Below are 71,499 nucleotides of genomic sequence, written 5' to 3' on the forward strand. Positions count from 1 at the left end.
CAGATCTGGTCCAAATTTCCACTTCCCATTGGAGCCCATGTATATGACTTCACATGAACTTGGATCACCAAGAACGTGCTTTGATTGTTAGGCTATCTCACGGCTGTGGTCATCCTGACTCCTCAATTGTGTGGGAAGTGAGGGTAGGGACGTGGGCAAGTGTTTCCCAGAGCCGTAACCTCCCATTTCTCAGTCCCTCACCCTCCACAGAAGCCCTTCTTCCCTCTCAGGTACGTAACATCCTTCCAGGCTCTTCCTATCAAAACCTAATCTCAAGAAAGGATCTAAAAATTAAGCAGAATCCAAGCCGACTGGAGCTGGAATGACGCCTTGACTTTCCAGATGAGGAGAGTGAGGTTACGGCAGGTACAACTTACCTGCCGTACAGGTAAGGTACAACTCACACCCTCAGAGATCAAGAGAATTCCAGGATCAGGGAGGAGGGAACATCATCTGTGAGTGGTCAGAGCCTTTCACCTACAGCCCCTGTTTACAAAATCATCACTGATGACTCTGCTTCCTTTGAAGACTGTGTGACCTAGTAGGGATAAGACTTAGCACACCCTTGGCACCCACAGACAACAGTTCCAGGAACGCAGGTGAGCCACTCTGGGCCCACGTACCTCATATGGACATGCTTGAACTTGCACTTAGACATTTATTCCCAAGGCATTGGCTCCGGTTGACAAGCAGGGAAACCTCAAAGCCCTCAGCTCTTCACCATTTTTCTTGATCACACGAGAGTCACCAGATGCTCTGTGGCTCCAACACCAGGACAATCACAGTTCACTCCACTTGGTTCTCCCCAGGTAGGCAGTGGCTGGAAGCAGGAGCCCTCATCTGTCATCTCATTCACACAAGCTGGTTCAAGGCACATTTGTTGAGCACCTACTTTGTGCCAGGCACTGGGATAGGTTCTGGGAACCCCTAGCTACATGGGCTCAGTTCTTGTGCTCCTCACAGTCAAGAGGAGGACACAGGGCTTTGCTGGTGGAGCAGTGGTTAAGAATCCGCCTGCCAGTGCAGGGAACACAGGTTCCAGCCCCGGTCCAGGAAGATCCCACATGCTATGGAGCAACTAAGCCCATGAGCCACAACTACTGCGCCTGTGCTCTAGAGCCCGCGGGCCACAACTACTGAGCCTGTATGCCACAACTACTGAAGCCCGCATGCCTAGAGCCTGTGCTCCGCAACAGAAGCCACTGCAGTGAGAAGCCTGCGCACCGCAACAAAGAGTAGCCCCCGCTCGCTGCAACTAGCGAAAGGCCGCACGCAGCAACAAAGACCCAATGCAGCCAAAAATAAATAAAATAAATTTATTAAAAAAGAAAAAAAAGAGGAAGACACGTAAGAAACTGACAACCCAGTTCACCACCTGTGTGCTTTGCCAGAGCTCTTCGCAGGGCTGGGGCTCTGAGAGAGGAGCAGCCCCTAACCCAGACTGGGATGCGTGGGATGCTGGGGTGGTCACAGAGGCAGGCATCCACCCGCACAGAAAATTTCAGTGGAACTGGGAAAGTGAAACGATAGAGATACATACAAAATCTGTCTTAAAAAGAAGTCTTCCCTACCCCTGCTCCCCTTTCGCTTCATTTTATCATCTCCCACCCTTCAAAGCAAAGCTTTTTGAAAGTATCTTCCACTTATTCCCCGCTCCACTGAAACCGCTCTTAAATCACCAGTAACCTCATGATTGATAATCCAACACGCCCATCTTCATCTCATAAACCCCTGTGGTACCTGGTCTCTCGGCCCCTGCCTCCTCCTTTCTCAGTCTCCCTGATCCCACCCTCCTGATGCCTCCCTAGTCTCCCCTTCCAGGTCATCCCCCACAGTCTGCCCTCCGCACTGTGGCCCTCTCTTTCTAAAACTCTGACCACACTACCCCCTTATTCAAATCCTTCACTTGTTGCACAGTGCCCTCAAGTCAACCTCCAAACTCTTTGACTTGGAAGGTAAAACCTTCTAGGACCCAGCCACCTGCCTCTCCGGTTCGCCTCTGCCGCCTGTGACCCCAGAAAAGCCCGAAACTCTGTCCCACCAGGTGACTTTGTACATGCTTTTTCCTCTGTCTGTAACCCCCATGTGGCAGACCCTACTCATCCTTAATCTTGTTCAAATGTCACCTCTTCCAGGAAGCCCTCCATTGCTCCTCCTTTCACTCCTTCCCAGGCACATTTCTGTAACCCCCTTCAATCTTCCCAGAGCATCCTCTATTCACCACTGGCATGTAACTGATCACTTGGCTATGTACCCCTGCCCCCCTAACTAAGTTGTACAGGCCTCGTTGCAGATGGTGCCTTACTGATCTTTGCACGGCGCTTGGCAAAAAAGCTTTCTTTAACGAACATTGATTGATTGTTTGGTTGATTCATTAATTAAGTATAAAACAGGGTCCCCTGTGAAGAAACCACAGTCCAGATGGGAAGGAAAGCCAATCATGGGTGAGCTGATGGAAGATACTCATGCCAAGAGTAAGCATATTTTCCTGACCACAGAGGACTGGGGAAAGCTGGAGGAGGAAGATACTGAGAGAGCTTGAAGGACTGGAGCAGCAGGTTTCCTGGTTGGGAAGCAGGTTAATCAATGCACAAGCCCGGGCTGTGGCTTCACCTACACCTGGTTCATTTCCAGCAGCAGCAACATTGCGGCGAGGATTTGGTGCCAACGGGCACCCAGGGTCCCTTCCACGTAATTAACATATCTCTGGGGGAGGCCTGAATCCCACAGTCTGGAATGTAGACAAAGAGGATCTGTTCCAGTTATGCTAATTGCTGCCTCTCTCCCACAGAGGATAGGGCGGTGAGAGATTCCAGGAGGCAGCTGGGCAGAGCGGGAATTCCTCAGCTCCTGCAGCCTGGCCCGAACCCAGGGAGGGGCCCCGCCAGCCCTCACCGGGGAAAGCTGGAGGCAGAGCCGCATTCATCTGTCCCACAGGCTGTCTCTGAGAGGTGTGATTTGAAGACCAGGCAGCTTCCTAGCCAGGCACCCTAAACCTTAAAACTGCACTTTAGAAACATTGCTTTCCCCTGAAAGCCATTTTTTAATGCAAATGACCCAGGAAGAAGTAGCACATTAAGTTCCTAACACCTTCCGTATAAGTGGGTGGCTGTGCAGCTTTCCCAAGCGGTCTGGGGACCTGGGAAGGCAGGTACCTGAGCTGTAGAAGGGACACAGTGAAGACAGGAGGCCCTGGGTCACAGATTCACTTCTGCCACAAATGTACCCCCCCACCCCGACCGTTGTTGCCCCACGGCCCGGTTCTGTGCTGGCCTTTCCTTCTGCCACCATCCTGGGCTGAAGACCTCGTTAGTCCTCAGGGGTGCCCACCACCCCACTCTAACACCTCCTTCTCTACGGCTTCCTTTGCTCAGAATCAGTGGCCCCCTGAGGCCACTGGCACCTCTGAGTTTACAGCCCTCAGCTCCCTTATTGGGATGCTGGTCCAGGCTTTTGTGCGAGGCATTTCTGGGGGGTAAGAGCACTTGCTGTGCATCTGCAGTGGTCCTCTGACCCCAGCCAGCAGCAGAATTACTACGAGGGCTTGTTGAAACAGATCAGCTACAGAGCTTCTGTACGTCTGAAGTAGAGCCTGAGAATCTGCATCTCTAATGAGTTCCCAGGTGGTGCTAATGCCGGCCCAGAGAACCCACTCCGAGAACCACAGCTTTATAACCTTGCGACTCAAACTGTGGTCTGCAGACCAGTATCCCTGGCATCATCTGAGAGCTGGTTAGAAATGCTGAACCAGAAGCTGCATTTTAACAAGGTCCTGAGTGACTTGTATGCACATTAAATTTTGAGATCCCTTCCGCAAAGCAGTGCTCTCAACGTGTGGTGCAGACCACCTGCATCAGCATCACCGGGGAGCTTGTTAATCAAAGGCTCGCCTACGTTCATAGCAGCGCTATTTACAATAGCCAAGACATGGATACAGCCTAAATGTCCATTGACAGACGAATGGATAAAGAAGATGGAATACTACTCAGCCATAAAAAAGAATGAAATAATGCCATTTGCAGCAACATGGATGGACCTGGAGATGATCATACTAAGTGAAGTCAGAAGAGAAAGACAAATACCATATGATATCATTTATATGTGGAATCTAAAATATGACACAAATGAACTTTTCTATGAAACAGAAACAGACTCACAGACATAGAGAACAGACTTGCAGTTACCAAGGGGAAGAAGAGGTGGAGGACGGATGGATGGGGAGTCTGGGATTAGCAGATGCAAACTATTATATGGAGAATGGATAAACAAGGTCCTACTGTATAGCACAGGGAACTCTATTCAATATCCTGTGATAAACCATAGTGGAAAAGAATATAAAAAAGAATGTAGAGCACTGGAGCCTACCTGGGCTCTTTGGTGGGGCTAATGGCGGACTCTGGGAGGGCTCACGCCAAGGAGTGCTTCCCAGAACTGCTGCTGCCAGTGTCCTTGTCCCCACGGTGAGCCACAGCCACACCCCGACTCCGCAGGAGACCCTCCAATACTAGGAGGTCTCAAGATTCTGCCCTCCAGGAAAATCTTGCCATGATTGGATAGGACCCCCAGATAAATATTCAAATCTTCGACCTGTTCACTTCTACATCCCTGAAAATGAATCACCATTGGAATAAAAGTTAAGAGAATTAAGACAAGAAGCACAAGAATGGAACCAACAGTTCTGGGAGAACCAGAATTTGACTTTTCTTAAGGAAAAAGAAAAATTTATTGACTCAAGACTGAAAGCCAAAGGCCTGGAACTGAGAGCTGAGTCAGGTCAAAAAGCAACACTGAATGCAGAAGAAATGGCTGACTTTTACAAGGAATTTTTAAGTAAAAATTTTCAGAAGCACATGTATTACAACAGGTAGAAGTCGCTATCAACTTAGTTTTTGCACTTTTAAATAAAATCGACAGATTAAAGTTACTTGCATGGCAGCCCTAAAGCAGCTTGCACCCCTAGTGCATAGACAGTGGGTTCTACACAGGGGAAACTAATATTATAGAATAAAAGAGACTTCATGCCGTGTGTAGACATTGCTTGGATCCTAATACGGACAGACCACCTATAGAAAGGGACTGGTACAAGCGTAGTTTTGCCATCCCCTTCTTCATGGGAAAAGTGGCCCTGGAGAGGATTTGGAACAAGCTTAGACTGAAACGAAAGAAGACCAGCAATTAGGAGCCCACCCTGACCCACCCGCCAGCGTCTTAAGTTTCCACGAGAAGCAGCTGCTTACAGGAGCTCGTTTTACGAGGGCTCTAAGAGCTGTGTGTGCAGGGCAGGCTGGGAGGACGCGGGTCCTGGTGCGCTGTGGCCCACGTGGCTCCATCCTGACTGTGGATTCCAAGCTGGCTCTTGGTCATGGAAGTGATGTTAAATAAAACCCAAGCACTGTGAAAAAAAAAAAAAAAAAAGAATGTATATATATGTATAACTGAATAACTTTGCTGTACAGCAGAAATTAACACATTATAAATGAACTATACTTCAATAAAATAAAATTTTTTAAAGAGTTCCCAGTGCCCCCTTCCTCCTCCAGGCCTCTGGTGATCACTGTGACCCTCATGTTTAGGAACTTGTGCCTGACAGTCTCCACTTCGGCTACCTGTTAGAATTCCCTGAGGAGATTGTCCAGGCCGCCCCTCTAGAACAATCAAATCAGATTTGGGGAGTGGAGACCCAGACATGGGCATTTTTAACAGTCCCCAGGTCATGGCAATGTGCATTTAAAGCTGAGACCTTCAGTTTAACACCATCCTCTTCTCACTAGCAAATGTTGGAGCATGTACCCCAGGTTACCTTACACCGAGGTTCTCAAACTTGGCTACAAATCAGAATCCCCAGAAAGTTTTTAACTTTTTATTTTTGAGATGAAATTCACATAACATAAAATACATCATTTGACCATCTTAAAGTGGACAATTCAATGGCTCTTAGAACATTTTAGAACATTCTTCACAATGTTGTGCAACTATCACTACCATCTAGTTCTAAAACATTACCATCACCCTGAAAAGAAATCCCGTGCCTCCCGATGCCTCCCTCCCCCAGCCCCTGGCAGTTACTAGTCTACTTTCTGTCTCTCTGGATTTGCCCATTCTGAACATTTCATGTAAATGGAATCATACAATATGTGGCCTTTAGCTTGTATCGCTTAGCGCGATGTTTTTGAAGTTCATCTATGCACGCATCAGTACTTCATTCCTTTTTATGGCAAGTGACGTTTCATTGTATGGATTTACCACATTTTATTTATTTATTCATCCGTTGATGGACATTTGGGTCATTTCCACTTTGGGGCTAACGTGAATAATGCTGTTAGGTCCATTGATGTACAAGTTTTTGTGAGAACATATGTCTTCAGTTCTGTTGGGGACATACCTGGGAATGGAATTGCTGGATCATATGGTAACTCCATACTTAACTTTTTGAGGAACAGCCAAACTGTTTTCCAAAGCAACTGCACCATTTTAGATTCCCATCAGTGGTGGATACATGTTCTGATTTCTCCGCATCTTCACCAACACTTCTTTTCTTTTTTACTTTTTATTATAGCTACCTTATCAGGTGTGAAGTTGTATCTCGAGGCTTTGATTTGCCTTTCCCTAATGACTAATGATTTTGCACATCTCTTCATGTACATATTGGCCACTTGTATGTCTTCTCTGGAGAAATATCTCTCCAAATCTTTTGACCATTTTTCAGTTGGTTTATTTGTCTTTTTATTGTTGAGTTGTAAGACCCTGGAAGGCTTCTAAAATCATCCCTACATAAGCCCCAAAACAGCTCAATTGAATCAGATGCCCAGGAGTGTACCTGGGTATTGATTATTTCTTAAATTCCCCTAATCTGCAGTTAGGGTTGAAAAGCACTGGTTTACACCACATGGCCAAGCAGGAACAGGGATACCATGTAAGAGCTCTCAGAGTTCATGATTTTATCCGATCACCTGGAGGTGGAGGTGAGTAAGACACAGCCACTGCTGTGTGAGAGCTCTCAGTGTAATAGAGATGCTGGCCCCTAAACAAATAATTATAACACAATGTGTTAAGTGCTCTAATGAAAGGATGTACAACTTGTCGAGGGGACTCCAAGAAAGAGTAGCTCAACTTCCTGCGTGCATTAGTATTGCTGAATGTAGGGTGGTGGTCACTAAGGACCCTCAAAAGGTGGTCCCTACTAGCCATGTTAGCACCCCATGGGAGCTTGATAGAAATACAGACTCTCAGGCCCCACCCCAGATCTACTGAGTTAGAGCCAAGTTTAACGAGAGTCTCAGGTGGTTCATGTGTCCATTAAAGTTGGAGATACGCTGATCTGAGGTCAATTAAGAAGCATCCAGAAAGCCCAGCCACCTAAAACAAATAAAAAACAAAAAATTCCACTGTAATGAGGTATGGGTTCATTAAATTGTTCCTTAAGGTAACTGACTTCCTTTCTTAAATTGCAACACATTAAATAACTCTTAGTCACACATATCTTAGCATGAATTTGTTTATCAGAAGGTTTTAGCCTAAGCCGTTCTCTTCCTGAAGCTTCTCTACCAGCCAGCTTAATAAGAGACAGGGGGAGGGACTAGATTGGGGTAGCACTGGCACTTGGGCATCAGCACAGTTGAATTGAAGTACAGGGGTGATGGGGAAAGCACAGGATGGCTTCACCATTTCTTTCAAAACCAGTCCTTGCTCAGAGTTTTATACCAGATTTGTAGACGCAAGTGTCTTGCCCTAGCATAACCCAATAAATTAATGTAGCAAGAGCCGGTTTAAAACTTGAGTGAAATGACCCATTGGACTGTGTTCATCCCACTAGACCACACCTGAACTTGATCCCTCAGCAGGTGAAATTGCAGCCTCCATTGACCGCGGGCTTTCCAGAGGCCAAATAATCCACGTCCCAGTCTCATAGTGGGTTGTATCTAATTCCCATGTGTCCTCATACATAAAGGTTTCCACATCTTCCCAGAGATGACTCATTTCAGTGTTTGGTGAGCTTTGCTGCTGGAGAAATCTTCACGTTTAACTTATAATGCCACACGCTACAATGGGAGATGACATTTCTCAGGGCAGCTGGTTTCCCGTTCCAGGTTTCCATGTTGGGTACCAAATGAAGGCCTCCCCCTCTCAACCCCTCAGCACCAAGACCTCGAATGAGGCCCCAGAGGCAGTACTCTCTGAGGAGTAAGAGATGTGTGAATATACAGTAGTGTTGGTTCTATTAAAACCTTACTTCAAAATTGCTTTGGGCCACCCTCAGAAATGCTTCCCAGCTCCAAATCCTAAGACTTAAGCCAAACTCTTTTCTCTCCCTCCTCACTGATTGGGCCTTAACAAAGAGGCAGGAATTTCAATACTTGTTCATTCAGTTATTGAATGCCTACTGGCTTCAGCCTCCAGTGTGTCCAGTCCAGGCTCTCTCCTTCACCCCTTGCACTGGCACTCAGCTCTGGTCCCAGGACTATGCCAAGAAGTCCAAAAAAACTGAGGCTTCCCATCGACAACTCCCCACGTCTTACTAATGGTCTCTCCTTACTGGTTTTTAACCATTTTATTGAGATATAGTTAACATACAATTCACCCACTGAAAGTGTACAATTCAATGATTTTTAGTATTTTCACAGAGTTGCAAAACCATCAGCACAGTCAATTTTAGAACATTTTCATCATTTCAGAAAGAAATCCTGGGGACTTCCCTGTGGCGCAGTGGTTAAGAATCCACCTGCCAATGCAGGGGACACAGTTTCAAGCCCTGATCCGGGAAGATCCCACATGCCATGGAGCAACTAAGCCCGTGCCTCACAGCTACTGAGCCTGCGCTCTAGAGCTCGCAAGCCACAACTACTGAGCCCGTGCTCTAGAGCCCACGAGCCACGACTACTGAAGCCCGCACGCCTAGAGCCCGTGCTCCGCAACAAGAGAAGCCGCCACAATGAGAAGCCCACACACCACAACGAAGAGTAGCCCCGCTCGCCACAACTAGAGAAAGCCCGCGCACAGCAACAAAGACCCAACACGGCCAACAATAAATTAATTAATTTTAAAAAAAGTAACCCTGGGCTTCCCTGGTGGCGCAGTGGTTGAGAATCCGCCTGCCGATGCAGGGGACACGGGTTCGTGCCCGGTCCGGGAAGATCCCACGTGCCACGGAGCGGCTGGGCCCGTGAGCCATGGCCACTGAGCCTGCACATCCGGAGCCTGTGCTCCGCAACGGGAGAGGCCACAACAGTGAGAGGCCCGCGTACCACAAAAAAAAAAAAAAAAAAAGTAACCCTGTATCACCCCCTCACCCCTAAGTTCCTCAGCCCAAGGCAACCAATAATCAACTTTCTGTTTCTATAGATTTGCCTATTCTGGACATTTCCATATAGATTCTACTCTATTCCATACAGATGGATTCATACAAATGTGGTCTTTTGGACTGACTTCTTTATCTTAGCATAATGTTTTCAAAATTCATCCATATTGTAGTATGTATCAGACCTTAATTCATTTTTATGACTGAATGATATTGCATTGTATGATATCCACTTTTTGTTCAACTATCCTTCAGTTGACAGACATTTAGATTGTTTCCACTTTGGGCTATTACGTATAATGCTACTATGAACATTTGTGTACAAAAAATTGCCCTTTGCTTTCTTAAAGGACCAGAAAAAAAACAAGAATCCTGCTGGTCACCCCAACATTTTGAGTGGAAAGAAGCTGATACAGGGAGAGAAGACATCAGGATACATTCCTTTGGTCCATTTACTAAGTCAAAAATCTCAAGTTAGGTGTCACTGAGCTGTGAGATCTTAGCTAATCCACTTGCTTTTTCTCTCCTTCATTTTCCCTCTTTAATTAACGAATTTAATTTCTCTTTCCTAAGGAAATTGGAAGACCATTAATTAAATCATTATTAGAGTATCGACTTGTTATGCATGAGAGACTTATTCCAGAACAAGGTAAGGGAAAATCGACATCATGATGGATAACACAGTAGAATTCAGATGTTACATTCACAGTCAGATGTTCCAAACCTTCCTGCCTGCCACTGTGGTGGCCAGACCCACTGCACCAGCATCTTCCCCTGGCCTTCATGACACTCCTTTATAGTGTTAGCTGATTTATATCTTCATGGGATTTGTTCAAACCCACCAGTAGGCATTGGGAAGTTATGTACACATCTGCAGGCTGGGCTGGTCCAACTTCCACCAGGAAGTTCAAACTCTGCCAGCACCAGCCGAGTGTTCTTCCAGAGTCTCTCATTCATGGAATAACCTGCGCATCTTTAGAGCTCAGATGAATCTTGTGAATACCAGGTGATCACCCTTCCTGCTTTACATAGATTAGGACAGGCTCCTCGACACCTCTAGGCTGGCTTACCTCCTAGACAGAATATTCATCTTTTGTGTTTCCTTTCTCCCAATAATTACCAGCCTTCTGATAAGCACATCATAGCAGATGCAGGCTTTTCCTGAGTCTTCCTTCCTTGCCAGTCACCTCTGATCATCTTTTCCCATTTCTCTTCTTTATTCCCACATACCCACATCACCTGTGCACAATCTTTTAGCTTACCTTTTCCTAAATGTTGAAATTGGCTTGGGCCCAGTAAGATTTGCACCATTGTGAACTGAATTCTGGTAGAATACTAATTCCTTGATGGAAAACTGTCTGAATGACTGTATAAAATTATAGTTTTAAAAAATATTCGGTTCATGGACTTCCCTGGTGGTCCAGTGGTTAAAACTCAGTGCTTTCACCACCGAGGGTCCAGGTTCAATCCCTGGTCAGGGAACTAAGATCCTGCAAGCTACATGGTGAGGCCAAAAGTAAATAAACAAATAATATAAAATAAAAAATATTCAGTTCAAGTCCTATTCAACAAAATTCCATGGACTTCAGCCTCAATAAAATATGTAGATGATTACAGACAGTAAATCAAATGAAGAGAATAAGCCATTGGTTATTTACCATGTTGTGCAAATCCTGGGGCACACCTCCTGGAAGATGGTCCCCCTATAATCCAAACTTCTTACAGATTAAGGTGGATAGATGCAGGATGTCCTTTGATTTCCTGGGGCTCTTGGCATTCTGAGGAGAAGCAGGGGATGTCTCCTGGGAGGAAGCCACCCAAGAAGGTAGCAAGCACCAGGTCCCCTCAGTTCCTGTTCTCCTGGCAGAGAGGAGGGTTCCTGCACCCCTGCCGTGGAACAGGAGTGGCCCGGCCAGATGGAGGAGGACCAGGTGGAGCCAGCACTCCCAGGCAGGCGGCCAGCCCTGAGCAGAGCCTAGGAGCAGGCCGTAAGGAACGAAGCTAGGGACTTCCCTGGCGGCGCAGCGGTTGAGAGTCCGCCTGCCGATGCAGGGGACACGGGTTCGTGCCCCGGTCCGGGAAGATCCCACATGCCGCGGAGCGGCTGGGCCCGTGAGTCACGGCCGCTGAGCCTGCGCGTCCGGAGCCTGTACTCCGCAGCGGGAGATGCCGCAACAGTGAGAGGCCCGCGTACCGCAAAAAAAAAAAAAAAAAAAAAAAAAGAACGAAGCCAGGAGACAGAATGTGAGACTTCTCCAGAGTGTCCACGGATGTGGTCTGCGGTGACCACATGGGGAGCAGCGGCAGCGCCTGGGATCCAGCCTTCAGCACCGCCACGTTCCTGGCGATGCTGTTTATGAAGCCGCCACTCAGGCACTGAACTGCTTGTTTTTATAAGGGATACTCTGGAGGGCTAATTAGGATGGAGAAGACATACCTCCCAACTCAGAGGAGCTCAGGGGAGCACAGTGCTGCCCCCGACTGCCTCACAAGGAGGGAGGGGATGCTGCATGCAGGAATTTGTCTGCTGAGGGAAGTATCCACGCTGGGTGCTGCCCCCTCATCAACCTGTCCCTCTCAGCCTGGACCTTTCCACTGAGTAAATGTTGGAGAAATATTTTAAATATGCAGTGCAGTTCATTATCCTTCCTACCTCCAGACTCAATAGAACCGAGTGGTTAAAAACAGCCGATTTGGAGTCAGAGACCTGGGCTCAAATCCCACTTATTGTTCTGAACTGTGACAACTCAGCCTCTCCGAGCCTCGGGTTCCATGTTTGAAACAAAATGAAAACTCATCTCATAGCAGCGGAGTGAGGATTAAATGAAGTGGGGCTGGATAGGGCCTGGTTTCACACTGGCTCCTCTATTCTTCCAGAACCCTCTGGGCCTGCCTCACTAATAGCTGGAGTGTCCAGGCCTCCCTTGCAGCCCCTCCTCTACGGCAGCTCCTGTCCCCCAGCTGCTTCTCTCCTCGGGGAGCATCCCCTCCCACCGTGTGTGTTGGTTCTGCGGTAAAACATCTCTAGGACATTTCTTCAGGAATGTGGGCAATTCTGGTGTCCCACAGCAAGCCAGTTAGGCAAGTTTGGAAATCTCAGTGAATGCCAATCTCCCACTCACCTGAGCGCCACAGAGATTGTTTCTTCGTTGGTCGTTTTCTTTTCTTTTCTTTTTTTTTTTTTTGCGGTACGCGGCCTCTCCCTGTTGTGGCCTCTCCCGTTGCGGAGCACAGGCTCCGGACGCGCAGGCCCAGCGGCCATGGCTCACGGGCCCAGCCGCTCCGCGGCATGTGGGATCCTCCCGGAACGGGGCATGAACCCATGTCCCCTGCATCGGCAGGCAGATTCTCAACCACTGCAACACCAGGGAAGCCCCATTGGTCGTTTTCTTACGAGAAAGTTTTGAAATGGGTGTTCCTTCAGAGAAAGCAGGTGCCCCCGCCTTGTAACAGGTGAACATCCAGATTTATACAGAGAACAAACAGACTCATAGAGGAGTCTTCTGGAAGGTAAATTCTTCTAGTGCTATTTTAAGGGAAGGAAATAACACAGGCTTATTGCCTGTAGACCCAAGTTTAAGTCCAAGTTCATCCACTTACTGAGAGGCCCGGGACCACCCACTGACATCTTTGAACTTCCGTTTTCTCCCCTGCCGTATATTGTTGTAAAGGGTAAATGAGGGAACATAGATGAAAGGACTTTATAATGCCTTTAATTAGTCACTATTACATAACTAAATTTACATAAATATATCTGTTGTGCAATGTGAAACTCATTTACATGGGCTAACCCAAGGTTGTTTTTAAAGGCCCTATTCTAACTTTTTTTTAAAATGTGGGGTGATTCTGTGAGGAATCGGAGTAGGACAGGATTTATGTCAAAATGGAAGGCTGAATGCTGGCTAATATCTGTAGCAAAGAGCGATGAGGAAATCCATTCCTGAGGCTCCTGGTTGCCCACCTTTCAGTTCTGATCGCTCTGGGTTTCATTAGCATCGATAAGTGACTAAAAATACATTTGAGTATCACGATGCTTAATATTATAGTTGTTTTTGGTACTATTTCCTCCTACTTCCCATCTCACACTCATGCTCCCATCAAACAAGAGTTGAGAAAAGTTATAAAGTGAGTCTTCACCTTCCATCGGCTCCCCTCCAGCTGTGATACCCTGTTCCCAGAGGCCGAGCTTCTCCATTCAGCTTCAGTTGGCCTCCGGCTTTCAAGGGACGAAAAGTCTTCTTTCCCTCTCTCTCCCATGTGTCATCCGTGTCCCTGCCACAATGAGGAGGCAGAAGCCTGCCAGGTGCTTTCTCCTCCTCCCAAAGTCAGGGTGATGTGTGAAGGGGAAGCCCTTCTGAGTGAGAGACGTGACTTTGACCGTAAGCCAACAGGCATAAGAGGCCAGTGATTATTGGCTTCCTGTTTTCTCCATATCTCACCTCTGGGTCCTACGGGCTGACCCTGAGTCTCTGTCGCCACTCCTTGAAGCTCTTGCATCAGCTGCAAGCTGATTAGGAAATTCTCATCTGTCTTCACTTGGATTCCCTGGGAGACAGACTGTCTGAGATGGAGGTTTGAGGGCAGGACTTCTACTGGGCAGGGGAGAGGTGAATTATGATGTCACAAAGGCCCTGGCTGATCCCACCAGGAGCTGTGCAGCTCCTACAGTCCTCCAGAGTTGTCCTGTCTTCAGGCAAGGAGGTCACTGGTTGTGGACTGCCTCTGGGGAGGGGCTGTGACCATAAGCCCCTTTGTTGACTGAGGGTAATTCCTGCAGACAGACTCAGATGAGAGCCCTCACCTGCCGACGCTCCCAGCAGCCAGGGGGGTGAGTGCCTCAGTTCCGAAGGGGGCTTCTAGTTGGCCCTCCACACACCCACTACACCATCTGAGTGGTATCTTGGCATTTTTTAATGTTCAAAATTTTGTTTAAAAATAAAAATGCCATTGTAAATAAGTAATTGTGTGTTTACTTAAAGTTGTTCTATCCAAAACATAAGTTTTGGGAGTTCCCTGGTGGTCTAGTGGTTGGGATTCAGCGCTTTCCCTGCCGTGGCCTGAGTGCAAGCCCAGGCTGAGGAACTGAGATCCCATACGCTGTGTGGTGCGGCCAAAATGATAAAAAAAAAAAAAAAAAAAAAAGAAGTTTTGTATATTTGGAAAGAGCAATTCTGCAGCAGTGCAGTTGGGTCACCAGGGAAACGAACTGCAGGGTCTGTGAAGCCACGTTGCTGAGGGTTTCTTTTTGATTGGCCAAAAAGAAGCCTGTGTAGAGAGTTTGGGGCAGCCTAATCAGAAAGAAGATGAGCGTGTCTTAAAAAAGGACACAGGACCCACAGGAGGACAGATATCTCCGACAGAATACAGGCAATGAGTTGAGGTCGTGATGGAATATGCTCCTTCGCAGTGACTGGTTGAGGCTCTAGCTTCACAGCAATCCCACGGAAGCTGTCCTGGGATAATGACCAGGGCAGAAGCAAAAATATGTTTACTTCTATAGTATACTCTTAGTTTCTCCATTCTGATAATCTCCATTCAGATAATCCCACCCTCTGCTCCCGGCCTCAACGCTTCCAAGTTTGTATGTGGCATCTGACTATGATCACCCACTTCCTGTGAAATGATAAACAAAGTTGAGTGTGAATACCACTGGGCTGAGATAATTAGCGCTGGTCCAGATAACTGCTCCTTGCTGCTACAGCTGACCTCTGGTCCTAAACCCTTGCCTGCTTAGACCTGTCCTAGCTTCCAGACTCTTCCCACTGTTACCAACCAGAGTTCTTGGCCTTCCCCAATCAGTAGAGGGGAAGACAATTTCCTGTCTCTAGAGGCCAGACAAGAAATTTAGGCGAGGCTCCCCCTGCTGCAGCACGGGGGAGCGAGAACAAACAACAGGTTCCATTGCTTGCTCACTCCCCGCTCCCCGAGGGGGGTGAACTTGTTCTTTATAGGGGGTGAAGATAGGGATTGTCCAGGGGTTGGGCCGGAGGCGTAGCTTAGGTGGTTTGCCCACCTCTTAGGTGGTGCTGCACACAGGGGCCATGCTCAGTACCCTGCTTTTGCTCCCAACATGCCTGTTTTTGCTCCAGGCTCTTAGAAAGTGGCAGCTGGATTTTTTGGTCTCTTTGTATATTTTGGGTCCAGAATTTGCCCCACCTGCTCATGCATGCAGTTATTTTTAGTCCCATATATTTTCTTTATGTTTTGTTGCTCAAGGAGAGGTGTGTCCAGGTGCAAGCACGGCGGCACTGCAGCAAATGGTCCGAGGTCCCAGCCTGTCTCACCACCACAATACATACATGCGCTGATATTACATAAGGAAAGTCAAAGTTACACTGTATTGCTAACCACAGACGTTTAGGAAGACAAATGACTTGAACCCTAGTTTATAGTTGTTTTACTCTTATTCCTTTTATTTGCTTATTAAGCTTTTTTTTTTTAGGAAAAACCACTCCCAATTTATAGATAAACCCACAGTTAGCAAAGACAGCTGTGACACCTTTCTTCCCCTCTCAAGGCAACTACTGCTGCCATGGAAATAATTGGGTAGGAGGGGGATGGAAAAACAAATGTTGGTGCTTAGAGGCTCTGCAGCATCAGGAGTGGAGGAATGAAATCAACTGTGGAAACCCAGCAATATTTTAGGGGACTTGACTAGAGGAAAGATTCCCAAAGAGGACTAGCCTATTTGTAAGGTGACCGCCCTGACCCAGTGATCTCCTACCCTAACAGGAAATTTTCCTTTTGATGTGCTTGGCTGCCTCAAGGCAAAGATTAATTTGGATAACAAGCATCTTCTTTTAACAATGTTTATAACTCTGAACTGGTTAGAGGTCTACTAGCCATTGATACATGAGCAGGACTGAGCTCATTTCAAAGCTTCCAACGGATCCCTTGCAGATGTCAGCTACTCTGAATAAACAAGAGCCTGGGTTGAAAGGTAGAAAGTAGCGCTGAAAACAGAGGTGAAAACTGAGAAAAGTACATTTGGTAACAGTGGCTGTTCTAGTACCTACTTGGCATCCATCCTTCCAAGGAGTTCAGTGTTTCAGTTTGTTCATATAGTCAAAGGAGGCCCCATGGAAGCCCCTTGACTCTAATTTGTAGAGGGGGCACCACTGAACCCCCAAGTCAGACAAGACACAATGGAGGCACCCAGACTATACTTCTACCTTTCGGCAATTTCAAAAAGTTCCTTTAGTCGGCCAGAAAGAAGGCTTCAGCCCTTTCCTCTGTCACCTGAATTAGGTTAAGAATATATTTCTTAGTCTCTAACCCAGTCCCCCCACCATGTCCATGATTAAGCCTGGTATTTCAGAATGTCTTGGGTGGAACTGAAGACCAGCCACTTCCCACCATCATGAAGGCCCCTTGCACAGAGTTTTCTTCTCATTTTAAAACGTTTTAACATTTAAGGCTAGAAATAAAGTCAAATGTATGTACTTCATCAAACTTCATAGTGATAGGTCAGTTTAAATTTACTAAAAGTTGACTACAAGATGGAATGATTTAAAGGACAACTTAAAGGGAATAAAAATGAATTCCTGGGACTTCCCTGGTGGTCCAGTGGTTAAGAATCCGCCTTCCAATGCAGGAGACGTGGGTTCAGTCCCCGATCAGGGAACTAAGACCCCATGTGCCTCGGGGCAACTAAGCCCGCGCACCACAGCTAGAGAGAAGCGCGAGCGCCGCAAGGAAAAGCCCGCATGCCACAACTAAGACCCGACACAGCCAAATAAATATTTATTTGCATTTTCAGCTGGGCCCCTGGGCACCCTGAAGAAAGACAGTATTTTTCAGCTTCTGGTGTGATCATCCGACTGATTTCTGGCCATATAATGTGGGCAACTCCTCATTGATGCTCTTAAAAGGTAACATTTCCCCCCATTTCCACCCTCCCACGGGCTAGAAGTGGACCTAATGGGGGACACTTTGGACTGCGGGGGTGAGGGGAACATCCTATGAATGTCAGAGCAAAAACTAAGAGCCTGGCTTTATGGAACAGAACCTCAATACCAGCTGAGACTAACACAATAGAGAATTCATCTTCTATCTGGTTTAAGTCACTGTTATCTAGATCCCATGGGACCAAACCTATATCCTCACCAATGTTACCCGGTCCTCCTCCCCAGTCCTCCCAAACATCCACCTTCAGGACTTTCTACTGCGATTCGAATAATTTCTCCTCTTGTTCTTCAGTGAAAGGAGTTGTTGTCTGCTTCTTACCAACAATTAGTATCAAATAGAGAATATATCCTATATTAAAGTAACTTCTTGTCAAAACCTAGGCTTAGGCAGGATAATTCTTTCAAATTTTGAGAACTGAGTTGCTAGACCATGAAGAATTTTGTAGATTTTTATTATTTTACTATTAAAATGTTAAATCTTGAAATCGGTTAATCATAAAGTAAAAACTAACCATATATTTATTTTTATACATTATATACATTTGAGAAATAAATAGTATTCTAAGCATTTAAAAAAGCATCATTATATACAAATAAGGCTTCAAGCCAAATGTATAAATACAGGACCCACTGAGGATTCGATTCCCAAGGCTTCCATTACAAAAGTAGAAGCAACCAGGATGCACAGTCAATAATACAAGCTCTACTCTGGCTAGAATGCAATCACAGAAGCAACAGAAAAGGCACACGATTGGATTGAGAAAACACCTTGAATTAAGGTATTTGACTGGTTATGTCTTCAGAGGTTTGGCACAGAACAATGACACAACCTTGGCACAACAGAGATTAAAACAACGTCCTTTAAAAACCTAAGTACAGAAAAAGTCGCTCTCCCCCTTTCTCACCTGACATCACATCTCCTTCCAAATCAATCTTATCCATAAAAATCCCAACCCTTGGCCCAGTTGTTCTCCCAGTTATATATTAATAAAAGAGTTTCGGGTTTCATGGATGGCTCTGAAAAAAATTCCTTGTTTGTTACATCTGGGGCATATTGGTGGGAAATGGCTATACGAGTCCTGATGAGGTAGCAGAGATGAGCATACCATGGGCATTGCCTCCAGGAAGTCTAGGTCCTCACCTGGCTCCTCCACCAACTTGGTATATAATTCTAGGCTTGTGCTGAACCTCACTAAGCTTCGGTTTTGTAAAATAGAGATAATAGTAACTGCCCTGCTCACCTCCTGTTGTGAGTCTCTAATTAAGTGATGCATGTTCAAATCTTTTGAAAATTATAAAAGGGTTCCTCAGATATCATGTATATTAATTCAAACCAAGATCTAGAATTAAGGGCTTTTTGAAGAAGTTCAGCACAGAAAGGGCACTTGTATTGGAACAAGATATTTCAAGAAGGAAAAAGCATGGCATTAATTCAATCTTGGTACCAGCTGTGTGTGACAGGTGCTGGTTTCTGTATGAACAGACATGTGTAACATATGTAATAGCCTCCAGCTTCTTACACAGAAGAGATTTTGCCAATCATATTCAGCAACTGGCACCATTCTGTCCCTAACATGTATAACACTCCGCTTGCCACTCTGCTGGTGATCAAAGATGTCACTCTTAAGGGAAATGCACTTTAACTAAGAAGAAATAGGTAGAAATCACTTAAAGCCTCAGGGTCCCCACCTCTCACATCCTGTAGCCCTCCCAGTGCCCCTCATGCCTTTCATCACGTGCATATCCATGGATCATCTAAACGGGAAGAGAGCCTAGACATCCCAACCCCATTAGGTTTCAAATGAGAAGATGGTCTGCAAAGATTTACTAAGGTGTCTACTGCCATGTGCTAATTAAGTTTCAGTGCTTAATAAACATTTGTCCAATCAAAAAATGAGCAATGGAGGGGCTTCCCTGGTGGTGCAGTGGTTGAGAATCTGCCTGCTGATGCAGGGGACACGGGTTCGAGCCCTGGTCTGGGAGGATCCCACATGCCGCAGAGCAACTAGGCCCATGAGCCATGACTACTAAGCCTGCACGTCTGGAGTCTGTGCTCTGCAACAAGAGAGGCCGCGATAGTGAGAGGCCCGCGTACCGTGATGAAGAGTGGCCCCCGCTTGCCACAACTAGAGAAAGCCCTCGCACAGAAACGAAGACCAACACAGCCAAAATAAATAAATAAAAATTAATAAACTCCTACCCCCAACATCTTCTTAAAAAAAAAAAAGAGCAATGGAAAAAGAAGAAAGCCAATGATGTGTGCTTTGGAGGAGGAGCTGGGGAGCAGGACCGAATAAAATGTAACCAGTCCACGTCACCAGTTACCCATCGAGCCCCAAGAGCGAGAGCCGCCACACCTCCCCAGATCTACTCTCCCTCCCCCGGTGAACAAGGTCCCAGGTCTGCCATCCTGACACGAGTCAGCTCCCAGGAGCAAGACCCCTCACTATGACTCAAGTCAGGTCAGGCAGCTGACAGCCTTCCACGCAGAGTCACTCGGAGCCTGTGTTCCTTGTTGGGTGAAGCACCGGCTCATCCAGTCCTGAGAAGCCAGCCCGGTACGCATAGAGGCCAGGGCATCGGCCATTTGCACACAGATCTGGAGTTAGAGCAATCGTAGAGCAGCAGCGGGAACAGCAGGAACAGCAGGATGTGGTCTCCTCTGGAGAAAAGTCCCAGCCATCATGGGAGGCACGGTGCTGGGCCCAGCAAGTGGGCTCCTCCCATTGCTCCAGGGTCAAGGCCAAGAAGGGTCTTTCCATCAGGTGGGTCCTCAGCAGTAACGTTCCTCCATGTGCTTGGAAATCAGGGAGTGGGGGGCCTTGCGGGGACCTTCAAGGATGCTCCGGGGTTGGGCTGAAAGGAACCACGTGGGAGTGGTGTTCATTAGCTGGCTTTGCAAACATGCAACTCTGTTTACCACAAGACCAAGCTTTCTTCCATACCTATCAGCCTCTTTTATTTGCTTCCCTTTCAGAATAAATGGAGAAAGTCCTGAATGCTCCCTCCTCCCCCTCCCCCAACAAGCCACAGATTCACTTTGAGAAACACCACACCGGAGCCTGCTCCGGGTTCCTAGTTCCATACACCTCAGTGTTGACATCTGCATATTTAGCAGAATACTCACCCACAGCACGCACATGTGCACACAAGCACACACACACACAAACACAACTTCGGGGAGAACTATAAAGTGCTCCTTTGCTTTGATCTAGAAACACAAGAGAGCCGGCAGTGTGGCGGGAAGGGGGCAAGGCAAAGTCAAGACATCTTGATTCTAGTCTCAGCTACAGTAATGTACTACTGAGCCTCTTGGAACCTCCGTCTCCTTCTCTGTGAACAGGTGAACGGTCTCCATGGCAGGAGAGAGAGTACTGACGGTGTAATATATGTCCAGGGATTCACCACTTCCTGGTGTTAATTTATTACTCGGGCTCCTATTGTTTTCTGTTCCTTTGAAGGCAAAGGAAAGGACCTGTTTTCTCAAAGAGGTATTCTGAGGCGAAGTATAACGTTCTCAACTATTATGAAGTTCCGGAGCGGAAAAGAAGTATATAAGAATAAGAATAGCAATCCTTCCTGGGTGTGTCCAATTTACATGGCTGTTCTGAGGATCAATGAAGTTAGTACATGTGGAAGCACTTGGAAAGGTATAAATTTGAATACAAACATAAAGAATTAAAATTATTACTATAGCAGAAAATCATATCCAGACTAGACCGAGTCACTTAATTAGATGGGCAGTTTTCAGAATCCCACAAGTCCTGTGATCGCCGAGCTTGTGGTCACGTCGATGCTCCTGAACAGGAGACAGAGCAGCCAGGGTGTAGCCCGGCCCTCCGGGCTGGCAGACAGTTAATCACAGGGGATCCCAGCACGGGCGCGGCTGCTTGATAATTGATACTCAGATTGAGGAGAGGTGACTTATCTGAGCAAGTGGAACCTCCATGCGTGAGAAAGAGCACAGGCTTTAGAGTAAACCAACCTGCTTCAAATCCTTACTCTGCCATCACCAAGGGGGGGACCTGGAAAGAGTGACCAAACCTCCCTGAGTCTCAGGTTCCCCAACTGTTCACAGGGTTACGACACCAGCATCATGAGCTTGATGATCGAAGTAAATGAGATGATGTATGGAAGGCGCTGACACAAGGTGCGCACACACTCCGTGCTCGGTGTAAGGCAGCAGCGTTATTATCTAGTACCTCTGATGGACCCAGGGGTAGGGGCTGGTGGGGGCCATCTCCCTGCTCCTCAGCAGGCATTTAGACTCAGAGGGTGTGTGACGGAGCCCCCTTTTGGGTGCACCCACTGCCTCATACCACGAGATCATCCTTCCTCAATTCTGAGATCATGAGACTTGCATGGAGCAAGGAGGACCCTGAAGCAAGAGCACATGAGCATTCCTGCTTCTCAAAAAGGGGGAGAATTGCCCACTAATATCCACTCACACCAACCTGGGTTCCAGAAAACCTTAAAGGGGGGCTATGCCTTATGCTTCTCCCTTACCTCCCACGCAACTCCCCACTCCAACCTGGTGCCCAGAAAGAAGCTGGGAGCCCTGGAACTTCCCACAGCCCCAGTCACTACAGAGAAGCTCCATCTAAGATGAGGACATGGGTACCAAGCTTGGGACTTAGTCACTGAAAGACCTCATTCCAGCAGGACCATGGCCGTGACACCTACAGGATGAAGCAGAGCAAGAGGCAAAGGGACTTTCACACCATCCAACATCCTACTCCTTCCAGCAGAAGGTCATCTTCATAAAGCAAGGGACTTTTATCTGTTTTTGTTGACTTATGTGTCCCAAGTGTCAGACACATGTCCAGCCTACACTAGGGGACCCATCAACATGCATTGCATGAACCTCTGAGAATGTCCTCCTTACCTGGTTTCATTTTTCATTCTCCAGCCATCTCGACACTTGTGAAACCAGAGCTCTTGGCCAGGGGATATGCGGGTGTTCTCAAGATCTTCTGCACAAAAAGTCAATCTAGGAGGAAAAAGAAACCACTGATGTAGCCAAAACTCTAGGGGAAGGTACATGGCTTGCACCAGCCATATGGTGCTCTCTGGACATGAGGCAGATGGAATAAGGAGAAAAGAGAAGCTTTTATCATGTGACCCCTGACTCAAGACCCTTCAGAACTCTCCACTGCTGCTACAAGCACACTGAAAGCGTCTCACTTTGATGTCTCCCATGATTCAGCTCATGCAGACTTTAATCACACCCCTCCTACCTTCTTCCTTCTGTCTATCCAAAAGCCTGTACCAAGGCATATCCTCTCTGAAGCCTCCCTGATTGCCCGAGACCTTATTAATCTAACCCTCCATTGACCTTCCAATTTCATAAATAGGCACATCCTTATATAAATGTTGCTTTTGTTATTGTCATTACTTCTTATGGCACGGAGTTAATAATGAAAGCTTTAGCTCATTTTAACACATTATATCTTGCCTTGAAGAGCTTGTGGATTCTTGCATCCATGGTGGACTATAAACTCCTTGAACGGAGGAACTCCAGGTCCCTCCAGCATGGTGTCCAGAAATACCCATTGACAAGCGTAACTGGAACTCAGCTGTGGGCTAATATCAAAGATTCAAGAAGTAGACAACCAAGATCACAGGAAGAATCCGTGATCTAATAATCGTTTCAACTGTAACTTACAGCCCAACCATGTGGGCTGCCCCAGCTTCAGTGGTGTGTGGACAGCATGACCTCATGACCAATAGACATGTGGTACACCTGACCGTGATGCTTACCAGCAGGACAAAAGCCACATTCCCAACAGCTTTCAGAACCTTCACCAGGAAGCCCAAACAGCCCATAAACACCCACAACACTCACAATCAGGAAATACAAATGAAAACAACAGTTGGGGACCAATTCACACTCAACGGAATAGCAAAAATGTCCACCAAAGGTAGGTGAGGAGGAGGGGAAAAGGAAGCTCTTACTCCGTGGATAAGATTAAAAATTGGTCCAACCACTTTGGAGAGGGATTTAATAATATCCCGTCCAGTTGGAGAATACAGACACTATAACCCAGTGATTCAGCATGCCCCAAAGAAGCTCTCACACACGTACACAAGGAAAATGTCCCAGGATGTTCATCGCAGCACTGTTTGTAACTGAAAAAAAGTAGCAACAACTTAAATATTCAGCAGAACAATGGTGAAACTATTGTTTGTGCAATGGCAGTTTACATACGGGAGTTGAATGTGAATAGACCAGATCTGTATGCATTGGATAAATCTCATAAACTATGTTAAATGGAGAAAAGCAACTTTTAAAGGAATGTGTCCACTCACGTAAACTTCAGAAGCAACCAAAACATTTCTGTAGGTTGTTTATGGATAAAACAGAAGTAGGGAAAGTATAAAAATCATGAAGAGGAAAACACACTGACATTAGTTAATGTTGGAAGATGGGTACATTTGGTTTGAAAGGGGAGGAGTCGGACGGGGGAGGGGCACAAAGGGGCTTCGGCTTTGTAATGTTTTGCTGTTTAAAATCTTATATCTGAAACCAATATGAAAATGGTTTACATTTATTAAGTCTCAGTGGTTTATTAAATTTGAAATATTTTATAAAAATGATCATCTTTCTGCTACCACACATCTTTCTGGTACAGGCTGCACTTATAAGCACCGAGAGAAGGAAAAAGACACGCAATTATCTAGATCACAGCCTTCATACTAACAGCTCCCCTCAGCTGGCACCCACCCCTGCCACATACACACTGGTGCACAGGTCTTCCGATCAGAATCACTCAGACAAGCAACTTAAGCCTCCACCCCCTGCATGGCCAAGCTGCACCATAGGTGGTGGATGGAAACGGGATGCATGAAGAACTGTAATGGAGAAAATGCCAGAAGAGATAGAAAGAAGGTGGAGGCTTCCTCCCACCATCCCAAGGCTGGCAGTGACCTCCCGGAGGTCTGCTGAAGGATTTGGCCAAGGAAACCCTCCTCTCTTGACAAAGGTCTTCCTGGCTGCTCCGAGAGTCAAGCCGCGTTTTAGCGGCTGATTTAGGGGTGGATTTTTTGTGTTAGGCTTGGTTAACAGACGTGGGGAAACTGCCAGCCGGCGTGGCACAGAGGAATCTGTTACTTGATGTTAGCGCCCCACGCATGTCCTTGAGTCAGAGCCTCCCAAAGAGAGGTATAATGCTCTGAAAATTGGATGCAAGGGAAGCCAGGACTCCCACAGACCTCATCCATGCAGGCTCCCTAAACTGGATAGTCTGGTTTGCTCTGGACAGGAGCAAGCAAAGGCTTTTGGTTGCACGGACCCCAGAGCAAACAAATTAACAAGGCAGCACTCCTAAAGAGCCCTGTCCAGGAGAAGCCCTCTTCCTCCGGGCCAGCACAGGGCTTGGCCAATGGAACAAGGGCTGGATTCCAGCCCCCGCTTGCCCACCCCTCTCAGCCCAGGGCCTGCAATCAGGGTACAAGCTGCACAACAGTGGACAGAGGCCTTGGTCTGGAATTCAGTTCTCCTCGCAAAGGGTTTGCAGTTTTGCCCATGTACTCTGGATACGGAAAGATGGAAGCTGTACGCTTAGCAAAGGAAAGGACGCTGCAGAGACGCACGCCTTCCGCTGACCACGGACCCAGAACAGGGAAAGGGTCGTGAGGCACTTACTTCCTCTGGGTTTCCCCGGACTTGACGCGGATGCGTCTGATATTCAGCTCTTGCTCGGACCTGCGGGGCTGAGACAGGTAGCTGCGAAGCTCTTTCCACAGGTTGTACCAGGACTGAGAAGTCCTCTCCCAGGTGAGTCTGATCTTCAGGAGGTCTCCCAAGTCCTCCTCGGTGTAGACCAGGAAGGTGTTGGTGGCATTCAGCTCGATCTGCTCCACTCTGCAAGGGGAGAGGGAAGCTGGTCTCAGTCCCCCCGCCACCTGGAAAACCGCAGCACCGTGGGGGTTGACGCAGTGGCAGCACCTGCCCCACTCGGATGGGAGAGAAATGCACAAGAGGTCCCCCCTACGTTCTGCACGTCCCACCAGCAGGACCGGGATGAAACCTCAGATGTGCTCCACACGGGCAGAGAGATAATGTCGACCACCGCACCCCAAACCATTCCTGAGCATCTCCCCATTCATGCTACTTCCTGGGGGGACAAGACCAGGAAAGAACAGAAATGAGAAAGCGCAAAGAAGTCACATCCCCACTCGACAGCGCCTCCTCCTCTCAGCCCACAGGCATCCATCTCCCTCGGAACTCTCAGCCCCTCCTGCCTGTCCCTCTCACGTGGCACTTGGGGGAGCTTGTCTCACCCCATGTGTGTGCATGAGTGTGTGCGTACAAGCCTGTTCCTCCTGCTAGAACCTCAGCCCTGAGAGTGAGTATTCTGATGACGTTACTTTGCAAGCCCAGCATTACTCAGCGTGGCGCTTTGCACCTTACAAGCGCTCAACGTATACAGATCACTGTGTGCCCCTCCCACAGATAATTAGAAACATGCCAGGGACGATGTTTATCAGGTTCCAAATTTCCTAAAGCCTCAGGAATCAGGCGTTCTCTGAAATGAAACAGCAGTTTCTGCCCAGCTGATCCAGCAGATTCTCACGCTGCTGATTCATCGCAGGAGCTGCCCTTCCAGAAACGTTCTGAGTCAAGGGCTAGGTGGAGAGTGTGAAGCAGGAGAGGAACCACACAGCTCCTCCCTGGCACGCAGACGAGCTCCCCTGCACTCGTTCACCTGGCACACAGAGAGCTCCTGCGCTCTCTCTCCTTTTCAAACCAATTCGTTCTCTGTCCTGAACTCAGCAAAGGAAACCCGTGACTTACATTTCCAAAGGCAGATTCTGGGAGTCTGCATTGGTGCCATAAATGGTGACATGAAAGGTGGGCTCAATTTCTCCCATGTTCTTGTAGCTGAAGACATGGATTTTCATCTGATAATGGTAAACTGCAGAGACAGCAGAACAGAGACATTTGTGAGCCTTGCTTGTCATCTTAGGGCACCCTGACCCAAACTGAGTCACCCAGCACAGTGAGTTTTTAGGGATTCTCATCCTTTGGGTCCAGCCCAGCCTCTAGCCTCCCTTTGATCTCATTCTGTCCAATGGCGTAAAAGGTCACTGCAGTATAGAAGAAGGAGCCTGAACTTTGGGTTTGGGGGATGCTGACCTAGGTACTTTCTAGATGTGTGACCTTGAATTAAGGACCAAGGTATTAACTTCTTGAGCCTCAAATTCCACCCACAATACCCACAAAACCTTACGGTTTTATAACATGCTATAAAAATGCGAGATATCATTTGGATCCACTGTTAGTCCTATCACAGATTATTCTGATGATCAAATGAGAAAACAAATACGAAACAGCTTTGAAAAGCTAAATGCAAGATAGAAACTTAAGATAGTGATATTGTGATCATAGAGTGGTGACTCACATCACAAAAGGAGTCCCCATCATTTATTTTTAAAGATCTACTTTCCTAGGCATTCACAATTTAATGTGACTTGCAGTTATTTGATTTAACTGCAGGAATGTGCCCGTCTACAATGTGGTATTTAGAAGGAGGAAAAAGGTCCTTCCCCAGGGCAATGCAGGTTTGGATGAAGGTTACCTCTGAAAGGCATGCCTGCCCGGGTTTTTAGGTACATTTTGCTATTCCTCTTGTTCCTCATTTTCTTGGCATTGTAGCCAATGCTATTACAACGGTTCTTCCGGCAACTGAGGCAGATCCCCTTTTTGAAGCGGTTGGAGTCCGTGCACTGGAATGCGAAGCTCGGCTTGTCCTGATTCACCAGAGAGTCGACAAAGAGGTGTACTGCCCGCTCGTGCTCGCATCTCACCACCTCTGCAATTGCTGGGGGAGAGAGAGACGGAGACCATCAGGCTGAGCTGCTTCTCGGTGATCCGCCCACTCCATCAGTAAGTACTGTACACTTCATCAGAAATAACTGCTTTTCATGTCACTGCTAGTATGCTTGTTTGTGTCATTCTTTTCTTTCTTTTTTTTTTTTTTTTTTTTTTTGCGGTATGCGGACCTCTCACTGTTGTGGCCTCTCCCGTTGCGGAGCACAGCCTCCGGACGCGTAGGCTCAGAGGCCGTGGCTCACAGGTCCAGCCGCTCCGCGGCATGAGGGATCTTCCCGGACCGGGGCACGAACCCACGTCCCCTGCATCGGCAGGCGGACTCTAAACCACTGCGCCACCAGGGAAGCCCGTTTGTGTCATTCTTAATGCATGCCCAGTGATATACTGTCTTTAGAACTGAAAGCCAGTCCTGCCACCGGACTGCTTGCCCTCCAGGTGGGAAGACAGCACTGATACACATGAAGCAATAAAGAGCAAGAGAATGCATAGCACAGGCACTAAACAGGGTGATGGAGACCAGCTGTGCAGTAAGAGTCACTAAGTCCTGATAGAGTCATGCGGTCACAAAATGCTGGAAATGGATCAGATGCTAAACATCATCTAGTCCGGGGCTCAGCAAACTGCACCTTGCAGGCTGGCCCCATTTTACTAAAGTTTAATTGGAACATAGCCACATGCATTCATTTATCTATTGTCTCTGGCTGCCTCCATGCTACGGTAGCAGAGTAGAGTTGTTGAAACAGAGACAGTATGGTTTGCAAAGCTGGAAATATTTACTAGCTGATTCTTTAAGAAAATGTTTGCCAGGCTTCTGTGGTGGTGCAGTGGTTGAGAATCCACCTGCAAATGGATGGGACACAGGTTTGATCCCTGGTCCAGGAAGATCCCACATGTCACGGAGCAACAGAGCCCATGCGCCATAACTACTGAGCCTGCGCTCTAGAGCCAGTGTGCCACAACTACCGAGCCTGTGTGCTGCAACTAGAGAAAGCTCACAAGAGCAGCAACGAAGATCCAAAGCAGCCAAAAATAAATACAAAATAAATAAGTTTATTAAAAAAAAAACTTAAAAAGAAAAAGGAAAGAAAATGTTTGCCAACCTCATCCTAGTCCAGTACTTTCAGTTGTAGATTATGGGCCCAAATGCCCTTAGAGATGAAGTCATTTGCTCAGGGTCACAGAGTCAGTTGGTTGCAAAGCTAGGAGTATAATTTGGATTTTTGTGACCCGCAGTAATCATTATTTCTTGTAACCAGAGGCTAAAGCCAATAGTTCCAGTAAATCCTTGGACCTTAAGAAAAATTTGGCAAAGCTCCCCTTCCCCTTCCTCATTAATATCACCAGCCTTAAGAAATGCCATCATCTGATCTCCCCTGCAGGGCTGAACTCCCCTTGCATGAACCCCCAAGCCCCGCAGGGGCTCCTTGGATGTTATCACCTTGGGAGAGAGCAACTTAAGACTGAGTGACAGAGTGGACATCCCAAGAGCAGAGCATCACAGTGGAGAGAGCCAACTGGGGCCAAGACTTAGAAATGCTGCCAGGATGCAAGGCGGTGAGCAAATGAGAAACCAAGCACCTCAGTTTCAGCAGCAAGCTCACTTCAGCCCAAGACTGCTGGGAATAGGCTTAGCATCCAGCAAGACAGATTATAAGTGAATGGAGGAAGAATCTTGAGTTTATTTCTTTAAAATGTTACCAAAAATTAAATGATAGTACATCCATGCTAAAGAATATTATACAGCCTTTTAAAAGAATAAGGTAAGTAGATATGTGTACTCTGATGTCTAAGAATGTCCGTAATATATATTAGGACTGAAAAAGCAAAGTTGCAGAACAATGTGATTTTGAAAAATATCACACACACACACACACAAATAAATTTGCAAAGCGATAAGAGTGGAAGGATACACACAACATGTTCATATTGGCTACCTCTGGAGAGTGAAAGTAGGAGTAGGTGTGGGAAATGAAGGGGTATTTTCACTTCTTGCTTTAGGCAATTTTATAATGCTTGATTATTTTCCCAACAAATATGTATTCCTTTTGTTATAAAAAGAAATTAATCAATAATAACTGTGACCTCAAAGCACAAGAAAGCAGAGCAGAGACCACGGGAAGGCTGTTAATTGGCTTGCAGGATGATGAACTGTAGAATAAACTGTTGAAGGGCCACTGGGGGCTAGTGGGAATAATGAAACGGATGCTGTCGGGAGCACGAACAGCTCCGGCTGATTTAGGAGGAGATGCTATAATTGAGTCAAAACAAAAAATAAGGAACTGGGGGCTTCCCTGGTGGCGCAGTGGTTGAGGGTCTGCCTGCCAATGCAGGGGACACGGGTTCGTGCCCCGGTCCGGGAAGATCCCACATGCCGCGGAGCGGCTAGGCCCGTGAACCATGGCCGCTGAGCCTGCGCGTCCGGAGCCTGTGCTCCACAACGGGAGAGGCCACAGCAGTGAGAGGCCCGCGTACCGCAAAATAAATAATAATAAGGAACTCACTTCCATATGCAATTGACCCCAAGACATCGTTGAGTCCACAGCCCGGCTGGAAGTCACCTCCATTGGGGTAGATGTCAATGTGACCCACAGGCATCTGAATCCCGATGCTCAAGCCAAAGGAGCGCGTGTAGGTGTGCAGGACATCCACGAAGTCTGCGTCGTCAGGGGACAGCCTCCTGTGGATGTCAACCCCTTCAAACATGGGCCCAGCAGGATCCAAACCTACAGCAGAAGGGAGAGCCAAGACCAGCTGTGTCAGGTGCGCTAAGGCAGTGGGTCCTGGTGGATAGCTAAGCCGGCAAGTGTAAAATGAAGACATCCCCACCCTGGGAATCCTAAAGGGTGTGGTGCCTGTTGCAGAGGAACGTATGCTTTCTTCTGAAGCCTGTCACCTGTCCTGACAACTCAGCTGACTCAGTAAATTGGCCATGGGGTTCAAGTGACACGTGGATCTGAGGAATCGTGCACTGTCAGAACTGAAGCAGTTCTAGAGACTTCCCTGGTGGCACAGTGGTTAAGAATCCGCCTGCGAGTGCAAGGAACACAGGTTCGATCCCTGGGCTGAGAAGATCCCACATGCCACGGAGCAACAAAGCCCGTGAGCCACAACTACTGAGCCTGTGCTCTAGAGCCTGTGTGCCACAACTACTGAGCCCGTGTGCCACAGCTACCGAAGCCTGCATGCCTAGAGCCCGTGCTCCGAAACAAGAGAAGCCACTGCAATGAGAAGCCTGTGCACCACAACGAAGAGTAGCCCCCGCTCACAAAACTAGAGAATGCCTGCACGCAGCAACAAAGACCCAATGCAGCCAAAAATAAATACATTAAATTAATTAATTAAAAAGAAAAAAAAGAAGAACTGAAGCAGTTCTAAAAAGAACTTGGGCTGGCTGAAACTAAGCCATTCATTCCATTTATTCTGCCACTGGGAGCCTTCCACAGTCTTAATTTTAGCAGAATTTTGACAGAATAACTAAGCTACCTACATCTTCAAGAGGGAAGACTCAGTCTCCCCAAACTGAGCTATTTGTATTTGGACTTACACTTCCCCTTCCTTTAGTTATGAATCAGGCCCAGGAGTGGAATGGCAAGAGGGGGGTACACCAGGCACACTGAGCAGCCGTGTCTCAAGCCTCCAGAATTCCTTTCTTTTGAAGCCACAAGGAGAAAACGTTTTGTCTGCAAACTTTCTGTATCAAACAAACAGCACTGCAGAGAGCACTGGTTCTCACATTTGAAACAGCACAAATATCTCTGGGGAGCTTCTTACAAATTTGGATTCCACCGTGTAGCTATGAAAAACTCTGGGAGGACGCACAAGCCCCAGGTCACCTGTGTGTATGTGTGTCAGGGGAGAAGGCAGGGTTGGCAACTGCAAAGATAGTGGCAGCAACAGAGACACTTTCACCATCTTGTATAATAGTTTGGGAACCACATGAGTGTAAAACCTTTCAAAATAGAATTTGCAAAGCATAAAATGCAGATTCCCTGACCCCCAAGAGATTCTGATTGGTAGGTCCGGTGTAGAGCCCAGAAATAGAGGTTTATTCCCCAGCTGATCCTAAAAATAAGTGGTCTGTGGACCAGATTTCGGAAAAACTTCTCCATGCTTCAGTAGCATTTCGAAAATGAAATCTGAATGTCTTGATTCATACAGTTCTTGTGCGATATTAAGGAGTAAGGGCTTGTCAGGGTAATACTGGCTACTATTACCAAGCTTAAGTAATTATGGGAGCTGGATTCATCCCAACCTAGAGCCCTACAGACACAGAGAGAGGACCTGGAGAAAGTTAAGAAAACATTATGTGCAGCAGAGGAAGGGGGTTTGTTTAGTCTAGAACAGTGGTTCTCAACTAGGAGGGATTTTGCTCCCAAGGGGACACTTGGCAACCTCTGAGGCATTTTTGGTTGTCACCATTGGCGAAGAGGGAGAAAAGAAGCTGCTAGCATCCAGGGAGTAGAGGCCAGGGATGCTGATAAGCATCCTGCAATGCACAGGTCAGCTCCCACACGAGCATTATCTGGCCCCAAATATGAATAGTTGCTGAGGTTGAGAAACCTGGATCTAGAAACACCAAGGTAGGGAGGAGGTATGACCAAGAACAGAGCTGTGAAAGCAGCAGATGAGTAATAGAACAGTGTTCCCAGACCCCAGTGCAGTGGAACAAGGGAGCACATCGTGAGGCTTGAGGGGGGTCATTTTAGGGTAAACAAAAGGTAGAACTGTTGTCCAGAGCGGACAGTAAACCTGTGGAACTCGCTACTCATGAGAACTGGTAATGATTAACACTCTGAAGTTGAGAAAAATGTATGAATGACAGAGGCAGAAAGGGAGCCCAGGCTGCCTGGGGGCTCATCTCTAGCCCAGGACCCAAAAGAAAGATGGCACAAAAACAGTGGCCTCCCGGAATAGCTCTCGATGACTCTTTTTAGGGACTGAACGGACGCAGTACTGACACAGGTGGCCTCTCCCTGCCTCTCACCATGTCCTCTGGAGAAAAAAAAAAAGAAAGAAGAGGAACATTCTGCTTTGCAGCCAATAAGAGAGGGGCTCTTGTATCGGTGAACAAAAGTCTCCACCAGACAGTCAGTGCCATGGAAACCAAGCTGGGCTGGAGGAATGCAGGCGGCTGACGGGGCTTCTGGAAAGGCCGGCTGGCAGGCAGAGCTTTCACCTCCCCGGACTGACCCCGCCTGACACGTAGCTAGGGCCCACCGACTCTGGGGAAAAGTTTCACAATTTACTTCTTAACTAGGAATGGGAGGGTGAACGCATCCCCTCCAAAAACAAGAGATGATGGAGAACCACCTCTTCTTCCATTCAGTCAGACTCCCCGCAAAGTGTTCTGTCCAGCAAATGGAATATACACATGCATGCACACGCACACACACCCTGTCGTGCACATGTATACACACAGGAAAACCTCCACCTTCTGGCCTGGCAGGGCAGAGGCTGCTGCGCTGTAACAGCTAGTGCATCTCTCCCAGCAGGAGAGCGGCAGCATTGTGCAGTGGTGAGGTGCAGACTCGAATCTGATGGCCTGCCTGGGTTTGAATCCCAGCTCTGCTACTCAGGGTGTGAGATATCATTAAAGTACATACTGAGTCCTATTTTCCCCATCTGTAAAATGAAGCCCAAGGACCCTTTTGCCTGGACGTTATGTGGCTTACATATGGCATAAAATACCTGTCACACGTTGAGTGCTTGACATTAGGTAGCATCTAGCCCACAGCCTGCAGGGTGGACACTTAGTTCACATCTCTTGAATGAATGAACAGATCTGCTTGCTTATTTATTTATAACTAACAAAACACAAGTTCAATTAGAAATATATGACCTCTTCCCTAATATGTCACAGAACTCCCTCCGAAGCCTAAGAGGATAAAACTTTAGCAAACCTCAGTCCAGAGCTCTCTGGTCCAAGCAAGACTGGGGTTCAGGTACCTCCTGCAGGTCCAGGCTAAGGAGCCCTGCTGGCCTCGGTACAGCGGCGTCACTGGCCTCTGCCCCACACGAGCTGCAGTTTCTGGTGCTCTTACCAGTCAGGACCACCTGGTTCCCAGACCCATGGGAAGTCTGAGGGGAGAGGAGAGGGCACAGGCCTCTCCCATCAGACATGCACAGCAGCATACGTCAGGTCAGCCAGATACCCTCTGAGGTGCTGCCTGGCAACTGGACAGAGGCCATTCCTTCCTGTTATGTTCACCCCGGTCCCCTGCTCCACAGAGAGGCCGCAGAAAAGGGGCTGTGCTCAGGACATGCCGGTCCCAGTGCTCTACGCAGACAGCCCAGAGCACTGATTAGCATTCTGCCAGCAAAGCCCGCATCTCAGCTGCTCCCACCCAGACAGGCAGGGGGAAAGAACTGGAACTCTCCTACTAGCCCCATCTCATTTCAGACTTAGAAAGAGGAAGAGGGAGGATCTGCAGCTTGTCTTTGTTGCCAAGGACACTGGCCCTGGTGCTCCGGCAGGGGCCTTGTGTGTGCTGCAGTTTGAGCACAGCTGGCCGAGCTCTGCAACATCTTGCCTCTTGCTGGGGGCTAGGAGGAGGTGCTCAGCCAATAGAACCCTGAGGGGCTTGAGGCCCAACGGCTTTGCTCCAGCGATGGGTTAATGAGCAGTCATGTGTGGCCACATTACCCGTTAGACAGGTCAGGCCCCGCATCTTGATAACCAAAAGTAAAGCTCTCAAGCTACGCTGAATCAAACAGTTGGATCTAAAGGAGTGTGTGTGTGTGCTCGTTAGACTTAAGCCCAGGGACAATGATTTAAGCAGGGCTACTAAACCTCACAAATGTATATATTTTTAAATCTGCCCCACTGGCTTGTTGTTGAAACCAGAAACTCTACCTCTACTAAATCATTCTTTAGCTAACGACTCCCTTCTACCTGAACCCTGTTTTCAAACGAAAACATTGCCAGGAAGGAAACGATTAACTCTTTCCTTCTGGGTGGCCAGTTAGGCCCTTAGCATGTTGGAGGTGAGGGAGAAGCTGGGAGGGAAAACAAATAAAAGAATGCTAGCAGGGGGATAAAAATTCAGGGCAACAAATTTGCCATTAAGGACTTCCCTGGTGGCACAGTGGTTAAGAATCCACCTGTCAATGCAGGGAACTCAGGTTTCAGCCCTGGTCCGGGGAGATTCCACGTGCCGCAGAGCAACCAAGCCCACGCACCACAACTACTGAGCTCACGTGCTGCAACTACTGAAGCCCGCGCACCTAGAGCCCGTGCTCCGCAACAAGAGAAGCCACTGCAATGAGAAGCCCGTGCACCGCAACGAAGAGTAGCCCCCACTCGCCGCAACTAGAGAAAGCCCACGTGCAACAACGAAGACCCAAGGCGGCCAAAAATTAATTAATTTTAAAATAAATATATAATCTTAAAAAAAATTTGCCATTAATTTTCTCCTAGAGGAGAGTATGTTTTTTGAGAGGGCCTCCAAATGGGGAAGAGAATCCTTTCCACTTTTCACTATCATTCAATGATTTAAATCAAACTCTCATATCAAAAGGTCACCGATTATTTGCCAAGGGGAAGGGGGCGAGGGAAGGATTGGGAATTTGGGATTAGCAATTGCAAACTGTTATATATAGGATGGATAAACAACAAGGTCCTACTGTATAGCACAGTGAACTGTACTCAATATCCCGTGATAAACCACAATGGAAAAGAATATGAAAAGAATATATATATGTATAACTGAATCACTTTGCTGTATAGCAGAAATTAACAAAACATTGTAAATCAACTACACTTCAATAAGATTAAAAAAAAAAGCTCACCAATTCTGTCTATGGAATGTTTATCTCTCCAAATAAACTCGCTTTCACTTAAAAAAAAAAAAGCTCACTAACGTGGAAAATTCAAATTTCTATCGACTACCTGGGTACCAATATCAGATAGAAAGGTCTCTTTAACGACAACATTTAACCACTCATTCTAAACAGGTAATTATCACTAATAAATATGCCAACTAAACATGGGAAAGAGGCTGTTAGTGGATGAAATAGAAACCAGAGGCAGAATTCAAACCACAGCCCATCTCTCATTCCTTTCCATTGAGGTCCTGGCATTACCATGGGCAGAGACTAGAAGTGAGCACCAGAGGCTTGCAGGCCTGGGCTCCACCCCAGGTCTGCCCCTGAGTCTTAGCTCTTTACCCCTGGGTGTTTCCTCACCTGTTGCACCAGACCTGGTTTTCAAACTGTGCTCCCTGGTGCTCTGGGACCCGGAAATTCCTCCAGAAAAGGGGGAGGCTCAAATAACAAGGTTAACACTACTTGCAAATACCCAGCTTTGACCAGAACACACCTTCTATCTGTTTCATACATTGGGGACCTGCACACTTTCAATTTGAAAAAGGGCTCTGAGACTTTTGGACATTTGAAAAGCCCTGGATTAGATGTTCTCCAGGTTTCTTCCAAGGCTAACCCTCTACGGCTCTCTCCTGCTGCCTCTTAGGGAGCACTCTGGTTCAGGAAAGCCTGGTGGGCAGAGCAGCTGAAGGAGCTCCAGGATCAGCCATGAGTGAAGGGAGCAACACTTACCCGTGATTCTGCCCACCGTGCCTTTCACGAAGTTGCCGGCATACCCGGCCACGTGAGCCCCAAGGCTGTAGCCGATCAAGTGAACATCCCCGAGAGAAAAATCCTCCTTCCCCTGCAGGAAGTCACAGAGGTGTGTGAGTGAAGAGTGTGGTCCTGAGCCCCAAGGCCACCAACAATTCAACAAGTCAATCACGTTGGGGAGACGCGGGAGGGGGGAGGGGGTGGCAGTGTGGAGCTCAAAGCCACCGGGCTCACTGGAGACTAAGTGCCAGCCACAGCCTGCAGCAGGGTGACCCCTGCCCACCCTCTTATGCCCACGAGCTGCAGACCTCCTCATCCCAAACCTGCCTGGGACCCCAGAGTTGAAGCATCAGACCCTCACAGGGCACTCAGCAGTGGGGGTGAGGAGGCGGTGATTTGACCCCATGGCTCAGGAATCGAGCTCGACAAAACAACCCAGGTAGGGCTTTCCTGGTGGCGCAGTGGTTGAGAGTCCGCCTGCCGAGGCAGGGGACACAGGTTCGTGCCCCGGTCCGGGAAGATCCCACATGCCGCAGAGCGGCTGGGCCTGTGAGCCATGGCCGCTGAGCCTGCGCGTCCGGAGCCTGTGCTCCACAACGGGAGAGGCCACAACAGCGAGAGGCCCGCGTACCGCAAAAAAAAAAAAAAAAAAAAAAAACCCAGGTAGAGGACTGAGGACCGTTCAAGACTCCTGACCAGAATTCTGCCAAAATTATTCAGATTCCATCGGCTTCTAAAAGGAAGCTCAGGCTGTAATTACCCAGATAATAGGGTCACTTAGCCAGTGTACCAGCCAGTGTACCCCTGCATCCCATTAAGTCCACTGAGCTCAGGTAAATCATTAAGCTATAAAAAGTAAATTTAAGACCCCAAGATCTGTTTTCCACATTTTATGCAAGGCACTAAGCTACATTGGTTTGAACCAACCCTCCGTACCCTCAGCCCAGCCACCCTTAAGAGGCCAGAGCAGACTTCAGTAGGTATTTAAGATTACAAGCTGATCCTGGCTTCTGAGGGCATCAGCAATTAATGAACCAAAAGGCAAATTTTCTTCCCTCAAGTAAAGTAAAAGGAAAAATCCAGAAATGTGTCAATAATTAGAAAGCTTTCTAAAAGTCCCAGCTTCCAAATGTTTCAAGCAATACTTAATTCCGTAAAAAATTGGAAGCTCAAAGATATTCTCAGACTCCTGAAGTTCACTGAAACTGACCTGTCTGACCTGTTTTTTTTTTTACAGTCTTAGAATTTTTTAAATAAATTTATTTATTTTATTTTTATTTATTTTTGGCTTCGTTGGGTCTTTGTTGCCGCGTGCGGGCTTTCTCTAGTTGCGGCGAGAGGGGTCTACTCTTCGTTGCAGTGTGCGGGCTTCTCATCGCAGTGGCTTCTCTTGTGGTGGAGCATGGGCTATAGGTGCATGGGCTTCAGTAGCTGTGGCCCACGGGCTTAAATGCTCCATGGCATGTGGGATCTTCCTGGACCAGAGCTCAAACCTGTGTCCCCTGAATTGGCAGGCAGATTCTTAACCACTGTGCCACCAGGGAAGCCCCTGACCTGTATTTCTTAAAAGGGTTCAGGGTCCTGCTCGTAAAAGGTCCCGTTACCTGCAGCCAGTTGAGCATCCTGGCGACGCTGTGTCCCACCTCCCTTGTATTGTTGACTGCGTCTGTGTAAAGTTGGTGAGCCAGCGGGAGCCAGTCCACCACCACGACGTTGGCTCCTTTCTCTCTTGTCTGCAGGGCTGACACGAGTTTGTACAGCCAGCTTTCAAACATGCCGCTCATCTGCAGAGAAAACGGGGCTTTTTAAAAAAATTTTTCTTCTGGGTTTCAGAAATCCTAATGAATATGGAATTCAGTTCCACGACCTTCTCCCCAGCCACTTCTGGAACCTTCACATTGACTACCCAGGCATCAAACACTTGCACATGAGCCGGGCCAGCCACAGGCAGGATTGCTACATGGGTGATTGTCTTCCATTACGCTTGACATCTCCAGTTTTTCCCATCAAAGATGTCAGAGCTGGTGTCCTCTGCTGCTGCCCCACTGACCGATAGGCCCCCTATGAGATATAAGTTGGTGGCGATGCTGGCTTGAGGTTAACCGAAGTCCTGTCACAGTCAGGCCAGTAAGTGGCCTGGTCCATCATTCAAAGGCAGCTGAGAAGGGTTGCCCTGGAGAATTAGTTTCTTTCTCAGAGATGCAGGGAGATTCTGTCTCTTAGGCAAATGCAGAGTTAACAAATGACCCCTTCCCACAAGCCATCTCTGCCATCCTTCTTGACCCCAGAGTAGAGAAGATCTGTCCCTGGAATCCCAAATTAGAACTCAGAACACACTTTCCCACAGAAACAAAGTGTGAATGGTGACTAGGTCCAGCTGTAAACCCATCCACAAGTACATTATTAGATAAACAAATTTTCTGTGCCTGGCCTGGGAACCCTAACGCCATTTACAATCTTGCTTCTATGGGAAACTGCTGTTCCAAGTTCCAAACAGATTATAAAAGAACTTTCTGGAATGCAACCCATTTGTAAGTTGCAGGCAGTTTGTACTTGCATTTTGACAGGGGGCCTTATAAAGGTTCAAATGCATAATTCTAATCGTAGGCTGTGGGGTGAGGATGGACGGCAGGCCCTTCATCATCCCTCCAATTACATTAGGTAGGTAGGTACCTACAAACCACCCACCCCCACCAGGCCTGACCCCAACAGTTGGTGATAGACCTAAAGACCCAGAAAGCATGTAACGGATATGAATTTCTCATCATTAAGAGGAGGAATGTCCCCTCCCAATTAGCCCAGGCAGAAACCTGCTCACTTAATAGTGCCATTTTCCTACAGACTGCCATTAGATGAATGAATAAATCCCTCGCTGGTCAAAAGCTTCTGAGGCTGAGTGTTAAAGCCCTTTTTTGTTGAAGTTCGTCATGGGCTTTTCAATGTGAATTGCTCAGCTAGGTCATATAAAGACTCCAGCGCCTTTAAACGGAGCCATCTCTATGCAAACAGGAGGGCACCATGCCAACCAGGGCCAGCCAGCCAGGCCAGCTGCCTCCTCACAGACTCTCTGAGCCAGTCAAGTTGCTTCCGTTCAGCTCAGCTCTTACGGAGGGATGGCCCCCGCGACGCAGTGGTTGACCAATGTAATTAAGCGTAATTAGAGGGCCCCTTAAGAGCCAGTGGAGCTGGGCTGCTGCCCTCAGGAGAGCCACTTTCTGAAAGCCCGCTGTGTGCCAGCGTTAAATACCGCCCTGCTGGAGTCCAGATTGCCCCCTTAGCAAAGTGCCCATTACATTCTTCACAGCTGTCTGAAATACAAGCAGCCCACAAGAAAAGAGGGGGAGACAGAGTGGAATCTGGAAGCACCAGTATGCTTTCTAATTGACCAAAACAAAGGAAACCAAATCTCCCGGAAAGCTGTAGCGCTCCCTCCCCCAGAGGCTCACCGTCCATCCATGAATGATGAAAAAGGTTTTGGCTGTCATGTTGAAGCCACAGTCTTCTAAGGGCTGGTTGTGGTCAAAGGAGAGGTAGCATCCTTCATGCTCTGGGTCCTCAGAGGTGCGGACGTTAAATCTCACCGGGGGTTTGGCAGCAGCCGGTACAACCCTGGATTTGTTGAGCTCATCTGGGGAGAAATAACAGAGCAAGGGTATAACTAGCAGGCCTGGGTGGTGAGAGATCTAGGGTCTAGTTCTAATTCACTCTTGAGCAAATTACTTAACCCCACTGGGTTTCAGTTTTTACATCTGCTGAATGTTTCCTCCTCACCTCCCAGAAGAGTTGCGAAGATGTTATAAAAGGGACATCTCACCAATATTTGAGTATTAATGAGTCACTAGGATCAATTACTGTGAATCTGAAATAAGTCTCTCTTGCTTTTCTTTCTTCTTCCCCATCCAAACCAGTTCTCTTTCCTTCCCTCAAGTTACTAGTTTCAGAGTATGGGTCCTTAATTCTTTTCCTGAAATGCTTGGGACCAGTTGAGTTTCAGAATTCAGAAATTCTCAGATTTTAGAAAGGTATTATGGCATATATATATATATATATATATATATATATATATATATATATATATATATATATAATATAACACCCCCAGCAGGGTCTGGGACATTCCCATTCATCAAATACACCAATAATATTTCTGCAGGGAAATACATAACTACTCACACTCGAGGGGAAAAAAAAAAAGATTCTAAATATCCTCTTATCGGTTCAGGTCAGTTTTTGCTGCCAAATGAGTAAGAGTTCAGGTCAGGTAAGGCCAGTTCTTGCTGCCAAACAAGTTACCAAACAAATTTTTCAATTTTCAAAGATTTTGGATTTTGGAATTGGAGGTAAGGAGCTGTTGACCTCTTATGCAATGGGCTTCCCTAATACTCTCATCTCGATTTCAACACTTGCTCCAAAGACCTCATGCATCCTCAATGCTCCTTGCAGTACCAGACATGTGCCAGACAGTCTTCTAGTTTGTTGAATAAATTAAATAAGTTATTGAAGCCATGGAGAAGCTCATAAGCGCAGCAAAACCTCTCTTTTCAGCTCCACTGCACACACACAGTCCCGTCTAGGAGATGGCCCTGCTACAAAACACAGCCCATGTCACTGATGGTCCCTATGGCCTTTTAACACTAGGTACTGTCATCACCACACTATTTCAGAAGGTCCTAAATGAGCCTCATCTAGCATTCTTCCAACCATCCAGGATACCCTCCCTTGATAACAGGCTAGGAAATTAGAAAATCAAACTTTCCGGTCACCCAGAAATCAAGTGAAAAGGTACCGAATGACCATCCCAGGAGCTTCATTTATCCCAGAGTTAAAAAACAAATGGAGTCATGGAAAGAGAGACCAGAGTGGTGGACATGTTGGTGGGGAAGCGGACAAGTGGGAGGACAGCTATGCACCAGATGTAAAAAGGGTAAGGTTCCAGAAAATGCGACTAAATATGCATGAGCAGAACTTTGTCATTAAAGTAACGAACAAAAGCCCCAACTGACAGAAATGTGAACCACGGACATAACTCATTCAATATCTCCCAATTTCCACCCAGATAGCCACTCACAGAGACCAGGTGGGAAGTTCAGGAGAAAAGGAAAGGGGGTCTGCTGGCTTCCTGCCACCGACTTGTGGATAAACTCACACACTGACATAAAAGGTTCACCTTAGTAGCTGGCTCTCTCTGACACCACAGTTCTCTAGCTCATTTCTACTACTTCCAGCCTGAGTCACTTCAGCCTCTGGAGCTTCATGATCGTCCTTCATCCGGATGTCCTCAGGCTCATTCTCTTACCTCCTTCAGCTCCTTGCTCAGGGGCCAGCTCCTCAGGGATGGAAGCCTGGTCCCAGGCTAACACTGCACCACCTTCTCCCACCAGCCCTCTGTACTTTCCTCCTCTGCTTTATTTTTTTCCATAACACTGAGCACTATTTATATATTTTAATTAGTTGACTAGCTGTTTTCCCACCACTGAAATGTAAGATCCATGGGGGTAGGGGTTTACACCCATTTTGTTCACTGCTCTATCCCTCACTCCGAGAAGGATGCCTGGCAAATAAATACTGTTTTGAATGAATGAAATGGCCCCCAAATACTCAGAATCGCAGAACATGGAAGTTGGAAGGAATGTTAGCACTTTACAGGAGAGGAACTAGAGATGCAACCTACCCTGGTTCAACTGCACTAGAGTTGGGAACATGTTAAATAAAACAAGTTTTTTCCATTCATTCCAATTAACCTCCTGCACGCACATAAGCAACATGGACCAGCATCATTTGACCCAACCTCAGCAGAATAGTAGAAGATGAAATAATAGTGTGTGGTTCAGAGGTTCCCCGCTCTCCTCTGCTTAACTAATTGACTTGGTACTCCCGCTGGGTGACCCTACCCTCGCCCCTCGGGGCAGGTTCCTCCAGTAGAAAAGACTGCCACGCAGAACTCAGAAGAAAAGCTGGCAGCTGGAAGGAGGAGGAGGACGGAGAGGTAGAAGAGGAAGAGCAAGGGCTGGAAAGACTTGGGGAAGAGGAGGCTGGCAACCCGGGGAATAAGCCCAGCAGCTTCTCTGCACAAATTACTCACCTAATACTCCCGGCAAGCACTACTCAAACCAGAGCCAGCTACCCTGATACCTTAACTTTCAAGACACCTACACCGAGATTAAAAGGAAGGGCACCAGGTGATAGAGCTCTAACAACCTTCTTGCCTCGAAAACCCCAGGTTCAAAGAGGAGGACAAGGTTAAACAGCCGCTGGCAGCCAACTCTGCTGACTGGACAGCACCGAGAGGAGAACCGTATAACGACAAGGGGGCGGGGCGAGAGCGAGCGCGGGCGAGCCTGCGGCCTCTTGGACGCCTGGCCGGGGATGTCCTCGTCGGAAGCGCCGAGGAACAAGTGATCTCCAAGGCTGATTAGGAGGACCCAATGGACAGCGCAGGGGGTAAGGAAGAAGAATGTCGCAGGATCGAGGAAGAAGGGTGCGCAAGACAGAGGGGAACTGGCACAGAAAAGAAGTTGTGGGGTGTTAATAAGAACAAGGACACGTTACCTTGCAGCCGACCCTCTGGACCAAGGGTTGCGGGACCTCCCGCGTCAAAGCAACAGTAAGCGCTCCAGAGGCAGAGCAGAAGACCGGAGTTTCTCATCCTTCCCGGCCACATCCCCTTCCCCCAAACGGGACTTTTAGAAAGACCACAAAAAAAAAAAAAAAAAAAAGAGCCGCCTCTCGATGTTTCCAGCAGTCCGAGCCCGTAAGACCCGAAGTGGGAAGGCTTCTCTAGACCAGAGAGAGTGGTGGCCTTAGACAGCTGCAGGTGGAGAAGGTAGAAAACGAAAACTTGGCTAAACTGAGCCACGGGGTGGTGAGGGGAGTGCGAAGATGCTCCAACCAGAACCAGATCTGCCCTCACCCGTGCCGTTCTCCCGGGAAGCCAGGGCTCGCCACTGTCACACCGCAAGCTCCCCGGCGAGGTAGTTTTTTAAACTATTGGAGTCATCTGACCCATCGCCAGATGGTGATTTGCATAATTTATTCCCGTCCCCGGACTCTGATTGGTCACACCTTCTCTGACGCCCGAACCAAAGACTCCCCAAAGTTTGAATGAAAGCGCCGCACACCCACCGCGTGGACACTCTACACGCGCCGCCTTGTCTCCTCCCCAGTCAGCTTCGCGGGCAGCCGCGCTCTCGCCACCCCACTTTTTCCTAGTGTCCACTCCCGGACCCTAGATTCTCCGCTCGCCCCTGCAGCCCCAGGAGGGTCCTTGCCCCAAAGCCCTGTTCCCGCCGCGCTTTCGATCGCTGGAGAAGGAAGGCTGTCCTCTCCAAGGCGCAAAGCCATCCCCGCGCCAGAAATGATCTCTCCTCGCCCCGGGCCAAGGATACGGATGGAGGAAAGCCACCTGGTCACCCTGTGGTCCTTCTTTTCTCCCTTTCCTCCTGCGCTCCTGCCTAGCGAGGCCCGCGACAGGTGCAGACGGCGTGATCAGACAATAACCCGGCAGAGCGGAGGGGCTGCGGGCTGTGGCCTGGGCATCAGGATCGCTCAGACCCCTCTCGGAGTCCTCGCTCAGCCACTAGCTGCAAAACTCGCGGCAAGCCACCCAGCTTCTCCAAGGCCTTTCCTTCGTCCCCAGTACGCGGGCGGTAACAGTTCCTGTCGCTTAGGGATGTTGGGGAAATTTAAAAACCTACTATAGTACAGCGCTCAGTGCGGCGCCTGCCGCGTGGTAGGCACTCTCACACCTGCGGGTGGAGGGCTAGAGGGATGCCAGGAGACACTCCCCAAAGGAAACAGTAAGCCAGGCTTGGGGATCTCGGGCGCGTAACCAGCGCCGAGAGTCGGCTGACGCGCGCAACGACTTATTGAGAGGAATTAGGCAGCTTCTTCCTCTCCCTCCCCATTTTTTCCTCCTCTCCTTCCCTTTATTGCGCGTGTCCCTGCTCCTCCCATGGGTGCCGGCTCCACCTCCGCCCGGGGGACCCCGGGACCGAGGGCGGCGAGCGCCCCGACCTTGGCGGGGAGCCCGGGGCGCTAGGCCGGCAGCGGCCGAGACAGTTAGGGAGCGGCTGCGCCTCAACAGCCCTCAGGAACGCCGAGGAGGTGGGAGAGATACAAAGCGCCTCGGCGGAGCCGAGCACCGTCACCCCGCCTCCTTCCAGCCAGAACTGGCTCTCCCAGACTACACCTTTGACTGGGCGTAACCCCGCCGTCGCCAGAACCGGTCCCGCTCCTGCCTGGGGAGGAAAACGGCCCGAGCAGTCCCGCGCCCGTTCCTCCCTGGTGTCGGGGGGCCCCTCCTGGAAGATCTGTGTGGGGAAACCAGTCTGGAGGAGCAGGTCCTGTTCCAACCTATCCTCGTTACTTTTGTTACTCCAGCTGCCCAGCAAAGCATGCTTTGTCCCTCCTGTGTGCTATAATTCATTAACAAGAGGCAGGCCGGCTTTATTTTTTCAGTGTAAAACTCAATGTATTTTATGGGATGGTAAATGGCACCCCCGGATATCTTTTTTCCCTCCTCTTACCGCTCTCCTTCTCCATTGGCAAACTATACAGACATAAGTCAGGTATCGTCTCCATTTTACAGATGGGAAAACTGAGTCTCAGGAACAGGCTGCCGGTCTGAAGCAAGTCTGACAACCAGATCTCTCTCTTCTGCTCTCAGCTTGATTTAGCCAGTTGACCTCTAAATATGGGCCTTTGGGAGCCATGTCTCCATCTCCTCAGTGGTCCAGTCAGTAGATAACCTGTGAGTCAAAAATACCCTTATCTGGGGACTTCCCTGGTAGCACAGTGGTTAAGAATCCGCCTGCCAATGCAGGGGCCACGGGTTGGAGCCCGGCCCCAGAAGATCCCACAATGCCCGGAGCAACTAAGCCCTGCGTGCTACAGCTATTGAGCCTGCGCTCTAGAGCCTGCAAGCCACAAGTACTGAGCCCGCGGGCCTAGAGCTCATGCTGCACAACAAGAGAAGCCACCACAATGAGAAGCCCGCACACTTCAAGGAAGAGGAGTCCCTGCTCCCTGCAGAAAGCTGGTGTGCAGCAATGAAGACCCAATGCAACCAAAAAACAAACAAAAAAACCCCCTCTCTGTCCTGAGTTACTCAAATCACAGTCCCTAGAACCTTAACTGGACAGTGTGGAGAGTGTGTCTTGGGGACCTCTGTCACAAGTGAGATCCCCTAGGAGAGCTTAGGTACTCCTACAAATTTGGTTATCCTACCTGAAAAAAACGTAGATTCAACAAGATCAACACCCATCTTTTTTACATTTTATTGCTGGTTGGTTAGAGTGCCCTCCTGTGTCTTTATATTAAAACATCATGTGAGAACTTCCAAAGGACATCACGAAATTATAATCACAGTATTAAAGTAATGGATAACATCAACTGTCTGTTATGCAAAGCATAACATATGTATAAAATATGTAAAACATGTTTTTCAGAAGAACCATGAGAAGATTTGGGGAGCCCCCAGTGTGGAGGAAGTCCCTGCCTGGGGAGTTTCAGCAGAAACTTCTGTTTGTGTCACAGTCAAAATGTCAGGTTCTCAGGTTACTCTAGCAAAGGTTCTGGTCATTCTTTTAGGCAGTTTGTCATCTGAAGACACCTGCCTATGTTAGAGGAATGAATCTCCCTCTCATGAGAGGAGCCCACTTTCTACTTCAGAAGCCTCCCTTGCAGCTAGAGTTCCTGGTTTAAACTCAGCCAATCAAACCCTGAGGTGAAAGCAAGCGAGCCTGAAGGCACACAGCCACTCCACTCCACCAGCGGGGCAGCAGCAGCCAGCTCTAGTTTTGGGGGGCAGCAGTGGCATCACCCGCAGACCAGTCTGCAGTGGGACTTGGGCAATGCAGTCTGCCTGAGTATACTTTCCAAGCCTGGTTCTTTTGCCCTGCAGATATTCTGATTGCTACCTATTATGTTTTTAATGAGTTCCTCTTCTGCATAAATGAGCCAAAGACTGTGTTGCTTATAACTAAGAAGATGATTTAATCACCTGATGCTTATTGAATGGCTACTGGAGTAAAACACTGAGCATCCCAAGGAATGTTCAGGAGGCCATCCGTGCTCTCACAGACATGATGTTGAAAGTGTGGTATGTAGGAGTTACCAGACATCTGGACCAGTGCTGTCCAATAGAAATATAATACAAACCACATGTCTTGGTCAGCTATAGCTGCCATAACAACATATCATAGACTGGGTGGCTCAAACAACAAGAATTTATTTTCTCACAGTTTTCAGGGCTAAATGTCTGAGATTAGGGTGCCAGCATGGTCAGGTTCTGATGAGAACCCTCTTCCTGTTTTGTAGATAGCTTCACTGTGTCCTCACATGGCGGGGAGAGGGAGAGCAAGCTCTCTGGTGTCTCTTCTTATAAAGGCACTAATCCCATCATTAGGGCCCCACCCTCAGGACCTCATCCAAACCTAATGGTCTTCCAAAGACTCCATCTCCGAATACCATCACATTTCAGGGTTAAGCCTTCAACATATGGATGGCAGTGAGGGAAGGGGTTGTTGAAACACAATTCAGTCTAAGCACCAAATATGCGATTTTACCTTTTCTAGTAGCCACATAAAAAGGTAAAAAGAAACATGTGAAACTAATTTTTTAATAATTTTTTTGTTTAATGCAATATATCCAAAATATTATTACTTCTACATGTCATCAAAAAATTACTGAGACTATTTACATTCTTGTTTTGAAATCTGGTGTGTTTTTACACTTACAGCACATGTCAAATTGGATTAGCCACATATAAAGTGGTCAATAGCCACATGGAGCTAGTGGCTACCCTATTAGACAGCATACATAGATTTAGAGTGTTAAACCTAAAACAAATCTGAGACATCACTTAGTACAACCATCTCACTTTACAAATCGTGAACCTAAGACCCAACCAGATTGACTCACTTGCTCAAGGTCACACAGCTGGTAAAAAAGCAAAGATGGAACACAAATCCAAGTTTCTGATTCCAGGACTTCCTCTCCCTGTTTGAAGACAGAGAAGATGATGGAGAGCTGAGAGGACCAGACTTAGCGGAAAGTCTAGAATAAAAATCATACCACTGGTTCAAAAAAAGAAGGAAAAAACTAGCACAAACTGAACCCCTTCAATATTTATTAAACCTCTGTCATAGGCCCAGCATTATGCTAAATGCTATAAGCAACTCAAAAAGAAATGGAAAATATAATTAAATGCACAGCATACTCAAACTCCACTTTCCAAGGTCAGAGAAGAGAAAAATATAAGTGAATCAAACTGATAGAAAAGACTATTAGGTGGAGATGGGACTTTAAAAGACTTTAAAGAATGAAAAGGCCTTAAGTCCCAACTCTTGGCTGGCACTTGGATCCCCCTGAGTGAAGTACTGACCACAAAGTTTGGAAAGGGAGTGCCAAACCTCCAACAAGGGGTAGCATTCCTCTGCTTACTCAGCTGTTAGTTCTGGGTGACAAGCAGGAGTTAAAGTCGCCAAACTCTTCTCTTGATAAATTCAGAGACCTGAGGTCTCCAACTCCTGAAGCTTATATCACTCAGAAGCAACATTTCCTCCAAAAGGAATAAGCTAGAGAAGCATTTCCCCATGTGGGCCTGGGATGTTAATAGGCGTTACATGGAATAAATATGGGAACACTGAGTTAAACAAGCTAAAACAGGCTTCTTCACTGCAGGACTTCTCAGGACCTTTATTATACTTTAACCCTTCAGTAGCTTCAGGTTCGAGATTAAGACCCTTCAAATGGCCAACAACACCCTCCATGGACTGGCCCAGGCGAGAGGCACCACTCTGTCTCCCACCACCCTCCTCTCCTCTCTCTGCCTTCCTGCTACCCTGGCCTTGTCTTAGCTCCTTTATCTGCTCTGTCCAATCCAGTACCCACGGCCCCCTGAGCCCTTGAAATGTGGCAAGTCCAAACTAAGTGTAAAATGCATACCAGATTGCAAAGACTTAAAACCAAAAAATATATTTAAAATACTGTATTCATAATTTGTATGTTGATTAAATGTAGAAATGACAATATCATGGATACACTGAGTTGGGTAAAATATATTACTAAAATTAATTTCACCTTTTTCTTTTTATATTTTTAATGATTGCTGGAGAATTTTTCATTACATATGTGGCTCATATTATATTTCTAGAGAATGTTCTCAAGCATGAAGATTTGGCTTCTGACCTAGTTAATGCGAACTCTTATCAAATTTCAGCTATCTGCTTGTGTCCCTTCTTCAGAGAAACTTTTCCTGACCCCTGGCCTAGGTTTCCTATAAGAATGCTGCTTTCTTTTATAGAACTTACCTAGGTCTTCAATTAGACATTATTTGTTTGGTTATTTGATTAGTATCTCTCTCCCTGTTGGTGTATAAGCTCCATGAAAGCAACAACTGGATTTGGTTTTGCTTATTATTCTTTCTCCCAGAGCCCAGCATAAAACCTGGTGCATAGAAGGCTCATCAAATATTTGTTGAATGATTACGTAAAGGAAGTGTGTGATGAATCTCCAAGAAAGGGACAAAGTATTCAACTTTTGCTAAATTAAGTTAACCACAGAACCCTCGCCCCACAAGGGGTTTAGTGAAGGATCAGAATTCCCCAGGAACACAGTTCGGGAGGCACTGGATTAGGGGTTGTAACTACAGAGAGAGAGTTAACTGAGTCCCATTTTAAATCTCCATCTGCAGTACGACCTCAGCTCGCCTATGTGCTGAAGGTAGCTCTGGGCAGGTTTGTTTTGTTTTGTTTTATGTTTCCCTTCCTCTGCAAACCACAAGCTCCAATTCCTTGAATTCTTCCACTTAGAAGACATCTAAAAGAAGCTGAGTTATTCTTTATTCTTCATAAAGAGATTTTTATGCAAATTCAGACATGCAGTTCATGAATGATTGTACGTTTTTCTCCTGCATCTATACAAGCATGCAAGAGGTGAAATATTGAGTTTAACCAGGACTTGGGGTAGTTTAAAGGAATTTACCTAAGAAAAGAGTCAGGCCTGACACATTTCTTTTGGAAAAGATAGCATGATAATGGGCTACATGATCAATTGACCCAGAGGATAAGACCCAGGGAAAGGTTGTCAAGTCACACTCAAACCTCCCCAAAAAAACAACCAGAGTGGTTCAGCTCACATGCCATTTTAACTCACAATGTTAAAACATGTCTTCTGCAACTAGCCCTGCACACAAAAGCTAAATGACTGCTACGGGATCAGCAAAGAACTTGAGGATTCTGAGCAGCCTGGAGACCAGCACCTCCCAGGGAGAGGATGGAGGATGGCAGCCAGCCCTGCTCGGAGGAAGCACAGCTGAGCAAACCCCGCCGCTCCACCTGCCAGACCCTTTCACTTGTCCATCACTTCCACACCACAGAACAGAGAGAAGAAAAGCCGAGGCAAAGGGGCTCATTGCCAAATTGAGAAGCATTTAAAGTGTTTCCAGTGACAGACTGGAGGGGTGGATCACCAAACTAAGTCCATTTTTAAATGCTCTGGGCCTTTCCAAAGCTCTGTGGGGAAAAACAAGAACAAAAACATTTAAACCTGATTCCAAAAGGTCCATTCTCTAGCAAAATATGTTACAAAGAACTGACCTCAGGGCTTCCCTGGTGGCGCAGTGGTTAAGAATCCGCCTGCCAATGCAGAGGACACGGGTTTGAGCCCTGGTCCAGGAAGATCCCACATGCCGTGGAGCAACTGAGCCCGTGCGCCACAACTACTGAGCCAGCACGCCACAGCTACTGAAGCCTGCACACCTAGAGAAGCCACCACAATGAGAAGCCCGCGTGCAGCAGCAAAAACCCAACACAGTCAAAAATAAATATAAATAAAATAAATAAATTAAAAAAAAAAAGAACTGACCTCAGAATATCTAAATAGACCAGTAGGGACTTCCCTAGTGGTCCAGTGGGTAAGACTCCATGCTCCCAACGCAGGGGGCTCAGGTTCGATCCCCGGTCGAGGAACTAGATCCCTCATGCTGCAACTAAGAAGTCCACATGCTGCAACTAAACAATCCCACGTGCCGCAATAAAGATCCCACGTGCCGCAACTAAGACCTAGCGAAGCCAAACTAAATAAATAAAATTGTTTTTAAAATAAAAAAATAAATAGACCAATAACCACAAGAAAAGATTGAGAGTGACCAATCATTCTATCCACACAGACTTCCAAAATGCCAGATGAATATGGTTCCCCAGGCAAATTCCCTCAAACTAACCCTTGATTAAATCCCATTTTTCACCTATTTCTGCACCTATACCTACAAACAAGCTTGCTAAATTAAATTAGTAACTACTAATCTCAAGGGGTCTTTCAATTCTGCCTAGCAATCAACCATATTTCTCTAGACCCCTCCTACTCCTTCTCCTAGATGACGCTCTCATACCTTCTTCTCTCCCCTCAGACCTCCAACATCTCTCCCATCCTTACTCTGAGCTGATGACCTGACTTCCCATTTTACTGGAAAAATAAAATCAATCAGAAGAGAACATCCACAAGCCACCACTGTCACACCCCCAACTATGTGCATCTGTACCCGTGTCCTCAGCCTCCCTGCCAGTTACTAAAGATGAGCTGTCTGTGCTTCTAAATACCCCCTGTGCCCACACACACATTAACACACCAGATTCCATCCCCTCTCACATAAGGACATCACTCCAACAATTTCTCCCTCTCTATTGGATGATTTCCATCAACATACCAACACAAGTTACAAATTCTCCACCTTAAAAAAAAATTCCAGTGACTCTACTTCCCTCCCCAGACTCACCCTATTTCTCTGCTGCCCTTTACAGTGAAATTTCTTTACAGAGTTCTCTATGCTCCCTGATTCCAAGCCCTCTCCTCCCATTTCCTCTCGAGCTCCAACTCCTCCCCACAGCCCTGCCCACCAAGGTCACCCCACACAGCCAGCTGTATCCTCAGTCTTCCTCTCGCTCCATCACAGTCACTGCCTCCTCCTTGAACTCATCTGGTCCCTCCTCCCCAGTTTCCTTTGCTGACTGACTTCTCATTGTTGGAGCATCCCAGGGTTCATCTATGGATCTCTTCTCTTTTGTTCATCTAAAATCACTCCCTTGATAATCTCATCTACTCTCATGCCTTCAAAGCCATCTATACATGATTCTCCAGTATACACCTCTAGCCTGAACCTCCTCCCTGAAATCCAAACTTCTTTATCACCTTAGATGCCTAAAAGATATCTCAAACCTACCATGTTCAAAACTGAATCCCTGGACTTCCCTGATGGCGCAGTGATTAAGAATCCGCCTGCCAATGCCGGGGACATGGGTTGGAGCCCTGATCCAGGAGGATCCCACATGCCATGGAGCAACTAAGCCCGTGCGCCACCACTACTGAGCCCGTGCTCTAGAGCCCGCGAGCCACAACTACTGAGCCCACATGCTGCAACTACTGAAGCCCATGCGCCTAGAGCCCGTGCTCCGCAACAAGAGAACCCACCGCAATGAGAAGCCCATGCACCGCAACGAAGAGTAGCCCCTGCTTGCTGCAACTAGAGAAAGCCTGCACAGTAACAAAGACCCAACGCAGCCAAACATAAAATAAATAAAATTTTAAAAATAAATAAATAAATGGGGAAAATGTTTTAAAGAAAAGAAACCAAATCCCTGATCTTCCCCCAAAATCTACTCCTGACTCTGTCTTCCCAGTCTCAATAAATGGAAAACTAACTGTTCCAGTCACGCAGGACAAAAACTGGAGTCAGCTTTGACTCCCTTTTTCCATATCCCACAGCCAATAACCAGCAAATCCCTGTGGCTTCACCTTCAAGATCCATCCAGAATCTGACGACTGCTTACCACCTCCATTGTTCCCACCACAGTGCAAACCACCATCATCTTTCATCTGAAATAAGCTACCTGAAATACCCTCCTATGAGTCCCTAATTCATTCACTGCAAAGACTAGTAACATATAGTAACGCACCAGGCTCTGCAAGGTCTCCCCTTGACCTCTCTGATATGAATTCATACTCTTCTCCCCTGGCTCACCCCCTCCTCATTCTGGTTTTCTGACTGTTCCTTCAACACGCCTGGCATGTTCCCACCTCAGAGCTTTTACATTTGCTCTTCCTTCTTCTGATCCCTAGGTATTTTCAGAGCACAGTTTCTCACCTCCTTCAGATTTTTGCCCAAATGTCACTGGTGCTTCCCTGACACCCACCTGAAAATTGCAAAGCTCCTCCTATCTCCCTCCCCTGCTTTATTTTTCTCCATAACACTTACCACCATCTGACACATATATCTTAGCTACTTATTTATCTACAGTGTGCCTTCCCCCACTAGGATGAAAGGGATTTTTGTGCATTTTGACCATTTCTGTATTCTCAGCCCCAGGACTTGTTAAATACTTGTTGACTAAATGCATGAACAAATTCTGAAACTAATTAAACTTTTTCAGAACCAGACAAAAAATAAAAGCTTCCAAATTTTCTACAAATTCAGGATAACACTGATACCAAATCTGACAAAGACTGAAATGAAGAAAAAGGGAAGAAAGAAAGAAAGAAAAACTATAAACTGATTTTATTTCAAATATTTTAAGTAAAATTTTAGCAAATAAAAATCAACAGTACAGATTTCCCTGATGGCACAGTGGTTAAGAATCTGCCTGCTAATGCAGGGGACATGGGTTCAATCCCTGGTTCGGTAAGATCCCACATGCCGCAGAGCAGCTAAGCCCGTGCACCACAGCTACTGAACTGTCACTCTAGAGCCCGCGAGCCAGAACTACTGAGCCCGCGCAACACAACTACAGAAGTCTGCACACTCTAGGGCTTAGGTGCCACAACTACTGAGCCTGCATGCTGCAACTACTGAAGCCTGCACACCTAGAGCCCGTGCTCTGCAGCAAGAAAAGCCACAGCAAATGAGAAGCCTGCACACCACAATGAAGGGTAGCTCCGGCTCACCACAACTAGAGAAAGCCCGCTTACGGCAACAAAGACCCAATGCAGCCAAAATTTAAAATAAATAAATTGCATTAAAAGGACAATATGTCATGACCAACTGAGGTACATTCAACATAGAAATATAAACATGGCTCAGTACAAGGAAATCTATAATTTGCCACATATATACATCAAAGATGGAGAAAAAAAATCATTTCAACAGATGCTTGAAAAAATTAGAAATAAGATAATCCAGTAACAAGGGTGATTACATAATTACTATACAAAAATCTCTACTTTTCCAATATCATAGGGAAGGGGTTTTTTTGTTTTGTTTTGTGATAGGTAAGAAGTGGATTTATTTAGAAAGAAACACACTCCACAGAGTGTGGGCCATCTCAGAAGGCAAGAGTGGTCTCATAGGGAAGGGTTTTTAAGCAGAATATAAACACAGAAGATAAAAGAAAGACATAATAATCTTGACTACACAAAATTTTTTTAAAACTTGTCTGCAGTTAAAAAAAAGAGTTTAAACAAATTCAAAAGACAATTTAAACTGTGTTATAAATTATTTGTTACATACAAGAACTTGTTTTATTAATTTTCAATAAAATTTTACCAAAAAAAACCCAACAATTCATTATGCCACTTTCATGCAAATTACAAAAAGGATTTCCCTCCTTAAGATGCTTTACTTTTGGAAAAAGCTATCATGCTATACTAATTTTGTTAGGACAAGACACTTCATGGCCATCTGCTAGAAAAATGGCATAAGAAATATTGAAATCTATGATTTCTATCATGTGAATAACACCTGCTAGGTTGGACAGCATACAACCCCCACAACCATTAAAAACATCTATAGTCTAGACTTAGATCATTGAAAATAGTATTATTCACTTATATGAACATCCACCAGGATTAAAAGTTTGTGTGGGATACAACTAAAAAAAATTTTTTGTTTTGCAAAATTATAAGCATTCTTGGTCTCTTCCCAAATTCCAGTAATACCCTCTAATCATTGAAACAATCATAAACACTGTCAGTTTTCCAAAATGTCCCCAGAAGATGGCACTCCTCTTGGAGAACAATGGTCTAGATTGATTGGAAGGCATAAAGGAAGACTTTAACTCTTCATTTTATGCTTTTCGATACAGCTTGAATTTTTCACCATGTGCATGCATAAGAAATGAATAATTAAATATAAAAATATAAATAAACTAAATTACTACTCTAGAGAGGAGCTAAGTATTAGGGATGAAAGAGTGATTCCAATAAAAGACACGCAATATTTATCCCAGTACATAATAGTAACAGAGGTCTGAGGTCCACCAAGGTCTCAGCAGTAACTAGTTGAAAGAACTTGGTCCAGAAAGCCAAGAGCTTGAATCTCCCCCAAGAAAAACATAGCAACCACCCCCGCTGCGTCTTGCATCTCTAAGTAGATGGATGGTATAGAGTGCAGTAGTGTTCAGACTTCTTCAGATGAGAAAGCACCTGAAATGCTTTTTGCTGAAGAGCATTAAATGTTAAAATATTTCGTTCCATCACATAAATTATGATCTCCCATAAAACTGTTTGTTTAGCTAAAGTGCGTTGTTTTAAAATGTCAGTTTAATTAACTGTGCACACTACAAAATAAAGTGAAAACACAATTACAAATACAGATGAAAAACCAGCTTTCAAAGCATTATTAGCCAGTTCTGAGTTTTTCCGTTACTACTCCTTTGTTACTTATTTGTGTTCTTTTATCTGTTGGAAGCACGGAAGTAGTAGGAAGCACAAAAACTTGAAGAAAAATTATGTCTTTCCTGTAAGCCTAAAATGAGTTCAAAATAAAGCTTTTTAAAATGGTAGGGCTTCCCTGGTGGCGCAGTGGTTGAGAATCTGCCTGCTAATGCAGGGGACACGGGTTCAAGCCCTGGTCTGGGAGGATCCCACATGCTGCGGAGCGGCTGGGCCCGTGAGCCACAACTACTGAGCCTGCGCGTCTGGAGCCTGTGCTCCACAACAAGAGAGGCCGCGATAGTGAGAGGCCCACGCACCGCGATGAAGAGTGGCCTCCGCTTGCCACAACTAGAGAAAGCCCGGGCACAGAAACGAAGACCCAACATAGCAAAAATAAATAAATTAATTAAAATGGTAAAATTGAAATAAAGACTGTGGTTTAGTTAAGGGTATTGTACCAGTGTTGAGCCCTTAGTTTTTTTTGGTGTTTTGGGTTTTTTTTTGCGGTATGCGGGCCTCCCACTGCTGTGGCCTCTCCCGTTGCGGAGCACAGGCTCCGGGCGCGCAGGCCCAGCGGCCATGGCTCACGGGCCCAGCTGCTCCGCGGCATGTGGGATCGTCCCGGACCGGGGCACCCACCCACGTCCCCCGCATCGGCAGGTGTACTCCCAACCACTGCGCCACCAGGGAAGCCCGAGTCCTTAGTTTTGATCATTGTACTGTGCTTATGCAGGATGTCAACATTAGAAGAAGCTGGGTAAGGGATATGGAGGTCTCTGGACTATTGTTACAGCTTTTCTGTAAAGTAAAAATTAAGGGGCTTCCCTGGTGGCACAGTGGTTAAGAATCCACCTGCCAATGCAGGGGACACGGTCCAGGAAGATCCACATGCCGCAGAGTAACTAAGCCTGTGCGCCACAACTACTGAAGCCTGCGGACCTAGAGCCCATTCTCCGCAACAAGAGAAGCCCACGCACCACAACGAAGAGCAGCACCCCCCGCCTGCTCACCGCAACTAGAGAAAGCTCACACACAGCAACAAAGACCCAACGCTGCCATAAATTAATTAATTAATTTAAAAAATTAGTCCAAATAAAGTTTTTAAAATTATGGGAGAAAACTTGAATTTGAGAATATTATTTTTGTCCATTTTTTCTGCAAATTGGGAGAAGGCAGTTATTCCATTTAAGTTAAGAATGTTTTATCTTTTCTTGAAACTCACCAGAAGCAACATAGTTTGGAAAACACAGGCGGGGGTTGGGGGAAGCAACCTGAGATCTCAGCTTGCAAAAACCCCTTAAGTGATTTTAATCCACAATTTTAATCCACACCCTCAGCAAGAACCACTGGAGAAGTACACTCTAAGGTATCTTTCCAATCCCTTTGTCTTGTCCACTTGGCAAATTCCTGTTCATCCTTAAAGGTCTAAGTCAGAAATCACCTCCTCCGTGAAACCCTCCTTGCCAGGAAGACAACCAACTAGAATTCTGGAGACGCTGTTCCCAGATGAGGTGAATTTACACTGTAAACCAAGAGGAACCAACTGTCTCAATGGTAGACCATAGTGGATGTCATGAGTCATGACCCAAATGCCCCCTGCAGGTCCAAGGCAGGCACCCGCCCCCAGCTAATGGGAGTGTCAGCTGCTGAGGATTCAGAGCTGAGTCTCCCTGGGTTTGCTCTTGGCTTAAGGGAATTGCCTGCCCAAAGTCACTCTCCCTTCCCCCAAGGCAGCTGGTATATAATGTCTAGTCAACTGTGGAGTAGAAAGGCCAGGTTCCCTTTGCCCCAGTTCAACACAGCTTTGCAGGACTGACTGTGAGATCTCTGTAGCATCACAGTTCAACTCCTCCCTCTGCCCTCCTGTGCTGTCCTGGACCCCTCAAAGGTAAGATCCCAAGAGCACTTCCCTAATAAGCCACCTGCACAAAAAATTCTGTTTCAAAGTTCATTATCTGGGGAATCCATCCTAAGACAATCACAGCTGCCAATACCTTGGAATTATCCGATTTATTTAAAGAAATGTATCCTTCATTTTGCTGTACAAATTCATATACCCACAGGATAATTTATTGCAGCATGTTTGCAATAGCAACATATTATAAACAAAGTCCATCAACAGCGAACTGTAAATCATGGCTGTGGTGGAATAATATACAGCTGTACAAAAGAATAAGGAAGCACTTTATGTCATGATATGACCAATCTTCAATTTATAAATTGAAGTAAAAAAGCAAGGTATAGAAGAATGTGTAGAGTATGCCATCATTTTGTTTAAAAAACAAAAAGAAAATATATATGTACATGTTTATATATTCATAGAATATTTCTGGAAGGATTTAGAAGAAACTAGAAACATTAGTTGACTCTGGGAAGGACATTTGAGTGGCTGGAGGAAAGGGTGGAAATAACGTTTTGAGGTGTTTTTTTTTTTTTAATCCCATAGCTTTTTTGAACCTTTTGAATTTTGAACCACATGAATACCTTATTCAAAACTAAATAGATGAGGGACTTCCCTGGTGGCTCAGGGTTCAGAATCCACCCGCCAGTGCAGGGAACACAGGTTCGAGCCCTGGTCCAGGAGGATCCCACATGCCGCGGAGTAACAAAGCCCATGTGCCACAACAAATGAATCTGTGCTCTAGAGCCCACGAACCATAACTACTGAGCCCGCATGCCACAACTACTGAAGCCCAAGCGCCAAGAGGCTGTGCTCCGCAACAAGAGAAACCACCACAATGAGAAGCCCGTGAACTGCAACAATCCCCCGATTGCCGCAACTAGAGAAAGCCCGCGCACAACAATGAAGACCCAACACAGCTGAAAATAAATAAATAAATTTGTTAAAAAAAAAAAAAACTAAATAGATGAAAGTAAAGCAAAAGAAAATAAATGTTGAGGACTGAAAAGAGACCTTGGGCTTGGAGAACAGTAACTATGCGGGGTCCTCAGGAAAGAGGTTTCAACGTAGTCATGGAAATAGAGTCTTCCTCAGTGCTCTGATCCCACCTTCACAAGTGGATCTTAGGCAAACAAAGCCCCTTCACCGGCTGGCAGCGGCAACCTAGAACCTTAATCAGACTTCTCTCCTTTCAGCATCTGATCTGAGAAATACCAAAGAATCAAGTAGGAGCGGAAGAGGGAAGGCAAGAAGATGCACAGAATGGCACAGGGGGCTTATTAGGATCCAAGTGAGCCAAAACCAGCTATGGGAGATAAAGAAAAGATGCACAGGGAATTCCCAGGCTGTCCAGTGGTTAGGGCTCCACGCTTCCACTGCAGGGGTACAGGTTCAATCCCTGGTCCGGGAACTAAGATCCCACAAGCCGAGCAGCGTGGCAAAAAAAAAAAAAAAAAAAAAAGATGCACAAAGCAGCAGGGGATTGTGAGGAACAATTCCTGAAGGATGAAAACATCAAAAACAGAGAAAGTAGCTGAATCACAATAATGGTGATTACACGAGGCTAAGGGCCGAGGTCCATGAACTATGCTCTTAAGGTTGCCAGACCTTGGAATTCCCTGGTGGTCCAGTGGTTAGGACTCCACCCTTTCCCTGCCAAGGGCCTGGATTCAATCCCTGGTCGGGGAGCTAAGACCCCACTAGTCCTGGGGTGTGGCCAAAAAAAAACAATAAAAGGTTGCCAGAAGTGTCTTAGACAGGAGGGTGAAAAAGTGCGGTCTTCAGACCAGCAGCCTCAGCATCACCTGAGAACTTGTTAGAAATGCACATTCTCTGACCCTGCTCCGGTCCGACTGAATCAAAAACTCTGGAGGTGGGGCCCAGCAATCTGTGTTTTCACGAGCCTTCCAGATGATTCTGATGTACCTTAGAACCACTGCCGTAGACCTTAGAACCTGAGGTCCAGCTGTACTAGGTCTCCTCTGTGTGGATGATTCCTGCCTGTGTGTGTCTTTACAACAAACCCCACTGCTAAAGCTAGCATAAGCTCTCTAGCAGAAAATATTGTTTCCTGCACCAAAAGTGTCTAATACAACCTTACCCCACTGGGCAAGCTAACTCCTACTCTTATTTGGAGACTCTGCTCAAGGGCCACCTCCTCCGAGAAGCCTTCCTTGCAGATCTCTCCCAGCCTAAGTTAAGTGTCGCTCCGCTATGCTCCTGTAGCCACCCCCTAACCTGTGGCATGACACTTATCACCATGTCCTGTACTCAAGGACCTATTTGTACATTTCCCATTAGGGTGGGACTATGTCTTCATTGTATCTCCAGCCTGGATACTTAATTAATATTAGTTCTTAATAGCTATAATTATTAAGCACTCAATAAATAAATGTATATATAGAATGATTGTTATTTTCCGTGGATTACAGCAGCTTCCTTAAACAGTGCCTGACTCCTCACTTGTGAGGTTTACCAGAAGGGCAAACTTGCTGAGCCAAGTGATAATTGTTACTAATGGGCTGTGACAACCCAAGCTGAATTAACCCTTTGTTTCTATGCAGGAAATTCCAAGTAGTTGGCAGATAATCACTGGGCAGAAGCAACAGAACAGGCCAGGAGGTGTGCCCTGCTGACTGGGTCTGTGTTTGAGGTGCAGATAAAAGGTCCCTTCTTTCAAGGATCCTGTCTAACAGGGAGGCAGACACATAACAGATCATTTTAACATGAACTATCAGTTCTACAAAGATGATACAACAATAAGATAATCAAGGGAAAGGAAGAGGAAAGAAAATAAGAAAGCACTCAGAATATATGCATGACGTATATGAGTGAACTAACACTATGAGTGGATAAATGAGGGAAAATAGGCATAGCTGCTTCTGTCCTCATTTCTATAACTGGTCACAAGGCTATAGTGGGTATTTATGACTTTCTTCTCCCACTACCCCGTTCCACGTTCCTTCTGTCCTCAGCCGTTATCTTAACCGCTTCCATTCCTTACTTGGTGAGGCGGTCCAAACCTTCATTCCTGAAAAGTCTGAATCTTCACTGGGCTTGCCTTTCTTAGTGGCTGTATTTTTACATTAGCTTCTATTACTGGAAGTCCTAAGAGACACCCCAGAGAACGCCCAGAGTTCCAGACATAGTCCTCTTTGCCCCAACTGAGTGGCAGTAACCGAATTTCCCCAGGTAATTGGAGTCAGTCACGCCTGCAGTACTTCATAAGCAAGTGGCACTCTCATCTTCCAATTCAATGGAACCATTATGGAGTTTCCCATTGGAACTTTTCCTCTCTTAGGAACTAAGACCTCCAAACCATCAGATCCCAAAGGTGCAAGAACCACAGACAAAAATTCCGTGAATGGGTTAAGTATAATAATTAGGGGAGCCACTGATTCCTAGACCCTATGTTCCATATGTGGGAAAAGCAGCACCATGTTTTGGTCACTGATTCAAAGCATATTCTACATCCGGTAAGCCAAAACCTCAGCATTTCAGGTTGTTAAGCCCAGTTAGCGCTGTATCTAAGTCTTCTATTCTATCACTCAGGCCAAAAGGGGCCACAGGGTAAGAACTGATTTCATGGGCTTGAGCCCATTGTTAGTTGTTGAAATCAGTTTCTTGGTCAGAAGTAATGTTGTTTGGATACATTATGTGTATAAAGCATTCTATAAATTCATAGATGGTGACAGTGCTACGTGTCAAGACTGGAGAAGGCAAATCCATATTCAGAATACTATCTATTCCAGTGGGAACAAAACATTATCCCCTTCCGAATGAAAGAGACCCATCGTAATCAATCTGCCACCATGTGGCTGGCTGACCTGACCTCCCCAGGGAAAACTGCTCCATTGGGGGCTTAGCTGACCTCGGGTGGCCTTGGCCTGCAACAGCTTGAAGTAGGGTTTCAGTTCCCAGCCAGCGATTGAGGTTGGGTGGTGGCAGTGAGAGCACCGAATCCTAGCCACTAGACCAGTGGTCAGTGACAAGGCCCTGGCCCTACAGCTTTGCAGAAAAAGAATTCCCACAAAGATGGAAAGTAGTGAAACAAGTAAAGTATTTATTAGGAGAAAAAAAGAGTACAGTGCGTGTGAATAAACACACAGGTGGACTCAGAGAGAGAGTCGCGCCCTCATGGTAGTTTGAATCACTTTTATGGGACATTTCTTCCGGGTTTCCTTTGGCCAGTCATTTTGATTTGCCGGGTTCAGAGTCTGTACGTGGTATATCCCAGACCTTCCTATGTGTGTGCACAAATCTCTTAGCCAAGATGGATTCTACCGAAGAGGGTTATGGGTAGTGAGCATCACTTAGCATCACTCCCTCACCCTTTTTTAAAAATTTATTTATTTGTTTGCGCCAGGTCTTAGTTGCAGCTCGATGGCTCCTTAGTTGCAGCTCGTGAACTCTTAGTTGTGGCATGCATGAGGGATCTAGTTCCCTGATGAGGAATTGAACCCGGGCCCCCTGCATTGGGAGAGCGGAGGCTTTTTTTTTTTTTTTTAATTTTTGAATTTTATTTTATTTATTTTTTATACAGCAGGTTCTTATTAGTCATCAATTTTATACACATCAGTGTATACATGTCAATCCCAATTGCCCAATTCATCACACCACCATCCCCACCTCCCCGCGGCGTCCCCCACTTGGTGTCCATACGTTTGCTCTCTACATCTGTGTCTCAACTTCTGTGCTGCAAACCGGTTCATCTGTACCATTTTTCTAGGTTCCACATATATGCGTTAATATACGATATTTCTTTTTCTCTTTCTGACTTCCTTCACTCTGTATGACAGACTCTAGATCCATCCACATCTCAACAAATGACTCAATTTCTTTCCTTTTTATGGCTGAGTAATATTCTGTGGTATATATGTACCACCACTTCTTTATCCATTCGTCTGTCAATGGGCATTTAGGTTGGGGAGCATGGAGTCTTAACCACTGCGCCACCAGGGAAGTCCCAGCATTACTCCCCTTTTGACCTCCAAGGAGCCTTTCTGCACATATGTAGTCAGGGAGGTCTCCTGACTTCGAGAATGGGAAATATGTGGTCTCTTATCTTCTATCTGGGCAGGGCCCAGCCTCTGCTATTCATCTCGGAGTATCTGTCCACAGGAGCGAATTCCAGTCATTTGCCCCGGGGGCCCATCTACCTCCTGCCTCATAGCAATGGCCCCTGCTGTTGGCAGGTTAGGCTCTCAGTAAGAGCAGTATCCATATTAGTTTTGGTGAAGGAAAGACCGTCTCAGGAGTCTGAGCACCAACTTAGCAGAGCCTGTTCTCCAATCATGAGGTCCCAGAAGGAGCTGGGAAACGCCCCTTTCTCAGAAGCCTCCATGGGGCCCCTCCTCCGATATTCTAATCCCGATACCTCAACCTCTTCTGCTTGTCCCCCATCCCCACCTGCTTTCTGTGGTTACAATCTCTGTATTACTTCCATGTTCCATGTTTGCTCTTTCAGCCAATGGCCAGTGAACCATGGAAAAAAGGAAGAAGCCAGGGTGCTCATCCCCCTCCCTCTCTGTCTCTGGCAGCTTCTCCAGGGGAGGCATGTGTCCACCATGGCTCCAACTGCTATCTGTCAGAGCCCCTGTCGTTCCAGTCTCCCTTGGGAGATCCTGGCCCCTGGCTGGGATAATACTACTTCCTCCCTTCGACCGTCTGACCTCAGTTGTCAGGATGCGCTTCCTCCTTCTGTTGCTTCTCTGGATGCCTCATCAGCCCTTATTTGGCACCTCAGCTCCTCCATCACCTGTGTAACCAAGACCCAGCATTAAATTCCTCCTGTTTCACAGACTCAAGTGGTTTCTCTTAAGCCCTAATTAATATAGTTATATTTGATTGATTTGAATTTTGAAGGCACATTCATAAATTCATTACACCGCCACCTTTGTTTGCCTGGAAAAATCTTATTTCATACCTCAAGTTTCAGCTTGAAAATTCTTTCCTTTCCAAAGACTTTCTTGTCTCCCACTTCCTCCCACCTCATCTCACCCTTGCCCCCCGAATTCATTGCTCTGCCCCTGGACTCTCTCAGCACTTGGATTCTATCACTGGTTCCATATTACTGCTCCCGTGTCTGTCTTTGACTAGGTTGGGGATTTCTTGATGGCAGAAACTAAATTTTATGCACCTATTTATACGTTTGAAAGATGATAGGTATGTAATAAACGTTTACAGAATGAACAAGGAAGTAACAGTAACCTCCTCTACTTAAAACAAAAACAAGGGGCTTGGGGGAGGGATGAGAGAGGAGCTTTCATTTGATGGGGTCAGAGTTTCCTTTTGGGAAGATGAAAAAGTTCTGGAGACGGAAGGTGGTGATGATTGTACAACAATGTGAACGTACTTAATGCCACTGAACTGCACACTGAAAAATCATAAATTTTATACCGTGTCTATTTTATCACAATTTTAAAAACTAAACTAACAACTAAAATACCCTTTATTCTCACCTATAAGATAAAGTGCTGGGCTTCCCTGGTGGCGCAGTGGTTGAGAGTCCGCCTGCCGATGCAGGGGACACGGGTTCATGTCCCGGTCCGGGAAGATCCCACATGCCGCGGAGCGGCTGGGCCCGTGAGCCATGGCTGCTGAGCCTGCGCGTCCGGAGCCTGTGCTCCACAACGGGAGAGGCCGCAACAGTGAGAGGCCCGCGTATTGCAAAAAAAAAAAACAAACAAACAAACAGATAAAGTGCTGCACCCTATTTTTGAGATCAACCTCGAGGATCAGCACCTTGGGAATATTCCCACAAGGAAGGAAGCAAGTCCATGGAATTTCACTGCAGCCTTACTTACAACAGTGACAGCAAGGGGGAAGGAGGGACAACTCAAATGTCCAGTAGGAAAATGGGTAAATACATTGTACCATACTATGAAATACTGTATAGCATTGAAAATGAATCAATGAGAACTTTATTGATAAACACAGATCAATCTTAAGTGAAAAACAAAGGCTGCAAATTTTATCTACAGTATGATTTAGTAAATCTTAAAAAGAAACAAAACAATATAACATATTGTTTTTGGCCACATTCATATACGTAGTAAAAATATAAAAACATGCCATTTCAGGTGAGTGATTAACCTGAAAGGAGAGAGTAAGAAGGGACGAGAGTCTCAGCCTTTAATATTTTATTTCCTGCAAAAGGAGAGAATTCTGAAGCAAGCAGGCAAAATACCACGTTTGTTCAAGTGAGTGGGATATATGGAGGTCAATTCAATTTCTCTGTACTTTGCTGTATTCTTGAAATATTTCATAATTTAAGAATCTAAAATTAAATTAAGTTGATAAAATAAAAGTCAGATTCCTTTGTGATACATCCTTTGACTAACCAAATCCCTAATACACAACAATTTGCAAACCCAGGCATGTGTCTACTTACTGAAGCACCAGGCAGTGCCAGAAGATTTCAGTAAGAGGAAATAATTGCAATAGGATGATTTGGGCAACAAAAACCTCACACGACACCGCATGACGTGCACATGCATGGGTGGGTACACACACACACACACACACACACACACACAGACAAAACAACCAGCTGTAGAGCGCTAAATGAAAAATCTAGAGTGCCCACAGTAGGACAACAACAGAGTAGAAATGGAATGTCCTCTCTTTTTTATTAAGAAAAGAACCAATTAGGTCACTGCTTAAAAGCAAAATTTCTGCTAATGACAGCCAGTGCAAGTAAGCCTGTTACCCAGAGGCTGGTAACAATGCAGGAAGAGCAGTGAAGAATGCTGATTTCTCATCATCTGGCCTAAGAGGGAGAGCCAGGCTCTCAAGGAGGGTGAGCCAGGAAGCGGGGGAGCCGGTGGCCACCTGCCCAAGATTCCAGAAGCTCACAGAGGGAATTTTGCCAAGGCCTCTAGTGCACGGAATCCTTAAAAAGCTTCCAGACCAACTGCTCACCTACTGCAGAAATCTCTTTTACAGCACCCCGTCAAACCTCTGCTTAAACACTTCCAGAGTTGGGGCCCCACTCTTTTTTGAGGCAGCCAATTCCATTATTGGACCATTTTGGTTGTTGGAAGAGTCTTATAGTTTTTTTTTGTTGTTTTGTTTTTTGTTTTTTTTTTTGCGGTATATGGGCCTCTCACTGTTGTGGCCTCTCCCGCTGCGGAGCACAGCCGCTCCCCGGCATGTGGGATCTTCCCGGACCAGGGCACGAACCTGTGTCCCCTGCATCGGCAGGCGGACTCTCAACCACTGCGCCACCAGGGAAGCCCAGTCTTATAGTTTTGAACAGAAATAATCAGAACTAAAGCAGGAGGAATGATAGTACAATCACAGTGTGTAGAGTGTGTATGCGTTATCTGTGTGTGCGTGTGGTGGGGCGTGGTTCGGGAGATCACACACCAAAATATAAAATGTTAACACTCTTGGGGAATTCCCTGGTGGTCCAGTGGTTAGGACTCCACGCTTTCATTGCTATGGCCTGGGTTCAATCCCTGGTCGGGGAACTAAGATCCCACAAGCCATGCCACGTGGCCAAAATAAAATATTACAAAATATTAACACTCTGATTAAACTCTCCAAGCAATGGAATTACTTGGTGATTTTTATTTTATTTATTTATTTGTCTGTATTTTCTAAAATGAACAAGTTTCAGTTTGGTAAAGTGGGAAGAGATAATATTACATATATTTTAAGTTTGGTGGGGAGCTCCAGTTCTCACCGAGGTGAAATAAGCCCTTTCCTGTCTTGTGTCCATTGGTCCCAGTTCTCTTGGATCTCCTCTCGGGGAGGCAAATGGATCCAGGCTGGGCCAGCTGGAAAGAGGTCAGGTCCAAACTTGCAGTGTGGCTGGTTCACACTGGACCCATGCCACCCAGTCTGAAGAGAATGAAGCTTTCCGGAAGCACCTTCCAGAAATGCAATGATTTTAAAGTTAGTCCAGCTAAAGACAGGTTAATGGAGGAACGTTTTGGTCTGAGCACTCCTGGAGAAGAAGATAATAATGCCTGGGTTTCCCTGGTGGCCCAGTGGTTGAGAGTCCGCCTGCCGATGCAGGGGACACGGGTTCGTGCCCCGGTCCGGGAAGATCCCACATGCCGCGGAGCGGCTGGGCCCGTGAGCCATGGCCGCTGAGCCTGCGCATCCGGAGCCTGTGCTCCGCAACGGGAGAGGCCACAACAGTGAGAGGCCCGCGTACCGCAAAAAAAAAACCAAAACAATAATGCCTGGCCTTCGTACAGCATGTTGAGAGAAAACGTTTCTCCAGCATCGTCTTAATTGACCCTAACCTGGAATACCCTCCTCTCCTACTACCGCAACCAACACATATTGTATCCAAAATATTGTGTGTCTATGCATATGTCCACTTTCCTGGGATGAAGGGCCCAAGCTTTCGTCAGATTCTCCAAGGAGTTTGTTTACCCCAGAAGATTTAGGACCACGGGGATGATGGATGGAGCCCAGAGCTAGTTTTCCAGAGGACCAGCTCTGATTCCTCATCCTTTATAAGAAGCGTTGGGCTCATGATTTCTGCAACCTTTTCCAGCTCCGACTTCACACCGTCCGGTCCCTTGGGAGCCGGAACTTATTCCCAGAGCCTGGAGGTAACCCCATCTTCACTATCAGGGCCTCCCACGGGACCGCTTTGGAGCAACAAGGACGTCTGCCTGCCTGGTGACAGGATCTGCAGCCAACAAAACCCTCTGTCAGGCAGGAGGATTGTGCAGCCTGTCTGGCTGCAATTTATTCTGCTCTGTCACTTTGACTTCAGCCAAGTGCCAGGAGAAATTTGAATCTGAATGCTGCTGCCTCTGAAATAAGCTTAGAAAAATATACAGGCTCTCTTCAACAGAGAGCAAGCCTGGCTGAATCTGAAGAGCCCCGTTTGGGGTGGGATAAAGACACACAGGCAGACACTGTCCAACTGAGCCGAGTCTCAGGAAACCAGACGGAAATTAACTTCTTACTGGAAGGAGAGCTTGAGCCTGCAGGAAAGGCAGTGGCTTTACTTAGAAAGGTTGATGAAAGCAGGGCGTGACCTGGAGGGATGGGTTTATGTCAGAAAACCTTTACTGAGCTCACCTGAAGGATGCACTGGAGAAATTACGGGGGTTAGTAGGGAAAGGGCTACTTCAAATGTAAGGATGTGTAAGGGTATTTGTTGCAATAGCAGCAGATGGAGACAACCTACATGTGCATCTCTAGGAGACCAGGTAAATGCACTACGGAACACTATCTGGCCATTAAAAAGAATGCTGTAGGTCAATGCAGGCTGGTATAGAAAAACTCCTACTTTTCTTGTTAAGTGAAGAAAAAAAAACAAGGGATAGCCTGTGAGGTGTGTACAGAACGTAACTCTTTATGGGAATATGCTTCTATACTTATATAATATCTCTGAAAGAATTCCCAAGAAACAGGTTAAGAGTGGAAAGCAGACTCACTCTTTACTAGATACTTTTCTAGACCTTTCAAATTGTTTACCACGTGCCTGTATCCCTGCTTGAAAATATAAATAAATAAATAAATTTTAAAAGGAAAAAAAAAGAAGCAGCAGCAGCCACTTCCCTTCAAAATCAGCTCTGCCATGGAATTATCATCCCTTCCCAGAAGTAGTGGTTAATTTTATGTGTCAGCTGGCTGGGCCAAGGTACCCAGAGACTTGGTTATTCTAGATGTTTCTGTGAAGGTATTTTTTAGATGAGATTAGCATTTAAATCACTAGACTTTGGGACTTCTCCAGTCGTCCAGTGGCTAAGACTCTGCGCTCCCAATGCAGGGGGCCCGGGTTTGATCCCTGGTCAGGGAACTAGATTCTACGTGCCACAACTGAAGATCCTGCATGCCACAACTAAGACCCAGTGCGGCCAAGTAAATAAATAAATATTTTTAAAATAAATAAACAAATCAGTAGACTTTGAGTAAAACAGGTGACCTTCCATAATGTGGGTGGGCCTCATCCAAACAGGTGAAGACCCTAAGAGGAAAAAAAAGACTGAGGTCCCTGGAAGAAGAGTCAATTCTGCCAACAGATTGCCTTTGGACTCAAACTGCAACTTTTCCCTAGGTCACCAGGCTGTCGGTCCATGCAGCAGATTTTGAACTTGTCAGCTTTCACAATCACGTGAGCCAATTCTTTAAAATAAACCTCTCTCTCTCTCCCCATATACATATATATATATATATATATACACATTCATATACATGTATATATATATATACACATATATGTGTGTATATATATATATATATATCTGCAGGCTCCGTATCCATGGATTCAACTAACCACAGATCAAAAATATTTGAGGGACTTCCCTGGCAGTTCAGTGGTTAAGACTCTGCAGTTCTGATGCAGGGGCCATGGGTTCAATCCCTGGTTGGGGAATAAGATCCCACATGCCGAACGGCGCAGTCAAAAGATTAAAAACAATTTTTTTTTGAAAAAGAAAAATCCAAAAGAGTTCCAAAAAGCAAAAACTGAAATTTGCCATGTGTCAGCAACTACTTACATAACATTTATATTTAATTTACCACTATTTACATAGCATTTACTTTGGGTTTTTTGAAAATTTTTATTGGAGTATAATTGATCTACAATGTTGTGTTAGTTTCAGGTGTACAGCATATACTTTGTATTAGGTATTATAAGTAATCTAGAGATGACTTAAAGTATACAGGAGGATATGTGTAGGTTGTATGCAAATACCACATCATTTTGTATAAGGGACCTGAGCATCCTCCAATTTTGGTATCCACACGGTTCCTGGAACCAATCCCATGTGGATACTGAGGGACCACTGTATGGTAGGTTCTATTTCTCTGGAGGACCCTGACTTGAGGGTCTGAGGGGATCTCTGAGCCCAGACTCCTGGAAAGGCAGAGGTGAGGGGACCTTTGTTGCCTGCTGGGGAAAGGGCCAGTGTGAGAATCACTTGGTGGGGGATGGCCACTGACCTCACTCTAGGAGGAAGGTAGCCTAGCCCGTCCTCCACCAGCATGTGGGACAAACCCTGCTGTGATCCTCCCACGGACACTTTGGATACTCCCTGAGCATTAGCTGATTGGTTCCTTTGTGTCCTCCTGGGCCTTCCTCACGATGTGGTTTTCTTTTCTTTTTCCCGCCCCACTCGCCAAGTCTTTTCTCTTCCACTTCTTTGTGAGCAAGGTTACACCAACACGGCAAAAATAAAGATGTTGCCAGGTTGCCGTTTCCTCCCCACTGTGATCCGATTTGCCTCAGTTCAGTTTCTGGTTTTGGCCTCTGAGGCCAGCAAATTCTGCTGAGCGGAAAAGACAGTCAATCAGCCAGTTACTTTGTCTCAGAAGAACCAAGAAATAAGTTTCACCATTTCCCCCCAGCTTTTGTTGTTTGACCAAATAAGACAAGGCCATTCAAGTCAAGATGATTGAAAATGACATGTATAGATATTCTCTTTTTTTCTCCTTTCCCAACTCATGACACGCTGCGTTATTCATTCCAACTGTGTTATTCAGTCTTCATTCCACCATGAAAGGGGGCATAAAATGATCTCAAACCTAAGGTCCTTGCATTGGGTGGTCCCTTTAAAATAAGTCTCCTTCCATGGATCCCAGCTTCAATTAGGCAGTCAATCCACAAAGACTAAACCAGTTATGATTAAGGCATCACATTAGGCATTGAAAGGATTCAAAGGAGCAGAAAAAGAGCTTATGTACCAGAGGAGCAGATAAAGCACACACATAAATAGATCATAAATTAGCTAAGCAGTATAGGGCTAAATAAATGACAAACAAGATCAGTCACTGTGGGCGAGAAGGCTCTGAAGGCTCTGGCCTGGGCACCGATGATGGACAGAAGTCAAGAAGTAATCCTGTTCTAACTTCCATGATGTCATTTAATCCCTACAGCTGCCCAGCAGGGGAGGTGGTTCCAGCAGGCCTTCCCACCGTCCAGGTGGGTTCAGTTTGAGTAAATAAATATTTCCTGCCACATATCAGGAATGAATGTTCAAAGAAGCCAAGAGCTTTGAGTAATATTGCCCCGCACATCAGTGCTAGAATCAGGGCTGGAGCAAGATTCCCCAGCACCCTCCTTGTTGCTCTGTTGACCAAATAAGAAAAATAGACAAGGCTGTCCAAGCAAGAGAGGGCATCAACAGACACAAAGGCCCAGAGACAAGGGGAGCGTGAACAAGCCAGGCTGGCTGGCACAGGGGGAGGGAAGCAGAGAAAGTGGGGGTCCATTGCCATTCCGCCTGGGGCACACACACACGCACACTCCCTGTTTTCCTCAAATTATACTTCTGCCTGAGAGAGTATGAACAAGCAAAGAATTAATCATGCACCAGCTGAATCAGGATTCAAAAGGATAGCTTCGACCGATAGGCCCTTGCCTGCCCTAGGAATCTAGCTACAAATCCTTTCAGCAGGATTAACATGATATAAAGGCTTCCACACCTGGGTCTTCCCGACTTTCTGTCAGAAACTCACAGAGGAAGTAGTAGCAATTCTATTCAACAAAATAAATAAATAAACTAAAAGAGCTTTATTATCTATGCAAGATTATGCATATTGTCCCCAAACTGATAAACTTTGGCACAATTACAGTTACACACAAAAGAATTATCAGCGAGACAAGGAAGTTGCACAAGGGGCAGTAAAGAGTGGGGTGAGGTGTTTACTTCAGCTCATTGGTCTGGAGCTTCCAAATGGACAAGACCCTGCCATCAGGTGACCAGCTTGGATACACTGTAACTGGAAACTGTTACAACCCCAGCTGATGTGGGCAGGAAAGTATTGAGTGTGACCCACCAAGAGACATGGACGGTGGCCTCCACTTTCTCTCCCCTGGTGGGTCCGTCTCCTTATCTGCACAGTCAGGATAATAAAACTCAAAGAAAAGTTTCCATGAAGCACTCAGAGGGCACTTCCACGTGGGAACAACCACTGATATCATCCTGACTTTTACTCCCAGGCAGACTGTCAGTGTAGAAGGGGGACCCATCTGGGGGCCTCTTCAGCAGAACTTCAGTCCTGGATGGGTTCACAAGCAGAGTGAAACTTAACTTCCTCCAGGATATGTCCTCCACCTGGCTGCTGGACTCTGCAGCTTCCACCTTTGATAACCTCTGAGAAATACAGACTCTCTACTTCTGAGATCTTAAACCCTCCCCAGCAGATCCCCATCCAGTGGTGGAATCCCCTCCGGTGCCCTGGACAGGGTTCATCCTGCCACGGATGCTGGTTGGACCAGGTGATGGAGGGAACAGGCCACTTCAGAAGGTAGCCTGCTCATTCTATTTAGGTCACTGTAAATGTTAGAAGTCCTTTATTTGAGGTTAAATCTATCCCTGATAATGCCCAGTATTAATTTTAGTTCTATCTATGCCCTCATCCATGTGGTGACCCAAGTTCCAGAAGACTGTCAGTATGAATCTCACCTCTGAGTCTTCTCTGATCCGGGCCAAACACCCCCAAGTTACCTTAGTGTAAAACAATGAGTATGAGCTTTAAATCTGACAGGACATGTTTGGAATCCTTTCTCTCCTACTTTTTACCTGAGCGTCCTTGGGCAAGTTACCTAATATGCTAATCTTCCTTTTCCTCACTTGTATAATGAGAATAGAAATGTCCTCTTCAGAGATGGTAGAGCAGACAGACTCTAAGATGGTCCCTATGATACCCACCCCCGGTCTCGAGCCCTTGTGTAATCTCCTCTTCCAAGTATGGGCAAGACTTGTGACAAGCTTTCAACCCATAGAATACAGCAAAGGTGACAGGATATCACTGCCATCATTATGTTACATAAGATTCTAACATCCATTTTGCTAACAGACACGATCCTTGTTGGCTTTGGTGAAGTAAGCAACCATGTTGGTTAGGTCCACATGGCAAGGACCTGGCAGCCTCTGGCCAACAACTAACTAGGACGTGATGATGGCCTCTGGCTAATAGCCAAGTGGAAGTTGAGGCCCTCAGTCTGACAGCCAATAAAGACCTGAATCTTGGACTGATCTTGGACCATGTGTCTTGGAAGCAGATCCTTTCCCAGTCAAGCCTTCAGATGAGAACCAAACCATTGAGTGCAATCTTGCAGAGAATACAACCTTGCCCAGACTGCTGACAAACAGAAACTGTAAGATAACACATATGTGTTGCTTTAAGTCACTAAGTCTGTGGTTATGCAGCACTAGAAAATGAGTATGTTGAGATAATGCAAGCAAAATTCTCAGCCAATGCTTGGCAAATGATAAGTAACTTCAGTTGTTGGTAGGTTTTTTTTTTTCATCTTACTGCTCCTCATATGACATTTCAGCAGCACCTCGATCCACTGGTCTACTCTCCTCAGAGCTTTTCCGGTTTGTCACTAATCTTCAAAACCTATTTGTGACCGAGAACC

General features: G+C 46.5%; 1 protein-coding gene and 1 pseudogene across 2 annotated transcripts in view; one reads left to right on the forward strand and one right to left on the reverse strand.

Moving 5' to 3' along the window:
- The window catches only part of LOC307196971 (cytochrome c oxidase assembly factor 8-like), a 9,561-nt pseudogene extending 4,382 nt beyond the window's left edge, over positions 1-5,179 (forward strand). Inside the window, exons 2-4 of the transcript in view lie at positions 3,503-3,574; positions 4,509-4,864; positions 5,074-5,179. The product of the transcript in view is annotated as a cytochrome c oxidase assembly factor 8-like (transcript). The remainder of the gene's footprint in view (positions 1-3,502; positions 3,575-4,508; positions 4,865-5,073) is intronic.
- A 12,568-nt stretch (positions 5,180-17,747) lies between these two features.
- On the reverse strand, positions 17,748-42,552 carry LIPG (lipase G, endothelial type). Its single transcript, XM_079942418.1, has 10 exons — positions 42,161-42,552; positions 39,058-39,239; positions 37,216-37,395; positions 35,591-35,702; positions 29,539-29,760; positions 26,784-27,026; positions 26,000-26,120; positions 24,848-25,066; positions 22,088-22,192; positions 17,748-20,058 (listed from the first exon to the last, which is right to left on the reverse strand). Exons 1-10 carry the CDS (start codon positions 42,270-42,272, stop codon positions 20,037-20,039), a joined length of 1,518 nt encoding a protein of 505 aa, XP_079798544.1. The 5' UTR covers positions 42,273-42,552; the 3' UTR covers positions 17,748-20,036.
- Positions 42,553-71,499: the final 28,947 nt, after the last annotated feature.

This window comes from Stenella coeruleoalba (assembly GCF_951394435.1).
Source record: "Stenella coeruleoalba genome assembly, chromosome: 14".
Lineage (NCBI taxonomy): Eukaryota > Metazoa > Chordata > Mammalia > Artiodactyla > Delphinidae > Stenella > Stenella coeruleoalba.

Bases quoted from the DNA above. Each gene is read 5' to 3' on its own strand.
- LIPG (XM_079942418.1), bottom strand. From the start codon at position 42,272: ATGTGGCCGGGAAGGATGAGAAACTCCGGTCTTCTGCTCTGCCTCTGG. The intron at 29,761-35,590 runs GTAAGTGTTGCT...CTTCTGCTGTAG, and splicing joins CACGGTGGGCAGAATCACGG to GTTTGGATCCTGCTGGGCCC. The intron at 20,059-22,087 runs GTAAGGAGGACA...GGTTCCTTTCAG, and splicing joins AGAATGAAAAATGAAACCAG to CCCAACCCCGGAGCATCCTT.